The sequence below is a fragment of the Oxyura jamaicensis genome, chromosome 6 (genome assembly GCF_011077185.1).
Source record: "Oxyura jamaicensis isolate SHBP4307 breed ruddy duck chromosome 6, BPBGC_Ojam_1.0, whole genome shotgun sequence".
In the NCBI taxonomy this organism is placed as follows: Eukaryota; Metazoa; Chordata; class Aves; order Anseriformes; family Anatidae; genus Oxyura; species Oxyura jamaicensis.
In genome coordinates this window covers 35,200,048-35,265,096 of record NC_048898.1, presented here as the reverse complement: position 1 = coordinate 35,265,096, position 65,049 = coordinate 35,200,048, and the positions used below count along the sequence as shown (strand labels likewise).

Below are 65,049 nucleotides of genomic sequence, written 5' to 3'. Positions count from 1 at the left end.
TCCTTCCTTCCTTCCTTCCTTCCTTCCTTCCTTCCTTCCTTCCTTCCGCTCTTTTGCTTTCTTTTGCTCTTTTTCTCTTTCCTTCTTTCTTTCACTCTTTCTTTCACTCTTTCTTTCACTCTTTTGCTCTTTCTTTTGCTCTTTCTCTCCTTTTCACTCCTTTTCACTCGTTTTTGCTCTTTCTCTCTTTCTCTCTTTCTGTTTTGTTATACTTAGTTTTTAATATACTTCACTGACTTTGATCATCTGCTGTGAACCCGTAGCAACATGAGGCTATCTGGTATAGCAAAGCATGCTGAGTCAAAGAATGTCATCCAGTCTTCTTTGGGATCACACGAGTGTAACTGTAAATGCTAAATAAGTTGACAGGTTTAGCACTCAGACTTGTAGATATATATATAGTTTAGTTAAAGTAGCCTCTTTTTATGTGTTGCTGCATATATATATATATATAGGTGTGTGTGTGGCATGACTGACACCGGTGCTAAACCATTCCATTTCACTACTTCTCTCTGTAAAAGCAGAAAACCGTCTGGGATGTTTGCAGCTCTGCTTGTTTACTTCCCAGCTGGAGGCACCCAGCGCTGATACAACCTTGGTGCTGGTTTCTGCGTGTGGTGGTGCTCTCTGCTGTCCCAGAGCTGCAACCGCAGCAGGTGAATGGAACCTGCTGCTGCTGCTGCTGGTGCTTTGTTGAGAGCAGAAAAAGTCAGGGCGGCTCACGGCCCGTCTCCACGACCCTCCTCGGGCGGTGGGATGCAGTTTCCTTTGCTGCAGGGGTCGGTGGGAGGCTGAGCATATTTCCTGTGTTGCAGTAGTTTGTGGGCAATACAGAAGCATGGGATTTTAACTCATCCAGTCTTCATAGCAAACTGCTTGTAGGTAAAGGTCACATTGTCCATGGGAAGTGGAAAGTTTTTAAGGTCTAAAATTTGCTTCTTAAATGATTTCATCTGGTTTGGGGGCAGAGAGACGGGACAGAATTAGGTTTTCCTGGCAGACCCCTGTCTGGGGGGACTGCAGCAGCTGTCAGGCATCTGGACCCACGGTGTGGAAATTGTTCCTGTCCCTGTCCTTCTCCCAGGAGACCTGGGAGGTAAATGTTCCTTCACGGGGCAGCGGTCTCTATGCCAGCACGCGGTCTCTCTTGTGTTACATTTTTTTTTTATTATTTCAGGATGCTAATAAGTGTCAGGACATTGGGTTAGCTGGTGGCAGAGGAACTTAGCTCTAAAACCAGGGGCAGCCCCAGGGCAGGGGCGGGCAGGGGGCAGCTGCCACACTGTGAGTTGGTGAGATGCAGATTTCCTTCTCGGTGTCAGCCTGAAATGAAGATCTGTTCCTCCCTGCTCTCCTCTGTAGGTGGCACCGTTTGGTAGGAACCGATGCTCACATGGGGATTTGTTTTTGCTTGGTGAGCTTTGCTGTCCTGGGAAGGGTTGTCCTGCGCAGCTGGCAGGAAAGCAGGGAAGGTGTTTGTAGAGCCACAGCCTAAGCGTGTGCAGGTAAAACTTCCTCGTTCTGTACAGCCACGTCCTGACAGGAGCTCGATGCAAGGAGACATGATGTCCTTCCCACAAAGGGGTTGCTTGGCACTAACAAAGCAGCTGATTACGGTTGTTTGCACTCAATTATGTGCAAGGTGAAGACATAGGAGCTGTCACTTGGTTTGTTCAGCCCAGAGGGGAGGGGGCTGAGGGGAGGCCAGTGGTGGACCAGCGACAGGACCCAAGGGGACAGCATGGAGCTGGGACAGGGGAGGGTCAGGGTGGTGTTAGGGAAAGGCTCTGCACCCAGAGGTGGTCGGGCACTGCGACAGGCTCCCAGGGACGTGGTCATGGCACTGTGTTCCTAGTTGTCTTTGCTCTCTTCTGAACGTAAAGAGCAGGAATAGAACACTTGCATATGATAACTCGTAAATTCTTGGCGTTCAGGTTTTTTTTTGCTTGCAGAAAGCAATAGAAAATGTTTGGAATAAAAAAGATTTTTCAAACTTTTTTTTTTTTTTTTTTTTTCTTTTTTTTTTTTTTTTTTCACCCAACCTTAGCCCTAGCAACAAAAGCCCCGACTCCACACAGCCTGCCGGCAGCCAAGCGCAGAGGCTGCCGCTCAGCCCGGAGGCGGCCGCACGGGGGCACGATCGCTCCGCGGCAGCTCCGCGGGGCCGGGGCCGGGGCGCAGCGGGGGGCTCCGGGGGGTGCAGCGTTACCGAGACCCGTCCTCACGGGCCGGCCTGCCCGGGTCCCGGCTCTTCAGCTGTCTTTAAAGTGAAAAATGGGTAAAGCACGGGGAGATGTCTCCGCATCCATTTGCAAGTATTCACACGGAGTCAGAGGGTGGAATGCCGGTAAGGGAAAAGCGTTTTGTATGGAAATGCTCCATCAGGAGCTAAAGGTTAAAGACTCATCTCTGTGCTCTGCAAGAAGGAATGCGTAATTGCTATCTGCTAATTCAGAAAAATGGGTGATGGATTAATAGCTACGAGACCAAAAGGCATGACAGAGAAGACGGATAACATGGTTGGTATAAATATATATATATTTATTTATTTCCCAGGACATCTTCCATTTGTATTCCTTTTTGCCTTCTTGACGCTTCTCATGTTTCCCTTTTCCATTATGTGTGCTAAACGAGGGCAGCTCCTCACCAGGAATGATCACATGCTGTCTGCAGCACTGGGTGAGAGCTGGCGGATACGGGGCAGGTTCCAGGTTTCGGTGCCTGAGTGGCCGTAGCTCCCGTTGGACTTTGTGCTGTGTGGTCTGATTTAGGGCCACCAGGATGGTGAAGGGACTGGAACACCTCTGCTATGAGGAGAGGCTGAGAGAGCTGGGACTGCCCAGCCTGGAGAAGGGGAGGCACAGGGGGATCTCATCAGTGCCTATAAATACCCGAAGGGAGGACTCAATGAAGCCAGAGGCAGGCTCCTTCCAGGCAGCGGGCACCGAGAGGAGCACAGGAGGTCCCCCCAGCCCCAGCAGCACGTCTGAGCCCTGCGGTGCTGCAGCTTTGGCACAGGCTGCCCAGAGCTTGGGGGGGGGGGGGGGGGGGGTGCTCCTTGGGGATGTCCCAAAGCCGCTTGGACGTGGGGCTGGGCACCCTGCTCGGGGTTCTGCTGGGGTGGGGGGGGCAGAGGGACCCCGAGGTCCCTGCCCCCCTCAGCCCGTCTGGGATTCTGTGATTTAGGCAGGCCAGATAATGAAAAACTTTGTACTGGCATTAGCCATTGGCACAACATGAGTTTAGACAGCAAGTTATAAAGTTCCTGGTTTTCAAACTATAATTTGCAATATCTTTGAGTAATGATATTGAGCCAATTTTGAAGACTTTTTCTCGTACAGAGAAATTAAAATGGAGATTACCATAATATACTGAAATGCTGTCTTGAGAAGTTGCATTTCGAAGCATAAGCCTTCCCTGTGTAGATATGAAATTAAAGCAATAATAAAAGTGCTGAGATTCATTAAATTGATAACACTGCTTTCTCTCTCTGTCATCTCTATCTCAAATCATCTGTGTTTTTATCCTCCTACTCGTAACATGGAAAATGCTTCTGATTCAAGCTGTCAGGGGGAATGAAGTCACGGATGAGCTGCTCGTCTAAGCACTGGGTGGAGCGGGGAAACGCACCAGGGTCTCCCAGCACCTGGTGCTGTGCTGGTGCTGTGCTGGCTGGATCCATGCTCCCACCTCGCCCCACACCGAGCTGTGGCAGCGACCTCCTGGAGCCTCCTTCGCTTCCCCTGCCCTGCCGACCGGTTGTGCCCACACAAATCTTCCATCCCGTGTGCTCGGAGCAGGGAGGAGAGCTAATGCTTTATTCTGCCCCTCTTGATCTGCGCCTGTGTATGCCTTCTTCACCCAAGAAGGTCTTGCTGGCTGTTCTGCTAACCCTTCTGGAGACGGCTTAATTTTCACTCTCGTGTCAGAATGGCAATCATCACTGGTTGGGAACAGGTCTGTTCAGGACATCCCCTCCTTCTGCTTTAAACACTCCTTCCATAAAAAATAAAATAAGTTCTTAACTAAACCTGTAAAATTCATATAAAAACAACACCTTGTCCCCAAGTGTATTTATCAAAATGTAGTTTTCACTGGAAAACAAACTTTTTTTTTTTTTTGGTGAGAAACCTTTATTTTAATATTTGCCAGAATTTCTGGAACATTACAGTTCTTGTAATCCCACAGTGCATTAGATTGTTCAGCTGCCTTGGAGTTTGAGGAAAAAGACCTCAGTGATTTCTGTTAGACTTCTGGAATATTTCTGGAGTAATGCAGGTACGTTTTCTGCTGCTACATGCAACAATTCAGTGCTTTACTGGAAACTGAATTATTTTCCTCCTGTACAAATGGAAACTCCCCTCGCATTAGTTCTCCTGTTACCACAAAGCCCAAGGGAGTAGGTCACTCTTACTGGCTTGATGCATTGTCTCTCATGACTCTCCACCGTATGCGAAAGGTGGAGAAGCCCCACTGGATTCCAGAACACCACTTTTTGGCACGCCCCAGTGTGCAAGACACAAGCACGGAGTGGTCCCGTGCCTGCTGCATGATGGTATGGGACGTGGTTTTGCTGCATTGTCTTGGGAACGCTTGTCGTGATTTTCTCTTGTAGAGCAATCTGTTTTCAGATTATTAAATTAAGCATACGAATTTAGTTAAAACATTATTAAAAGGTACTTTAAAGTGTTACGTATATGTTTAGCCACCAGTTTCATGGCTGATACTCCAGATACTCCACTGTTACCACGCAGCGTCTTGCTGCCGTGATCTCTGTTGCATCGCTCATTTCATGCTCAGAAATCTACTTGGTAACACGTGGGAGCAGTAGGCACAGGCAACCCACTGTCTGAGGGGCGGCTGAGGGTGGGCTGGTGAATTTTCCAGCATGCTGCATGCATTTAACTTCGTAGCTGAAAACAAGCAGCATTCCCAAACATCCAATTTCAGAATTAAAGCACTCACTCGGAGACTACTGCGGCTGCTCACTTACCTGCAACAGCTGGGACGCCACAAGCACCCCTGAGGGCTGCTTTCTGCTGGATCTCCTCCTTCTGTCCCCACACGGGGGGAGCCGTGGGACCGCCTGGAGGCAGTGCTGCGGCCGGGAGCTGGCGCAGGGGCTGTGGCTGTCCCCAGGGCGGGCGCTTCAGGCTGCCCGTAGCAGCACGCCTGGGCCTTGGCTGCTGGAAATGCAGCTGGAAGCCCCTGGAAGCCAAAGGAAATCCCACCAGCCCATCAGCCCTGTGCAAACCAGAGGCCGGGCGGTCTCCCAGCGTGAGGTGGTCTGCTGCTGGGTGCGGGGTCCCACCTGGCACAGCCACAGGGAGTGACCCTAGTGAGGAACGAGAGCACGTGTGTGTGTGCTGCCGGAGCTGTGCACCTTCCCGGCGCCCTACGAGCCCCTGCTGCCAGCCTTCCCGTGGGGAGGTGAGGCGCTGTGTGCAGCCCTGTGCTCACTGCCAAGGACAGACAGCTCAGGATGCTCGGGCACAAAGAGAGGAGGCACAGCACTAACGTGCTTGCTGGTCTCTTCTGTCTGAGCCCCATGCTGCAGAACATCTCACCTCTGTTCATCTGCTCGGCGAGCGGGCAGACAGCCCCGCTTTCATCTTACGCTGCACCAGCTCAGCATCACTCTTCCAGGGGAGCTGGGCTAAATTGGGTGCTTGCTCTTGAAATTAGGTATTGAATGGGAAGTGTCTGATCCTCGGAGATACCAAGGACTTGTTGCTCCTGGTGAAACTGAAAGATGAGTTTAGCACTGGGCTTATTCTTAAACAAGACAGGCCGTGCACTGATGATTGACCCCTCAACACTAAATATTGACCTCGTGAGTCAATTGGCAGTGAGCATCTCACCCAAATGTGTTTGTCTAGTCAGCACTGAGACCCTGCGGAGCCTTTCTCACGTGGTGAGTTAACTGCACCTGGAAACATCCCTTGGTGTTACGGCTGGAAGCAGAAGGTCCGAGCACCGAGCAGCTGCGTGCCCAGGTTCCTGTCCCGTCTGCCACCTCCCTCCTTCAAGGACTTTATTTCTTTGTGGGCCTCTCTGCACGCTGCTCTGTAAAATAATTTGTTGTGCATAGCGGGCTATCTCAAGTCTTCCCTGCTGTTAGTGTCTTTTTACATAGCAACCTTTCAGAAGTACATATTTGCATTATTTTTTTACCTCTGAGATTTTGCACAATTGAGTGAAACTTGCCCGACTTCTCTCACAGCCCTGTTCAGAAGTGCCCACGTTCCCAGGAGCTGCTCACTGTGCAGCTTGCGCAGGGATGGATGTATCTTTCACTGAAAACAAACAATCAGAAAACAGGGAAGCATTTGATGTTCCATGGCTTCTCCCTGGCTGTTGCTGAATTCCCCCAAGGAACGCCTGGTTCTGCCTGGAGCTGAGCATTGTGTTAATTCCGATTTCAGTATTATTGAGGAGTTTGGCGAGCAGGGCTGGCTGGGACGCTTCCCCAGTGCTGACTTGCTCAAGAGAGTTGCTCCTTGCTGGGGAAGGGCTGGGAGCCGTGGCTGACCCCCGGGCCTGAAGGGCGGTTTCTGTCCCTGCGCCTGCCCTGGGGCAGTTCTGCAGCTCCGGCCCTGTGGCTCCGTGTCACCCGCTCAGCAAGCACAGCTGGGGACAGGCCTTCGAGGGGGAGCGTCACCGTGCTTCCTGCCTTCCTGCAGCAACGCACGGGGCCTCAGTGCTCCGTACCGGGTGGCCACTAAAGAGCCCTGCTCCAGCTGGGTAACAACCTGCCAAGCAGCTAGTGTGTTCCTAACATTTGCTCGTCACGCTGTAAAAAGCAGCAAGAGGAACAATCCCATCGAGGAAAAAACATTTCCTTAAATTATTTTTCTCATTAGTTATTTACAAAGATATTTCTTATTAAAAAGTGAAATTTTAAAGCTCAACAAGCTGGTTTTAGCTTTTTAGAATGAAACAACTGAGGAATGATTAGTCTCTCCCCATGCATATGTAATGAAATATTAATTTGATAAAAGCTTTAATATAGATTTTTGCAGCAGCTTTTTTCCTTCCAGCTTAACATTTTAGCACTGGAAAAGGTTCTCATCTGCCTCTATAAAAGCAGGCTAGAAACTGACTTTCTGTCACTGTGACTGTTTTTTGCTGCTTCTTTGCTGTTTATTTATAGGAAGGTTTAAGAACAGAACAGGAGAGGAAATGTAAAAGGAAAATCAAAAGAGAGAGAATGAGAGAATGGGGTGCTAGGTGTGGTAAAGCAGAGGTGTCAGACCAAGAAAGTGAACTTGGTAAGGTGTTGTACCCTGTGTTCTAGGTAGAAAATGCATAAATTCACTCCTGACTTCCTGATTTTTTTTTTTTTTTTTTTTAGCAGAGAGGCATGTGAGAACCAGACTTTCGGGCCATGTACAAGTACTGTTTTAGCACTGGCTTTACCACTTAAGCTCTTCTTTATCACTTAAGGTCATAAGGTGTTAAGCAGTACTGGCCCTGAGTTAGCAAATCCCGTACAGGCATATAATATCAATATTTTTTTTAAGATATAGAAGCTATTTGGAAAGAAACATTGATTCTAATGTAAGAGTTTTCTCAAAGGGACTCGTGCTTGAGGAATGGCAGCAGTCGAGCTCGTCCCAGTGTGATTTTGAAGGTGGAACTCCTTACTCAGGTAAACCAGGGCTTTGCGTGGTGTCTGGCACCCTGGCCGTCCAAGGCAGAGCCCACACAACTAATCGTTAATTAGTATGCCCCTGAGGTGGATACAAAAATAACGTCAGGCATTTAGATTTTCCCATAAATCTGAGAAAAGACGGGGCTCCCGGCTGCGGGTTTTGTTGTCTGGTGCATGTGGTCGTAAACAACGTGCCAGGTACCGATGCCTGGAAACAGAGCTGGAGGGGTCGTGGATGCTCTGTTTATTTTTAGTCTGCTGTGAGACTTTGGAAAGAAATCTCTCCAAAGGTGCTTTTGTTTATTTATTTATTTTTAAACTTGCTTGTTTGTTCGCTGTTTTTCTGAGGTTCTTTTCTATATTTGTGTTTAAAATACAGTTAACACACAGGTGCGGACTGGGATGAGAGGCATTTCAGCCAGAGAGCTATCATTCAGCTAATGAGACTTTTGCCTGCTCAGGAGCAGCACACTGGAGACCCATTATCAGAGCACATTTTTTTGGTATGGATGTTATAATGCTGGCTGTGAAAAGGAGAATTTCCTGTGCAGCAGCTAAAAGAACTGCCAAATTACAGGTGTGCAGCACCTGAACAGGGAAAACAGGACGGATGGTGATTCCATGGTAGACCACACATTTGGAGCTCTTTTTATCTATTCCAGTTATTTTATTTACTATAGTAAAGGTCAAATGTATAGCTAATTGTTATGGTCATTGATAGATATTGTCCTGTGAACTGCTTAACATCTGTATATACATACATGTTAGGAAGTCATTTTCATCAGTATTTTTCAAGGTGTTTGTCCAACCTGATTTTAACCTTGATACTAACTCTAGGTTATACAGTGTACAAATACCTTTAAAAAAAGTGTCATTTGATACCACAAGGAGATAAAGTCTCTTAAAAGTGGTGAATCCCTCAAATAACATTGGTAGAAACTCAGAGAACCACCCCTGGAGCAGTAATTTTGGCCAAAATCTGGGTTTCTATTTCTCCCATTCCTGATTCTTGTTAAGTATCCAGTTCTCCTTGCTGCAGTGGTCAGGTTAAGGAAAAGAATACTGAAACTGAATGTCCTTACACAGATGAGTGCTGAGGTGTCCCGGTGACCGCCCCGTCTGCCCGTGCCTTGTCACGTAGCCCCGGGCTGCCCGCCTCGTGGTAACGCGGCCTCAACATGGCGAGGCAGCCTCTGCCAGACGGGGAGCCTGGGGAGTGGAGGTCAGAACTAATGCAAGTAAAACTGGTGAAACAAGGTATTTGTCCGAACAGATGCCTTTAAGAAAGTAAATCGTATTCTTCAATGATGAGAAATAGTTTCTAAGCCTTGGAAATCTGTTAGTAAGATTGCCTCTGGCCATCTTCTGTTACACAGCCTTTAGAAACCCCGATGTTTGTGTTTACTGCAGCTGCAATTCCCCCAAAGACCAAATATGATCCTCTTATGCATTAGATTCTGCTAAGATCCTCTTTCTCTCTTCCCACCCTCAAGATTAATTAAGCAGAGCTATTAACAACAGGCTGGTCGTGTCAATGGAAAAGAGCCGCAGGCACCTGCAGCAGTAGCAGCGGGGAGGAGAGGAGAGGAAGGAGCATCCTGCAGGTGAACTTTCCTGGAGCTGCTTTATCTTCAAGGCCACGGCGTCTCGCAGTAGAGGGAGTGCTGTGCTGGAGGTGCGCGCCTCCAGCCTCCACCCCTGGGTGCCAGGCCAGTGAATGTGCCCAGGCTCAGAGCTTGGGAAGCCGTCGGTGTCTGGTCTGTGAGGTGGGGCGGTGAGCACGGCCCCAGCCCCTGCGGGGGCTCATGGGGGGCTCGGTGTGGCCCTGCTGGGCACGCTGCGCTGGGGAGCCCCCCGCTGCCACCCAGGGAGGTGCTCTCTGTGCTGGGGTGGCTTGAAGGATCACCAAGCCCAGCTGCCCGACCACCTCAGGGCTGAGCAAATGTTAAGGCTCGTTACTGAGGGCATTGTCCAAATGCCCCCCGAACACTGCCAGGCATGGGGCACCAAGCACAGCGTGAGGAGCCTGTCCTGGTGTCTGACCCCTCGCGGTAAGGGACTTCTTCCTGACCTCCAGTCTGAACCTGGCACAGCTCTGTGCCGTTCTGCACATCCTGCCATCAGCTACTGGGGAGAGCAGAGCGGCGCCTGCCTCTGCCCTCCCTGGGGAGCTGCAGAGAGCAAGGAGGTCGCCTCTCGGCCTTCTTGTCTCCAGAGACAACCCAGTGTCCCCAGCCTCTCCTCACAGGACAGGCCCTCCAGCCCTTTGACCAGTTTGGTTGCCCTCCTCTGGATCTTAACACCCTTTTTGTATTGTGGAGCCCCAGACTGCACACGAAGGGCACTGGTAAAAGGAGAACAGCTGGGGACAGCGTGGGGGCTCCTCGCAGTGCTTTGCCTTCAGAAGAAACGCAGACGGTGCAGCTCCTTTGTATGGCCATGAGATGCAGTTACCAAGTGCACAGCAGATCCCACCAAGCTGCGTGGACCTTGGCACCGCCGCCGTCTGTGCTTAGCATGGAGGAACTGCCCCCTGCCCCCAGGGCCCTGCTGCACACCCGCGTGTGCCCAGGCTCGTGTCCCTCTGTGGTATGACCCCCACAGAGCCGCTGCATTCGGTGGGTTCCCAGCCCTTCCCTTTGTGCTCACCGTTACAAAATGCTGCCTGCAAATCAATGCACGATTGATTGGCTGGTGCGGGGGCTTGAAGTGCTCCGTCAGCGCTGGCAGGGGTTGGAGGCCATGGCCGAGATGTTCCCGTGCCGGGCAGACCCCGCTCCCCACACACTTCGGTAATGGGATGGGAATTCTTCATCTCCTTGTGGCTGAAGCCATGGACCAAGGGCCCAAAAGCAGAGGTACGTGTGCTGTCCAGGGGCTCAGCTGTCCCATCCATGGGTGGGATGTCCATGCCATCCGGCAGTCCTGGCACTTGGCACAGAACGAGAGAGCAAAGGCAGCCCGTGGGCTGCAGCCTGGTAACACAGCAGGAGCCTCGGCTCGTGTCCTGCAGAACATCTCGCTGCGGGGCTGCTCAGTTGTGAAATCCTCTTTTCCAAGGAGCTGGAGAAGCTCAGCCTTTATCCAATGCTCATCGACAGCCAGTGTGGGCACCGGCCTGCTCGGCACACGGACACACAGCGGCTCCCGGTGTCAGATTAACAGCCGCATGGCCTCCAAGTGTTTTTCTGTTTGTGCTGGTTTGGTGCCTGGTTAATCACAGTCTGTTGTTGCAATAGATTAATTCACCCGGGAAAGTTTTTAAAATTTGTTTTTATTCTTTGTTTCCAATTAAACACTTGAGTGATGAAAGCAGTGGAGGCGGTGGGGACGGGACGTGCGTGGGGAGGCCAGGAGGGGATGCGTGGGGACGGGAGCCATGCTGGGAGCCGGAGTCCTGGTAATGGTGTCCTGGCAATTTTAAAGCTTAAAGGCCTGATAGCGATGGGTGATGCCACTTGAAAGCCTTGTGAAAGGCCTGCTGAAAAGTGCAGTTCCACACTCCATGGGCACATCGAGGGGGCAGCTGGCTCCTGCTGCAACATGGCATCGGGTGGGCTCGCAGGGGAGCTTTTATGGAGGAATATGTGTTTTTTTTTTTTTTGCTTAGGTATCTAATGTCCTGATTGTTATTCACCAACTTACCCAGGCATTTTGGAGGAATATGTGCAAGAAAACAGAGGAAATAAAGCCTTTCCCAGGTCCAAGTGGCTGTGGGTAAGGTACACAGCACAAAGCCATTTCTGCCATGTCCTGTCTTTCCAGTAATGCGGTTACTTGGCTAATGGATGTTTGCAGACAGCTGTCTTGTTCTTTTCCACTTGTGCTCTCCAGACTGCAGTTCGTGGCCTTTCTGGGAAAAGGATGTGCACAGAAATGTGATATTCCTGCATCCCCTTTTGGCTTTCTCCCAATGACCTTTGCTAACTCAGGAGGCTGCTGTATCAGATAATGATCAGGTTTTGAAATGCTGTGTTTGTTAAGAAGGAACTTCTTGTCTCTCGAGTGACTTTTGTTGATTTTCCCCTTTAATCTTCTATTAATGTTCATTTGTCTCCTGTCCAGAATTTCATTCTAACATTAGAACTTAGTTGTTAGAGAAAAATCCAACTTACTGTATTAATCTTTAGCGTACTCCTGATGTGCTAGCACCTGACCGATGCTTTCTTTTTACCAAGTGTTTGTTCAGTGGGGGATCTGATTTCTTGATCAGTTTGTTAATTTTCCATGGATGCTGGAGACTTACAGCTGGTGCAGCGGTTCACTGCTTCCCGCTGCCGTGCTGCAGGCACGCTGAGCTTCTGCCTTCCTCCCAGTCTCGGAGTGGTGGTATTTCCCGGACAAGACAGCCAGAACCATGTTAGCCATCAAGATTCAGTAGAGACACAATGTCCAATACTTTACTGCATGTCGAATGTATGATTTTTCTTTTTATCTTCCCACTCTGTAAAGCTGTCAGTAGTCAACCAAGTTTCTCTAGAATGATTTCTTCTTCTGATGTTATTTATTGCATGCCATAATGCTGCTTGCTTGATGTTAGAATTTTTTCTTTTCCTCTTGGAATTTTCTCCAGCTGGGGCATCTCCTGCTGAAACAAATGCCTGAGTGTGTTGCCCAAAGGGTTGTTGCTGAAAGTAAAGGCTCCTGCAGAATTTAAACTTTCTCCAGAAAAAAACGTTGAAAAAAAAATCAAGAAAACAAAACAGTAGCTCATTAGAGCATCTCTTGCTTTGATGGCGATTTCAAACCCTTGGAAATGTAGAAAGGAGAGTCCAGAGCCCTGGAGAGAGCAGGGGTGAAACCTGCACTGCCTGTCCGGAGTTGTGTAGCTGACGGCTGCTTTGTGCTCGGCTCCAGGGACCGTGAAGTAAGGAGGGAATTTGCTCCTTGTATTTTTTCCTAATGAAGATATATCAGGGTGACCTCAGCCTTACTGGGAACGATTTTTTTTAAATTTTACTTTGACCTTTGGCAAGACCACGGATATCAGTCCTTATCTGTCCTGGATTTTAATGGTGGCTGTGATACGGGTGCGATAGCGTCCTGGTAATGTAAAAGCGCAGAGCTTAGAGGCCTGACAGCGATGGGTGATGACGCCACTTGCGCCTTCCCCCAGCACGGCAGCTCTCCCAGCCCGCCGGGTGTCTGTGCTCAGAGCCCCGTGGGTGGGAGCAGGGAGGTTTGCACAGCTGTTTTTGTGGTTCAGGGACCCGTTGGAGAGCTCTGCCTCCTGACTTGTCATTTCAGCTCCGTGCTCATTAGGACAGAGCGCCGTGCAGCCGTAATTGAAATCATTTTTCTTTCTGAAAGCGGAGTGTGCCAGCCCCGGTGTAATGAGGGTGGCTGCAGTGCTGGTACCTGTGCCGTCAGCGGGTGCCAGCAGCTGCGGCCCCTCGGCCCTCCCGGCAGCTGTGTGCCGCGTGTGGCTGGGGGCGCCTGCGCTGGAGAGCCCCCTGCGTCAGCAAGGCACTTGTTGTTCATCACGTTTGTCATAAGTGATCTGCAGCAATATGGCTAATTGCTGGGGGATTTGGGTAAAGAGTATTTACTAATTGCTAATTAACTACTAATTAACTAATACATATATGCTTCCTAAAAAGAGCTCTGTACCAAATCGGTATTTTTCTTTTCATTGCAAGATTTTTGTTCCCATTTAAAACAAAGCAAAGCAACAAAACACACAACCACAAACCAAAGCCCTAAACCCAGATATCTGTGAAGACACCTTCGGAGTTTTGAAAGAGAGAGGTATCACCAGCTGTTCTCATTTCCACGTACTTCGTGCATCTCCATTTTTCATTAAGTCACAAAAACGTACAGGTGGAGATTGTTTTCCATCCGGTGTTCAGATATTTCTTCCCATGTATCAGGTCTAAGGGAACTGGATAACTGTAGGGTTTTATTTATTTATTTATTTATTTATTTATTTATTTATTTATTTATTTATTTTTGTTAAAGAGATTGAAGCTATTTGGTACCTTGTATTTACAAGGTTAATTTACCAATGGTGATACACTAAGCAATCAGAGACTGGCGTTCTCCATACAAGTGTCTTAAATTTTCCAAATAATTACATTTTCTTTCCTTTTTTACAGATTGATTTCTCTCTTTTCCTATGTGTTGCATTTGCTTGTTTTTTGCCAGACACCTTCTATTTCTGGTCTTGTGCATGAAGAGCTTTCTAGGTTTTATTTATTAGCTATTTAAGGCTGAAAGGTTGACTGGGGATATATAGGACATGAGGAAATGGCCTCAAGTTGCACCAGGGGAGGTTTAGATTGGAGATCAACATGAATTTCTTCATGGAGAGGGCAGTCAAGCACTGGGACAGGCTGCCCAGGGAGCATCCTCATCCCTGGGGGTGTTTAAGAGACGTGTGGATGTGGCACTGAGGGACATGGTATAGTGGTTGACTTGAGGTGTTAGGTGATGGTTGGACGTGGTGATCTTATGGGTCTTTTCCAACGTAAATGACTCTGTGGTCCTATGATTTCTGCCTCTGTCTGCAAGGCAACACCTTTTGAAAGCTGTGTCTCATCCATTTCCAACGCTGAGGAATGTGTCTACGAACCTCTCCAAAGCAAATTTTATTCGCACCATGGATAAATTGGGTGAGGCACCAGAGCTGCGCTGCCTGTGGACCAAGGGACGAGTTGCTGCAGCACTGTCACGGGTAACGTTGGGGAGCAGAGGAGGAGCTGTACTTGGAGAAAATACCCTGCCTGGGTACAGCTGCATGGTTGTGCACAACCAGGAGAGGCAGGCATGGAACCCAAAGTTCCCTTGTGAGCTTCTGACCTGTGAGAGATGAGCTAAGCACGGCACACGGACAGCGCTGCATCCCCCCGGTGCTGTGGGGCTGCGGCACTGCCACTGTGCCACAACGCCGAGCCTGAGGGGACACCCAGAGAAGGGGCCAGGAGGAAGAAAGGGGGAGTGGGGTGCTGTAACAAGCGCAGGGCAGCCCAGCCCTGCCAGGATACGGGCTGCTGCCTGCCTGTGGGGTGCGGCGGCACCACCGCAGGTACCGCCTGCTGCACGCTGCGCCCTGGGCTCAGCACGCAGCACAGCAACGCACTTAGCAGCCTGAATGGTTTTCTGAGGCTAAAATATGCTTATTTCCTCCCATCCAGGGAGCTCTGAGAAAGTGTTTTGAGACGGAGTGGACTGAACAACACTCATATTGACAGCGCTGGGCCGCACGGCTCAGCACGATGGCTGTTGTGCTGCTCCTAAGCCACTGTAAATCAGTGCTGCTGTCCTGCAGCCACACGCTCCGTCACAGGACACAGACTGCATCCTCACCAGTCTGTTAAATATGCTTTCCACTAGTGTCTGTGCCTTCTGCAAAAGCACTTCAATGTTTCTATTTACTCCTTCAGAGTCAAAATCAATATTTGTTAGATGCAATTATGAGGAATGATGGATGTGCTGTCAGTGGTACGAGAATATGAAAAATAATATTATGGCACAGGCCTGCTCTTAATAAAAGCAGAGAGGAGACACAAACAAGCTGGCCTGAAAAATCCCATCCCAAACCATGTAAACCCGTAATAAACAGGAAGCGTTTCAAGTGCTGGTTTAAATTGGAGTTGATTACCTGTTTTGAGGCACTGATGGCAGATTTACGTAAATAAATCAGCCGGCTGTGTGCTGGCTCTGTGTGCCCCTCCGGGTCTGTGCTGGTAGCCATCCCGTGCCCCCCCCACCCCAGCACAAAGCCTGGCTGCGAGCAGGGCCAGGCACTCCAGTGCTCTCATTTGCTCTGATTTCAGTCTTGGCATCGTTCTGGGTGAGTTGCAGGCTTATGGGTTTTCATGGCAGGCCACGCTTCCCGGGACAGCTCCCAGCCCCTTGGGGCTTTGTCTCTCAGCTCCCCAGGCAGCCCGATGTCAGTGGTCGAGGGGGCGACCTGTGGGCTGGGAGCTGATTATCTACCCATCCCTCACTCCCAGGAAGGATTTAGGAAGCTGCTGTTGTTTCTATATATAACCAGTGCCTCTTTTCCAGGGGTTGTGTGTAGTGTTTTTTGCTGATTTTCGTAACTAACCCTATGCATGTAGCCGTATGCATGTGGCTGTAGCATGCATGAAAGGACAGAAATAGCACTGGATGCTCACGTTACTTGGTCACTTTGCCAGAGGGCAGCAAGTGCAGGAGAAGGAGGACAGCCTGCGAGGTGGTCGTGGCCAGGCTCTCCTGCAGGCACAGCCGATGCATGTGGGTCCTTAAGCGCTCGTGCTGCTCATTTAGCTGATGCTCATATAGGGTGTTTTATTTTATTTTATTTTATTTTATTTTATTTTATTTTATTTTATTTTATTTTATTTTATTTTATTTTATTTTATGTGTGTGTGCTCAAAGTTAAACTTCCCACTACAGAGAATTAGCTGGTGAAAGACAAAGGGCTTTGATCAGTAGGGGTAGGCGATGATATATTTTACAAAAGGTTTTCAGCTACAGTACCTGGAGACAGATCAATATTTTCTATTTGCCTTAGCACTAAACTCATTTTCCTTTCTCACTGAAGAGAAGCTCACTTGCACCTTCTACCAAAACATTAAACTGCTCTGTCCTCATAGACTGTAAGACAAACAGGAGCGCTTCCCCGGAGCTGCTTCATCATGCAGGAATATGCCAGTCCTTTCCATAAGCAGACAAATTCTCTTCGAGGTATAAGATAAAAAGTAAAAAAAGGCCATAACCCTGTGAATACTAACTCGTTATTTACTTTAAAAACTCATAGGATATTAAAAGGCAAAAAAAGGGAAGCAGTTTTGTACCATTTATGGGTATGAACAGCTCATGATCTGATACATTATCTTGAGCCTCTGGAGCAACTCTTATCTGCCCCAAAGCTGCTGGCCCTGTGTCTGGAGTCTGAAGGATGTGAAGAGGCGGCTTTGCATAACGTACACATTTTTTTCAGGAAAATGAGGTAGCCTTGCTTTCAGGATGTTTGATGCACCAAACCCCACGGGCTCCCTGGCGGTCATCTTGTGATGCTGGGTGGCCGTCAGCGTGCTTGAAGGTGGCCCAGGTATGCTGCTGTGCCCTGCAGGTCCCCGCACAACATCCATGCCCAGCACAGCAAAGCCAGTGCTGGAGCACGTAACTGGTGTCTGCAGGTGCCTCCTGGTGTGGACGTGGTGCTGGACGGCTCCTGGCGGGCCTGAAACCTGCAGGCACCTCGGTGGAGTTTGCAACAGCAGCTGATCGCCCATCCCCGTGGCACTCCCATTTCCCAATTCCGGGGCTGATTAAACCCCCACATTAGTATTGTATGATAGTATCCAGAATTTATTTGTATGTAAACCAGGTTTCCAGCTCCCATATCAGCAAGCATTGCAGTTTCTTACTCAATTGTGTACATGTTTAGTAAGTAAAAACAAATCTTTTCACATTTTTGTTTTTGTTCAGCTTCACAGCCTCAGCATATGTAGGTCTTGCAGAATGCTGTTTAAGAGTGTTGCAAAATACATACATACATATATATATATATATATATAATATATTTCCTGAGAATGGCTTCTACAAAACAAAAGAAAGGATTTAAATGCTTTTCAATAATGTTTGGCTCTTTAAACCTCATTTCAGTATGGAGGTCTAGATCATCTTCAGGTGCAAAGCATTCACATTGGGTAAATCATTATCTAACGGCAGGCCTGCATTAATGACTAATTTCTGAAGCTGCAGACAGTCTGAAGGAAATTGGTAGTGCTTTTTCAGCTGTGTATAGTGACACATTTGTTGTCTACTCATAAGACTTCATATATTCATAATTACAGCATCAATTCATCATACTTATCATTGTCATCAATCTTTGCCAGCACCAACTGATGCAGACAATTGCTTGCGAGGGTTTTCTTTTGTACTTTTATTCCAGAACCCTGACAGACGTGTGCTGTTCCAACACTGTTATTTCTTTTTCCCTGTTCTTCAGATTTGGTAGGCTTTCTGTGCCCCTCTGCATCACTCTGGGCTAGGTTGCCAGCACTGTCGTGTCTGGTCACTGTATTTCACCAAACATATCAGAGAAAGGCTAACCTTGTATTATCGGGGTGTGGGTGAGGAGGAGAGCTGGTGGTGAGCGCGATGCTCCTGCGCTGGCCCTGCTCAGTACGGGCACTGGGGAGCTGGCACGTAGGCTGACAGCACGTCTCACAGACCCTAAGGGGAGGCAACTGCTGATGTGTTATTTACTATGTTATTTTTCACTAATATGCATTTTTTCATCTACTTGAAAATTCAGTTTTCCCTTTCATGACAAAACTTTCAGTGTTTTGAGAAGAAAAATCTTTCTATTTTGCTGTACTTATTAAAGCCAAAGTACACTAATGTATCTCTCTGACAACCATTACACTACAAAACAAACATACACAGAAACTATTTCAGTATACCTTAGTAATCTGAAAAGAATAAAGGACTAAAGTATCCTGTTTTGAACAATCAGCAACCTTCCTTCCCCAACTTAGGTTGGTGTAATGAACCCCTGTGTCCTCCTGCTGTCCTTACCAGTGATTGACCTTAATATTCTGCTCTCTTACATGGCAATTTATAAATATTGCTGTGCACAGAAATACAGCTGGAGAGGATAATGTAAGCATGATGTAGACTTGGATGTAAACGAATCTGCTCCTGATGCATTCACTCACACCTGGGTAACTTCTTTAGCTCAGTTTGAATGTCTTCAGGCTGCGGACAGCAAAACATAGGTTTTCTGTATGTGAAGACTGTACAGACAGTGGCATTTGCTGTAGTCACATTTTAACAACAAAGAACAGAGGTTACAAGACAGCTGAGGGTACCTATAGATGTACTTTACCCACGAGGACACGCTATTATGGTTAAATCCTTGCTTGACCTTTGAAAGACCACTGTTTGAATGATTTTTTTTTTGATGTTCAGAACTACCTAGATAGAAAAGGAATTTATACATAGTGTCATTGAAAATGAGAATGATGTATTAAATTTGCTGTTAGGCCCGTATTTTAATTTTATTTTAGGAATTATTTCAAAATTATAGAATCACAATATAGGCAAGATTTCACTTGTTAATACCCAAAGGAATTAGTGAAGTAGGGCCTTTTTTCACTGACTTGATTACCACAAAGCTTTCTCGACTTACTCCCTTCCACTGATAATGAAGAACCTAATTGGTTTCTGAGGGCTAATGTGCTTTGTTTAACCACAGCTCCTGGAGTTAGCTTTGCCTCCCAGACAGAGGCAGGTCCTGACCCGGGACGGTGTGCTCCCTGCAGCTAACGCTGCCGTAAGGACGGGATCATGCTGCCGGTGCCAGGAACCCACAGGATTTGCGTGTGCTAATGGCACAAGGCTTCGCTGTGATCCTGGTGCCTGGAGCAGGAGCATGTCCACAGGTGTTTCCATGAGAAGTGCCAGGGAAGGGCTAGGGATTACTGTCTTCTCTTACCTGTGGGCAAAAATTACCCATAGGCTGATGTCTTCATTAATTTGACTAAATTAATCACGATTGCCGGTCAGATAAACTTCTCTGCAGACTTCAGTAGGATTCAATCCTTTCACAGGAACGTGGAAAACCACATTACAAAAAGCATATAGCTTTCAGACAATATAGCTTACAGCCTGTGATGATGTATCTCCCTCTCTTTTTTCTTTTTTTCTTTTTTTTTTTTTTTTTTTAATCTTTTTGTTGACCACAGCCTCTCTGTGTGTGTGCATCCATTACCCAACTCATGGATGTAATTGATGGCAGAAGGTATTAGCTGCCATGAGCTCTGAAGCCTACGATACTGAAGCCATCATCTGAAAATTTCTCTTTGCTGCTGTCCTGTGGAATGGGGGCACTGGCCGTAGAGGACCTACCGCTCCATCTTGCCTGGGCTGTAATGTCCCTTAAGGACTTTGGCCTTGCTACCACCATTCAGAAGGCAAATAACTTTTCTTCCAGGTCCAGTCAGCCTTAGAACTTTACATTACAGCCAGGATGGAGGAGAGGAGGATCTCAGGCATGCTTAATATGTGTAAATCAGGGAGAGAGCACCAATGAAATAAAAATAAGAGCTCTATATTGTGCTGTCTTTCATGACCAGAATCTTGTTCTTCAGAGGAGAAAAGATGGAAAAGGTGGTTATGGAGTAATAAAGTTTTCTTTTTAATTAAAAAAGCTTGATGTCAGTCATGCCACGGGAACCGAGGCCTCTGTGAGAGAGCTGAGCACTGCACCATAAAATATTGTGTTTTGTAAAACTGGTAGAGTTGAGTACAAACTACAACAGAGAGAGCAAACTGAATAATGAAAACAGAAAGATGGCATTTCCCCACAGGGATGGGAAAACAGATGGAGTTTACACGACTCATGAAAACAGAAATATGCAGACTTTGAGCTTGATCCAGCTTCACTGAAGTCACTGAGAGTTTTCTTTTGACTTCAAAAGTGGTAGATCAGGTCCTTTCATGGTTTCTTTTCTTTGTTTTGATTTAGAAGAAAACACCTCCTCTGTTGACTGCTCTATATTACTTGCAGAACTACTGAGCATTCGTAAGTATCTTTGTGTATGATGTATATGCTATATACAGGTAGATTTTTCTCTTCTATTACATATATTAAAACAAAAAAACAACCAACCGAACAGGTAGCAATCACAATGTAGGGACTTAACATTTATTGATGCAAAGTGCTTTGTAGAGGTCTCTATCAATAAGTTAAGGAGCGTGTGAGGGATGGGATGGCCGTGACATCAACACGCTGCGGGACGGGAGGGGTGCCTGTCGGCGTGGTGCTGAGGGAACAAGACCCGTGAGATGGTAAAGAAATGTGCAAAGTTAAAGGAACTGGCTAAAAAATGACAGCTGAGAAAAATGGCCATGGGCTGGCAAAACTTTATTTTCTGCCCTGTGTAATAGATACATGGAATAAATGAGCAGGGAATCAAGGGGCTGAATCTGAAAGTCAGGGTGAATGGGTGGAAGCTCAGGAATGCTAGAAGGTCATGGGCATGAGCTTAAAAGTTGAATTTATTTTTTGAGCCATTTTCTTCCTTCTTTCTCCTTTTTATTTGGTTTTCTTGTTTGAATCCTTGCTTTCTCTCCTTTTCTTCCCTACTCTTTCACTCTTTTTTCTCTTTTTCTCACTTCTTTCTAAAAACACTGGTTGCAGTTACTGTTTTACTAATTTTCCTGTACCTTTCCAGTGCCCTTTCCCTCCAAGCAGTCGTTTGTATTTACTATTTTTTCTCTCCACAATAATTCCTCAAATATGTAGCTGCACGGCAATTCCTGGGCCTGCTCAGTGCGATCAAACGTATGCTGATTGCACTTAACCTGAGAGATCTTCAAGACTGATGGCTTTAATCGATTACTAACAATTGCTAATTGTTTTAATTGTTTTAATTGCGGAAGGATTTTCATCCCACTGCAGACGCTGTCCCCAGGCCTCCCCGCCAGGCGCCCCGCAAGGTGTCCCCGTGCCCCGCTCCTCTCGCCGTCACCTCGGCCCCGCGGCTGTGCCAGCCCTGGGGGACACACGGTGACCCCCTGGGGCACACGGCATCCAGCATCCAGCATTCCCATCACCCAGCCTGGGATCTGGGCCCTTCAGCTGGGAGAACCGGGCAGCGGGTGCCTTCAGAGCTGTCTTCGCAGAGTCTCAGGCCCCACTTCTCCAGGTTTCTTCTTTTCTATTCTCCTTTACTCCCACCTCGTTAATGACAACGCACTTTCTTCTCATATTAACTCAATGCCATCTGCATTTTACTTTCCAAGCGATTTTTTTTTTTTAGCCTTTGCTATGACCTTCTGCAAAGCGCTATCAGAAATTTGGGTTCTCATCAAGAACCAGAGGCAGGCTTCATTAATTTGGTAACAGCTTTCTATTGACCCAGGTGGGGCTGTGATTCCAATCGCCAAAGAGACACGGAGCCTAATGGTAGGGCGAGGGCGAGTCCTGCAGGGGGGGGGGGGAATGCAATTCTGCTTACTGCTAGTCTGCTGTTAACGTTGTGTGATATGGGGCAAGTCATAAAAACTCTCTGCGCTTGCATTTTCTGGGGCCCAAAATAACATTATATTATTTTTCACTTTCTGAAGTGATGCAAATAGAGAAATAAATATATAAATGCAAAGTTCATTTTATTACATTTACTCTATTTGTTCCAAAGAAATTGCACCGTAGAGGAAAGCTATTTTTAAAAACTATTTATTTCAGATGTTATTGCAGATGTTCTCTTGCACATCCAATTAAAAACCATGTTTTGTGTAATTTATAACTTAAAAAATCAATTTCATCTACGAGTCTTTTGTGTTTAGTATTTTAGTACAAGGCATGAGCCTTCGAAGTGAGGCACAGGTAAACCATAAAATTAGCAATTGTATTTTCTGAGGGATTGTGGAGTTTTTTCTGTGCTCCACAGGGAAAGCTTCAGCAAACTTGAGAGGAATAGCTTTGCAAGCGCATTTGATACAAGGCAGGCTATATTAAAAATAACACTGACGGAAGTACTACATTTGCAGCAGATATCTTCAAGTTTCTCATCTCCATTATTAATTTAAATTGTGGCACAGTTGGAACTTAGTTTGAAAGAATCTCAATCCAAAACAAGAAGGCAGCAGCGGCCCCGGCGGGGTGACCCCTGGCTGGGCAGAGGGTCTGTAGGCTGTCACCTCCCTCCTGTCCTGGTGAAGGAGCCACAGACAGATGTATTTCTTAGTGGCAGAGGTAGAATTACAGTGCTGGAAGGGTGTCGCGGGTTAATGACCAGGGTCAGGTTCATGGTCATTAATACCGCTCAAGTCCATCGTCTGCAGGCACTGCTGGGGCTTGAATGGGCAGGGAAAATTCCCTGACCTCCTGCTGCCAGTGCCTTTAAACCAGAAGTTTCTCAGAAATTAGAAGGCTGCTTACCTTGGCTGCACTTTTCTCTGTTGCTCTGCGTGTCCCACCATCAGACTAATTAAAAGCAGGTGCATGTCAGCTGCAAGATGCCACTGCTTATTGTCCCTTGTCTATCCTTGGGCATTTTTGAAAAATGAGAAGACCGGCTAATGTGGATGCTGCCTCAGGTGCACGCCGAGTTAACTCTGCCACGCCTGACCGACTGATGACAAAATCCAGAGGCAGGATCTAAATCCTTGATCCCGAGCTCGGGATGTCTGCAGGGCCCCAGGCTCCATCGGTACGCCCGGGCTGAGCTGTGCTGCAGGGCTCTGATCCTGCGCCTGTGTGTGCGCAAGCCTCAGCACCCCGTGACACAAGGCAGTCGCCGAGGGGTGTAGGTGACACAAGGCAGTGACAGGACTGTCTCGTACCGCTTCTGAAACTGCCAAGGAGCCAAAATGGCATTTCTGTTTTTTTCGAGCACAGTGTAAGATGACAAGAGCTGCAGGGAGGTCCCAAAGTGCTGGAGAGGTGGACAAACAGCTATCTGGTGCATGACCGAAATGCCACAGGTAGAAAGAAAAATGTGACACAGCACCGCTGTGAAGCAGTGACGTTCTCCTGTTTCACCATCCTGAAATATCCCAGAATCTGCTGTCAGTCAGGACCAGCTTGCCAGGGTTCCTGCTTTTAACACCACACAAATATTTTTGTCACCTCCTCCATCACTTTAACAAATAAAAAATCTCAAGACCTTTGCTTTATCCTTTCTTTCCTGATTTTTTTTTTTTTTTTCCCCAGTCTAAACAAAGAAAATGCCTCATCTCGATGCCAGGCTGTACTTTATTTCAACTCCCTCTCTCCCCGTGCGCAGCCCTAACTTCCCCCCGCAGTCCCCAGTTCAGCAGTGCAACTAAACTGACAGCTCCATCTTTCTCCTTCCTTCTGTTTATTAGAGGAGATGTGGAGGCCTCCATCACACGGGGGAGGAAAAGTGAAAATGTAATTGTGAGAGGAGCACGGCATATTTTTCACCTTGGTTTGAGCACTCTCTTTTATCTTTCTGTGCATAAATTATCTACCTCTGCCCATCCACTTTGCACCTCCAATGTTGCTTGCGCATCCTGATGATAAAAATAGCTGAGTAACTCTTGTTGATAAAAGATCTGAAAAAGAGTGTCAGTGGGAGTGTGACTGCCCTATTTTTGGTTAATTAAAATGTGAATATTTCCCCTGCTTCAAGCCCTTTGTGATTTTGTTTCTTTCTTTCCAAAATACTGAACTTTCAGCTTTACATTTGTAGGACCCAATGCCACCCCCAGAGGGGCATGGAGCCCAGCTGGGGCTGGCAGCAGTGCGGGGTCTCTGTCCCACCCTGCTCCCTGGGGGTCCCCATGGACGGTGGCTCAGGAAAGCGCCCGGGGGCTGAGCATCGCCAAGGGTGGTATTTTACTTGTGTGTAGCCCCTTTATTTCATGTGGAGGAGGACATTTCTCAGAGCTGGTTCAGCTGTCCAAAAGCATTCTTTAGCTGTAATTCTGATACTGAGTAAGAAATCTGGGTTCTGGTCCCAGACCAGGTGCCTGCCCTGCCTGGTCAGGGTAGCAGCTGGAGAGCCTCACTTAAAGAGATCCTACGACAATCCAGCACTTGGCAGGCTGTTGTAGGAACTATTACAGATTTGCTGTCATATTAGTGAACTCGAGTTTTCATTTCCAGCATCTTGCTATGCAGATGGTCTTTCAACTGTGGTTGCATCTAAACAGGAACCCAGGTGGCTGAAAATCAGCTAGGTTCACAGCGAGGCTTTGAACCTGACAATATGCCTGGCGTGCTTTCAGCACGTTGGTCTGTGCTGGGACCACATCAGCTGGTTTTAGATTTGAGGCTGATGCACATAGGCACTATTCTTGTTCCTGCAGTTTTTAATAGATCTGGACCCATGCGGCACTTTTTTCCTGAAAGGAAAAAACAACAACAAGAAGAAAAAAGGAGAAAAAAAGAAAAAATAATAATAAAAAATATAAATAAAAAAGAAGGAAGATATTGGTTATCAAGCAATAGTCCTTTTTGTAAAATGAGATGTGAATGATAAAAAGTAGTACTGGGAACTCAGACAAACCTGCATGAAACTGAAAATCTTTGTTCACTTAAGCCACGAGATCCCAGCATATCACAGGTCAGCACATTTCAGCAACATCGTGGACAAGTTCCATCACAGAGAAATTAGTAATAGAGTAATACAAAGAAATAAAGTCCAGGACTTCAAAAGGAATTGAAAAGTCTGTGTTTCAAGTCAGAAACCCATTTCTGGATAACAAGACTGCAAAGGAGATTTTAAAGATTTTCTTCTTACGTTACTCTTCTTCTGTACCTGCACATTCCTCCAAACACCTGGTCTCAGTCTGGCTGAGGCAGGCTATGCTAGAAGAAGCTCCTAGCCTCATCAGAAATGTAGTCTCAGATGTGCAGAAGCACAAGTGTTTTGCAGATCATGTGTAACTGACTGACAACACCTTCCTCTTAGTTTCCTCTTGGTTTGCACATTCCCACCTTGATTCCTTTATGGTGTGGCCCGTTTCACCCAAATTTAGCAGGAGATTTGTGCTTTCTGCTTATGTGGATAAGAGACTTTTGTCTTCTATATATTTTCAGTCAGCAGCTTCGGATGAGTCATTTTCTTATGACAAAGTGCAATGCTATTAACAACATTTGATGAAGTATAAGAGGAATCATACGTCTTCACAGTTCCCAGGCAGGAGGAAAATGAATCCTATTTGCACTTATGGGACAACATGAGGAAGCATCTTATGAGAGTGCACTGCAAGGCATTGGTGCTATGGCAATATTACAGTGCAGGCTTTTACACTCAGCTTTAATGATGGTGTCAACTCAAGCATCGTTGTTAAACAATGTAATCAAGTCCCTTAAACAGCTCATTTTGAGGAAAATTGCAAGTTTCAACGTAGGGGCGTGAAAAAAAAAAAGCTTAACTGGAAATCTAGAGAATGTACATTATGAATAGGTTGAAGAAAAGCTATCTTTTTTTTTGAAAATGTGTAGTTTAAAAAAAAAACAGAAAAGTTTCATCTATCATTTACATCTCAGAGCATAACCTGAATTTTTGTGTCTTTGGCTCTGGCTGGCAAATGCAGGTTCAGCTGACTGCTGGATCTGAAGTCTGGGAGAAATTTCCTTGTAGAATGACAGTGACCTTTGGAGTCTTTTTCTGTCAATTCAGTGGCTGCTCAGCATCATTCTTCAATTGGGGTCAAGAGGCTATAGCCCAGATGACCTGCTGGAGCAATCCTTCTTGGTGTGCAGGAGATGTCTGCTAAAAAAAACTCCTTTCTTTTGCTATTTCTTTCTTAAAGCTTTCCTATTTCTGACATATCTTCTGCAAAGGAGTAGGAAATTTCAGTCTTGAGAAGGATTTGAAAGGTAGGGATTTCTGTCGTTTTATGCGTTCACTACTCATGCATATCAAGGTCTTGCTGAGATGCTAAAAAGAAAGGTATGGGGCAGGTGGCAGCACTGGAGAAGCCAAAACACCCAGAAGATGGAAAGCAGCTGTGGCCTGTGAGTAAAGGTGAGCCAGAGTAACATGCTATTTATTTCTTTTTGGAAGTAGTCAGAAGTATCATTTTATATTTTGACACACTCCTACACCTGCTGTGAAGTGTAGGTGCCAGGTCCCCTGACGCAGTGCCTCAAATTCCTTCAAATGGAAAGACTGAGAGAACTTCAAACCATGCTTTGAAGACTTGAAGAACTGCAAAATTTATACTAATTAGAAACAAAACAAAACAAAACCTCTCTAGTGGAACTGCATTCAGTGCCTTCCTTTCTTCAAAGCATATGCAGAAGTGTTTTTGCTCTTTTATTTAGAGAAGTCTGGCTGATTAGATATTTTATTGCACAATATAATAATTATGCAAAACATGTACAGTACTTATGTTTACAATCACAATTTCTTTTGTATACGTTGAAATTTTCATTTATTTCATATTCTAAAACTAAATATTTTGAAAGAAAACTAAGAATGACTTTATAGAAAGGACAAACGTTGTGCATCCTTCTAGCAAGATTTTTAAAATCAGAATAAAAATTTGTCTTTATTTTCCACTTTATTGTGTGACAAAACCTTCTCTTTGCTGCTGTCTCAGGAGAACAGGTGTTCATTTGAGTAAGGTTTTACTCCTAGCCTCTCCAGATAAATATATTATAAGAATTCATAGAATAGACTCTTACTCCCTCAGACAACGACAATGTAGCGGGGAAAAATAGCCAGAGAACATTTGTCAGAAGGGCAATTTTCAGCTAAGGAACACAGTAATATTAATCTGTGCTCTAAAAGACAAGTGTACTTACTGTTTGCTTATTGTTCAGCATTGCATGTCCTGAGGTTGGTATCAATTTAAGTCCTGTGTTTTTGAAAAACCAAAGAGGAATAAAGTAGGTTTATAAGCATCAGGAATTTAGGGTCATCAAACAGGTAAGTCCAATTATTCCTGCTCTTAGATCTCCTCCCTATGCACAGGAACATTGTTCAGAATAAGGACTGTGCTTTAAAAGAGACCCAACTAATTTACAGCAGAGGAAAAGCAGGTCTTCAGAAAGCTTTCCAGATGACCGTGCCTCATTCCATCTGCAAGAGCCGTGTATAGAAGCCAGTTATTAAAATACCTGTTTGTGTTGGTAGTACTTGCTCGGAGTTTGGGACTGTCACCTTCTTGGTACTTCATGAATGCAGAAGGAAAACTGTTTTTAACAAAATAGTTGAAACTTACTGTGGTTCTCTTTGTAGCTTGACTATTTTAATAATCTGTATATTTACTCATGTATGGTTTCTATCTAATGAAGAAAAGCAAACAGTAAGTTAAACATGGCTACTCAGGAAGAAAACTTATCCTTCCTTCTCCTCCTTTAATTAAATAGTTTATCCAGATGCCCCTCCGTGTCCCCCTCCCCGAGCCCGTTTCACAAAATCCAGTCTCTCAGGTACACAACAGCACAGTAACATCGCTTTACACCTAAGAGGGACCAAGTCTGTTTATTCAAAGGTTAAACTCATTTATCTCACAAGAAATGAACTCCTGGACTAAAAATCATTCATAGAAATCATTTCCTATGTGAAAACATTTGTTGAAACCCAGAGACTTAACCAGGCCAAGCATGGTTATGACTGATTTGGACTAATGCTAGCTTTCAAAGTTGAGAAACATTTTGAGACTAATCCTCACAGTATTTACTCTGCATCTCATAAGACCATTTACCCTGGGGAAGGCTTAACTGAGCAAGAGTTTGTGGAATACTCTGAGAATAATTCTCCTGTTCACACTCTCCTTAATAACGCAGGCAGTGATGCAGAAGAGTAGGATTATTCTAGACAGTTCCCAAGAACATGCTTGTACATGCTAATGAGGAAAAAAAGAAAGCACTGGTGTTGTTCAGTCTAGAGGCAAGAATCCCAAGGAGGGACATGAGAAGTCTTTAATTATGTAAAAGCATATTGCACAGAACAAAGCATTAAGCCGTTATCCATGTCCACTCAGGGCAGCGTGAAAACAGATAGGCTTAAATTGCAGCAAAGGATAATTCTTTAGTTATTAATAAAAATGTTTTCTGCTGTATTTAAGAGCACTTGGGCACTGGCACAATTTGCCCATGGAGGATGTGGCTCTGCATTGCTGCTTGGAGAGCAGGATGGGAGATGGTTCGGATCTGTGTAATCCCACCGAGAATATGAGGTGCTTTAGGGATTTAAGTCCCTTTCAGTCCCTTATCCTACTAATATCTGACTTTTATTTCTCCTTGTTTTAGTAATATGTGTAGTAGTTAAACGTGATCTGAGATTTAAAGATCCTTAACTCATGTAAGTATTAATTAATGAAGATTTGGGACAATCCTGTGAGGCTACTATTCCCATTTTACAGATGGGGAAGCTAAATAAGGCGGATAAAGTGCTCAGGGTTGCACACAGATGCTGTGCTTTCAATTGAGCCCAGGAGTGCTGACTCCTCTGCTTTTCACATCCTTACAACCAGACACATTTATTTTCCTGTTACTACCTCTGCAAAACAGTCCCTTACTCACTGTCCAGAAAGGGCTTTCTCCTCCTTAGAGTGATAAAGTAGTGATCTGAAACCTGAGCAGAGCTCACCTCTGAAGCAAAGGAGTAAATGAACCTGATGGGAAGGATAAGGCTAAGCCTACAGGGAAGCAGTGAATAATTTCTTGTGAACTACAGCAAAAGGAAGAAATACAGAAACGACCAGAGAAAAAGGAAGCATTGCTGTTAAGTTGGGTGTCCTTTTAAGTACAGTCTTTCTGTGTCTTGGAAGATTTTTGTATAGTATAATTTTCAGAAACAATAAGAGCATACCAATAATAGTCATAAAATATTAATAAATATTAACTTTTAAAAACGTCCCTTTTGTATACATCCTCCTCTTTTTAACTGCTTATTTTATTTTGTTTCCTTTCTTGGAAGTATTCCCAAGGGGTAAATTGATGTTTTATACCCTCCTGGGAGCAGCCACCTCAGCAGTCAAACAATTATTTTCCACTTGATGTTTGAGCCATGCATAATAACAACAACAACAATACTACAAAGGGGATTTTTCTTTTAAATGCCTAGTTTCAGCCTGCTTAAGACTGATTTTTCACTGGTCATTGGTTTGTCTACCTCCTATAGCCCAGCTTCATCACCTCCAGGAAACCTGCACCACGAACGTGGACAAGAGTTTTACGCTCTGTCTGTTAATGCCAAAGTCAGCTTGGGTTACTCTACATGGCTGTTCAGTTATCTTAGTAAAACATTTGATTATATTTGATTTATATATTTACATTATAAATATTATATATGATATAAATATTACATATGATTTTATATTTATACATTTGATTATATTACCTTACAGATGAGGTGGAACAGATTCAAACCCTGAACCTTACAAATTTGGTGAGGACTTTTGGTACTGAAAAAACAATAACATTCTGCCACAGCAAGTGCCTTTTGACCTCTGTAGACTTAAACTGGTCTGTAAGGTGACTTAGTGGTGACCAGAGCTGGAAAATGCTCTTCCACCACACCTGAATCAAGAAAGCAGCTGTGATAAGTATAAAATGTATAAAATTTTGGCTGGCTAATAAAAGATGGAACATGTAAGTAAAAAATCTAAAATTCCAGAAATAGCAATTTGCAGTTTCTGAAGGTCTGAGCTGGGACAACATTGTGGCTCTCCATGCTTTGCTCAGTGCTGCATGTTTCTCTTTTGTCCAGATTTGGCTGAGGAGTGGACAAGACAAAGCTGTCTATTCATTCTTTATAATGTCTTTTTTCCACTTCTCATGATACAGTGATTTCCTCAGCTATGCTAAGTGGTCATCACTTCAAGCGCCTGGTTTCTTACACTTTCCAGCGGAGATGTGAGCAAGCAAGTAGAAAGCCAGCAGGAAGAAAAGGCAATGCACGAGGCGTATCACCAACAGTTTGTTTCAGAAGCTCAGTAGAGCAGAATCTGTTAATGCAACTGGAAAACTTCTTAGAGGGAAAGAAATAATTTTGATATGCTTTAACTAGCCGTTGGAAGGGAGTGGACTTGAAAAATAAATAGAAAAAAAAAAGAAAAAAGAAAAATTATACTTGCACTTTTTACAAATATGCTATTTCCCACTGCGGGGAAAAGGCAAGTTTTGCTCCTCTTCTGGGCTTGTATGTGAGCTCATCACCTGGCTGTCATCTGGCCCACACCACCCAGCATGTGCAATGTAGTGGGGTTGGAACAGGGCCGGGGTAGAACAGCATCTCATTCTTCCTAAAGGCTTAGTTATCCCATTTCCTGTAACAGTAGACTGTCATCTTGCTGCTAAGTTAAAGGTTAATTGGTAAAAAAGGGAGGTGATGTCATTGTCACCGTTTAATGGCAATACGCCTAAGTCTGTCCACCTCTGAAGGCAACAACCGCACTAAGCTGCTTTTGTCAGGAGTGCAAATGACAAAGATCTGCATTTAAACTGTGCAAAGGTTTCGAAAATTTCACCGATCTTTCCCTGCACTGAAGAAACAGGCACTATTGCAAATTCAGATCAATATGTTAAACAAGATTTCTGTTAACCCCTGCCCTGAGATGTGGCGTTCCTCATACCCATGCCTTGTCATTGCTCTCCCTCATCTTCTGAAGGAAAGAGAAAACCGTTCATTCACCGTTTAACCTAGACACCTCGGTATGCTTTATTTTTTATTTTTTATTTTTTTTTTTTCCTGGCAGGTAACGAATAATTAGATGGCTTCTTTCTTCTTATCCCTTATGCCCCTTAACAAAGTAAGCAAGTCAAAAGGAAGCGGTTGGCACACATACATCCAAACAACCTTTGAAACTGCTGAACTCAATGGAACAATTGTTCATGCTCTGGCAGTCACAGATCATGATGGAGGGAACATGTACAGCACAGTTTATGCAGAAACTTCATCTAAAACTAAGCAAAAAAAAAGCTTTGGTTAGCGCAGCACAGACATAGTTACAAAGAAGACAGCAGCTGCATTGAGCTGAATGCTATGGTTTTGTCCCCAAATAACCCTCTTTCATGTGTTGCCATACATTTGCTGATGCTAAATTGAATACGCAGCTTGAGGGTTAAGTCACACTTGTGTAAAACTGTCTCTGAGATCCCACTGAGACCTTGATATCATGAAGGACATGGCACTGGGAGATAAACACGAGTTAGTGGGACCTCTGTTCAATTAATCTCTCATACCTGTACCTCAATATAAAGGACTGAATGGACCGTCCGATTGAATTTCCTCCATCCTTGCCTCCTCTGAGTTGCCACTCAGCCAAACAAGAAATCAATCCACATCCTTTATGCACTAAGAGCAAAATTATAGTCGTGACGTACATTAAAGTCATAAACTGACACAACACCTTGAGGATCTCCAAAGTGACATTGTGATCCGATGATATTGGAAGATAAATTTTGTTTTATGAAAATAAGAATTAATGATGTCGGATCGCTTTGTTAAAGTGATTGCACTGTGGTTTAGTGGTTGACTGTACTCAAGTATTTGGAACTTAATTTGATATTGTATTCCCTACTACAGCCAGGAATATTACTAGTGGGAGATTTTATGAATAAAGATAAATTTGTAATAAACCATGGTACCTACTTAAAACCTCATTATCCCTATGCTGTTCTTTTCCTGAAAAGCTGCACATCAATTTTGGTGCTTGTTTCAGCAAATGCTGTTTGTTTTTTTTTTCACCTCTTATTCCCTTTGCACGTCCCAGCTGGCACTCTGTAACTTTTGGGGGAGGAGGGACCAGAGACATGCAGTTCAGAAGGAGGAAAGTAAGCACGAGCAGCCAGCGGAGCTCGGTGCAGCCCTTCGTGAGCAGGAAGCCTTTGGTCGGCACAGGGCTACGGCCAGCAGCCCCAGGCTCGGAGCAGGGCTGGCAGCGTGGCCCGCAGCCCCTCGTGACAGCCGTGCTGGGTGCATACGTCCTGCGGCTGGCGCCTCGGGACCCTCTGCTCTTGGAGAGTTCCCCACTTTTTGTCTGAGGCCAGTTCTTCAGGCCTTTCTGGGGCCCCATCTCCTCTTTCTGCCGCTCTGCCAGGCACACAGGGCCACTGCTGCCGTGGGGCCTCCACACGGGGCTGCGGGCAGGGCTGGGCCCGCCGGCCATCGCCGGGTCCCCCTCGGCCTGGCAGGGAGCTGCTCGCTGTAGGAGAGCGGGGAGACTGACTTTGCTAATTCTGAGGTTCTTATCAGATGCCTCTACGTTTCTTTATTGAGGCTTGCTGATTACTGTAGGTCTATCTGTTTGGAGTTAATATATTTTTTTAATATGTCTATAAACCACTAACAAGTTAAAAAATTCTTGATGTATGTCTTGCCTGTGCTGCTGATACCTTGTCAATCACAGGGTAAATCTGGTTATTCTCCCAGCACATGATCTAGTCAAAGCCTGTAAATTCCTCAGGCTAAATGTCCTGCTCCAGCTGAATTGCATTGGTTGCAAGAATAGAGGAGGGCAAGCTGAGAGGGATTAGGCTGCGAGGAGACTTGATTGCATACAGGTGTGCAATAAACCCTGAGGTTTGGGTGCAGTCTAGAAATATGGGAGGGCTACGCTTAGGTCAGGGCTAGGTTTGATGTGATCCAGTGAGAGGAGTTTGGCAGAGAGCAACCTTAGCTGGGCTATATTTTGGACTAAGTCTTGAATCATGCAGAACTGAGACCACATTTGGTCTTTCAGCGGCGCTCAGTGATGCTCAGTCTGAGGGAGCTCTGCGCAGCCTGGGAGAGGGGCAGCGAGACGCTGTGAGCCAGGTAAGCCTTGGCCAGAGCCCTTTCACCCGAGCATGTCCTTGTCTCTGGGAGTCTCACTGGATGCTGTGTGTTTCTAAGTCATTTTGCTTCTGAAAACAGAGATTAAACATTGTCTGGGCTGCTTTTCTTGATACTTTGGAAATCATTAGCCCAGAAACAGTGTTAGCTTAAGTGATTATGGATGTGGAGGTATGGAAGTCTCTGTTAAGCTGATTTCTATCATGACAAAGCTTGGTTCTCTGAAACCCTTTTTCTTTTCAGTATTATCAGCCCTCATGTATCACAGTAGTACACAAGTGTCTAAAAACACCATAGAGCTTCTTCATTCTAAGAGAGCCTGTCTAGTAAGCCTTGCACCAAAATTGCATTTTTTTCCTTGTGAGACTGGCAGCTGCCAGAGAATGTGATGTATCCGTCTGATTGTACCTGGAAAATAAGTACTGAAAGGCTCTGCCTCTCATCTCCCCCCTGTGGCTGGTACTTACCAATGCTCTGCTGGAGAGCAGCCCTCGCTGAGCTGAGCAAATGGCACTCCGAGCTGCACCAGGGGCTGCTGGCAGCTGGATAGATCGGGATCTTTCTGCTAAATGGAGCTTGAGAGGAATTTGGAAGGATCAGTTTATGGGTTGTCATTTATGTGACGACCTTGACCCGGGATGCTCTTACACAGCATCCTGTAAAAACTGGTAACAGATGTAGCAAAACTTCCCGCGTAGTTGATAAATATGCATGTACTCCTTAGCCACATGGGATTAGTAGAAATTTCATTCTGTACAAAGAATAAATCTGAAGCTAATTCTTTTGTTGTTAGTATTTTTGTTTCGTTTTTGAAAACTTGGGTTTAGAGTTAGAAAAATACCTTTTGGCAGAATAAATACTTTTTTTCTTAACTTGTTTATACCTAGAACACGGATAAAGTCTCTGATTGAATCTGATTTTATTTACATTGGCTTCCCAACAAGCATGTTCCTCTGACTTTGTTTGAGAAACTGCTGCAGTCGTGGTTCTGGGCACGGTGAGGCTTGCTCCACCTGCTGCTTACAGACTCCTTGGCCTCAGTAGCTGCTTCTCAGTTTACCCTTCCTGTATTTGTGCTTTCATTCCACTTTCACAGCTTTGAAGCTTTTTACTATATTGAATTACACTTGCTTGCTTCTTGTAAAATGTTCTTTAAATACGTTATGCCAGGATTAAGCTGCTGAAATATAAGCATGAAATGTCACCATCAGCTCACTATCAGACAACTGTGGTGGAACACAATGTGCAAAATACTTGAGATCCCTGTCTGCTACTTGAGCAGCAATTTCTGAGGAGGAACTTCTTTGCCCATAAGTGCTCAGCTTTGTGCTTTGCAGCTTCTCTGTTCCCTGCCACATCAACTGGTGTAAGGGCTACCTGGGCTGCAGTGGGAGAAGAAGCAGTGGTTACAGTGTCATTGTCCAGTGAGAATACTTTAAGCTCAAGAATAAAATCTTTTCTTTCTTCAACTGCAAAGGGCTTGCACTTCATCTTATCTTCAAGGCTAATTAAATCACAAAACAAGAAATTGAGCCAACTGCCATGTATTTAGTGCACTTGTACCTAATGAAAAACCTGAGCCATTGGAAGCAATCTAAAGGGAAACTTTTGAAGAATGATTCTTTCCCCTTCTTCTCCCTGGGTTATTTTAATACTGGAAGCTTGAGTGCTAAATGCTGAGTGCTGTGGCAGCTCTTATCCAACAGATACCTGACACCGAAGTTCGAACACTGTTAATTTGAACAGGCTGGATTTCAGGAAGACATAGCTATTGATTGTTAGTTATCCTCTGCAAGTAATTTATTTTAGTTAATGGGTAATTTTTCTGGGTTTTTGTTTTGAAAAACATGTTGGATCTTCCAGGAACTTGGAACACTCCACTTGTTTCTGTTAAGGCCCAGTGAAGTCAACTGAAAAATTCTGACTACAGTAATCTCTTGCGTGTTATCTTCTGGGAGGAAGAGGAAGGGCAAGGCAGCTTTCTGAACTTTATCACCAGTACTTAGTGTAGGTGAGGAATAAAAGGCAAAGCCCTGCAATTTTCATGTAAATTGCTGATAAATAGCAGCATCCAAATCTAGTGCCATGCAAGAAGCAGATACACCCAGCCGATGCCCTGCTGATGGGAATGAGAAGGCATCACCCCATTGTTGCTCAGGCTAGAAGCATATGTTGGCATAGACAATCCCAGGTGCAAGAACTGCTCAGTGTCAGTGCTGCTGAAAAGACTGAAGTGAGAACAATAATGTTGTTAAGCAGTATTATTGTTTAACAAAGCTGAAAATAATTCTTAAAAGGAGGCTTTTTATACACAGGAACAGGCACTAGTGTCCAATTTCTGAGGCAAGTCTGTGGCTATTCATGAGGCTATGCTGGAACGGTCAAGGATTTGGCGCTCTGTTTCTGGGGGCTCATTCAAAAAAGGGGGGGGGTGGAGTTGAATTTCAGTCTGTTCATCCATTAATTGGTTTATTTTTGTCTTGTGCAGATAAATGATCAGCCTGTTAAGTCAGACAATCTGAAAGATTCTGGCATTTATCAGTATGCAGGAAGTACTCCAGTTACTTAGAAGCACGGTAATGTTATCCCCATCTACTCCCCAGGTATATTTTTGCCTGAAAAGCTCTGTTTTCTATCAGTAGCAGTACTGTGTTTTGTCTCAGTGGTTATAGAAGACAGAGGCTGAATCAGGAGTAGAGGAAGCACATCTGGGTGCTGTTTGACTGCTGTGCTAGGAATTGTTGCCCATTGACTATGAAGAAGAACACAATTGTTTGGCTTTTCAGATTGTAATTCAAATTAAAATAGAGTATTTCCATTCAAACCTCCCACAGCAAAGGGGGCCAGCTGACCTGAATTACTGAGTCTGTCGTAGTTCAGTCCTCTGGCAGCTCCTCAGCTTTGTCTGTATCAAGTCTCCTTGGTACCTTTCTGACTTTATTGACAAGGAGGAGCACAGACCCATCCCCAAACATAAACAAAACTGTGGCCATTTCTGAAAAAAATGGTCTTATATGTACCACAAAGAGAAGCCTGGTGAAGATGAGGCTGCTCTGAAGTACAAAAAAGCTCCTGGAGTAATTTCTACAGCATCTCTTCTCCATCCCTCATACTCATTTGGTTTGTGCTAGAAAAATTTCTGGAGGAATCTGAAACCCTTGGCTGTAACACTCAAACTACAAGAGCACTTCAGGCAGCTGCGCTGTGCTGATGGGGCTGGGATTTGGCCGGTGGCTTTATTGCGTGTATTTTGTGTTGATTAAATACAAGAGCATCTGATGGTGTTCCAAGGCAGTGGCTGTGTAACCTCCTTTGATTGCTGTCCTTATTATAATGAAGGATAAACTACCAGCTTATAAAACTCAGAAAAAGAAAGCAGTTGGGTCTATGTATGCAAAACCTCTGGAAAATATTGAATAATATAGATGCTGTGGACTGGGTTAGGATGTACAGCAATTAAATTTTAGTTTACTGTATCTGAACCAAAAATGATTATTATAGATTGGAAAAGCGAGCAGTTCTTTATTCTGCTGGCAAAAGTAGAGACTAAATCAAACACTCACAAAATGTACTTATGTACAAAAATGTACTTATTTTTTAATAAGATGAAAATTTTTTAATTGGATGAAAACTTATATTAGTTTTCATCCAGGACCATCGTAATTGGAATTACTAGCTAATAAATACCTCTTGAATTTTAAGTGGTGATGGGCAAATATGAATTCATGATGTATATTAATGAGGAAATTCATCTTACATGATTTGAAAGGACAAGCCTGGTTTTGTTTTGTCTTTGCAAGGACAAAGATATGTTCATCTCATGGCTTCATTATGGTTGTGCGGGGTGTGACAGAAGTTTGACCTTTTCATCATTTTGTATTCTCCGTGAATCCCTTAGTTTCTCACTCATTCTCCAGGTATGGGCTTTCAGATACCGGGAAATTAAATGGCCTGCAGTAACTCAGCAGTGCAAAGTCAGAACTGGAATATTTATAACTTGTTTAGCCTGAAGTATGCTCCAACCTTACGGAAGGGCCAGCACCAGACTGAAGTAACGAGCTATAATACATTGACATATTAATGAGGAACACTTAGAGAACTGCGACTCTTCCAAGCATCTTAGAATACCTAATTATGAAAAAAGATCAGTGAATGGAAATGTGAGAAACTGAGATGGGCTTCTGTGAGGAGAATCAGTAGGAGAGTAGACAAATTTGATCCACAGTCAAATAACTGGTATGATCCTCTCTGCTATGATGTGGGGCAGAATGCCTGCTAAAATAAAATGTGACTTGCCTGGGTAAAGACACGAGTCCTCTGGCACTGATATCCAGCTGCTTGATGGATCCAGCTCACCTGCTGCCTTCGTTAGTTAAGGAACAAAATGATTATCTGGTGGTGATGAGTGCTCTGTGGGGTCACAGCATGCAAAAGGGGTGATGGTGCACGGAGCAAGGTCTGGGGCTATGAGGGGCTTGGTGCTTGCTTAGAGCTGCTGGGGAGGAGCAGTGGGCAGAGCCTTGGCATCCTGGCCTGGGGCACGCGTTCTGGGAGAAAGCGAGGTTACCCCTGCCAGTGTTGGGTTTCTTGCCACAAAGCCTACCACACAAAGCAAAATGCCTTGGCATTCGTGCAGGCTGCCTACAAAGCCTTGGTATGTGTCAGAAGTAGTCCTGCATGTGTTTTAGCACTGAGAGCAGTGTCTCACGGATGTTGCTTTGCTGCCTGCCATGGCTTCTCCATTCCTTTTCTGCTGTCCCCTGGGCAGGTATCCACTCAGGCCTTAATTTGTACATAACTCGGTTCAGTTGGCTCTTAGAGGCATATCTGGTGGAAAGCACTTAGGGCAAACTTGCCCTGTGCAGTGACTGCAGAACTACAGTATTTCAAGAACTGAAACAATTTGATAAAATAGCTTTTTTTTTTTTTTTTTTTGCTTGGAGACAAAACTTTTATTGTAGCAAATGGAAATAAAATCAATATACATGGAAATGACCTGCATTTTGGGATCCTGGGTATTGTTGATTTAATACTATTTACTTAACGGCTTGGTAAATGTGTGGTTTGTCTCAATAGATTTTTGAAGAAAAGGGTAACGTTTTATAGTAAACAGTATAAAATTCAAGTGAAGGCATCTTAATCAACTCCTATAAAAATTAAATGAGCGATTGAACATGTCATAAGCTGAAGTCATATTTTATCATGCTACTCATTAATGCTGGAGCTTCTTTGGTGATGGCTTCATTTAATATTCAGGAGGGTTTTAGTGCAGAAGTGCTCCATTCTTCTTGGGTTGCTTCCTTCCTTGTCTCCATCCAAAACACTGACCCTGTCCAGTCTCTTAGAAAAAGTAGATTTTTTTTAAAGCTTCTGTTTAATGTAAGTGTACATAATGAAATTTGGGATTATGCTGAGACCTTATTATTCTGGAGGCTTCCTGTACCATTTTGCTGCAGAATATAATCAAGCTACTCACATCTGCAATGTTTGGGAAGGGCTTGGATGAATCAGCCTAGGATATAATGCCACAGGACTGCGGCCACTCAGCCTGGTTCAGATACAGAGCCATTTTAAGGAGCATTTGGGCTGGTGAAGAAGGTCATTAAAGAAAGGAACCCCGTCCGCCTGTTCGAAAGGGGCATCCTTCCTTGGAAGGCTGAGAGCCTCCTTCAGCAGCAGGGTTGGAAGCAGTGGGATTCAAAAGGCGGTGACCCTGGGCTCAGCAGAAACCTGAATCTGTAGATGTGAAGGCCTCAGCCTGGGGCAGGGAGGTCCTTGTGAGGAAGTCCCTGCCCTGTGGAAAGGGTCCTTGTGGCATCCGCAATCTGGGAACACTCTGCAAAGCAACTTCTAAGGGATTGCCAGGAACAAGGTTTGATTCCTTTCTTAGGCTGAGGAGGCAGGTTGGTAGCTTGTAACTTCTGAGAGTATGGATGTCTTTCCACTGAACATAAAATAAGACTGAATTATATATTGTTTCATGTATTTATTTTATAAGAGGCAAAAAAATTGTACTGGAAGATCAAGTACCTGTCTTCAGTGAAGGAATCTCTAATAAAAAAAATTGTAGATGAATGTCTTTCTAGCTTCCATAGCAGTGGTAACAGTGAATGACAAATACAACTTCTAAATGAATACATTTGCGTCCGTATTTATTGCAGGCAATCTTGAAATATCCTGAAGCAAAAGAGGTTTGTGTTGTGAAAAAGAGACTTTAAGGTGACACTGGTAAGCAAAGCGGTGACTTCCTTATGAAAAATGTCGAGTGCTGGGGGCAGAGCCCAGAACTTCAGCACAGTGTTTGTGGGAGGGAAACGTGCAGTGGTCGTGCTCAAGCAGGCAGGGGGCTACCAGGTGTCCCACTGGGAAGGGGAGAAACCTCTGAACCCTGCTGTTATTGCTGTTAGTGCTGATGTGATTTAGCTCCTCTGGAGAGAACGGTGCTGTCATTCATTTGCAGTGACGTTCCTGCAGAGGTGGCTTTCCCAGCTAGCTGAACTGATACTGCTGAGTTCAAGCTTAGAGGTAGTTCTCATTCATGGCTTTTCTCCTTTTCCCTCCCCCTGGTATTTCTCAGCTACTCCATGCAGTATTTTATCATTGTCTTCTCATCAAGGTTTCTTCTACAGCAATAACTAATCGAGCACATGGCTGTTGGATTTTTTTATTTTTATTTTTTCCCAGAGCTGGGTACCTCTAAGAGCTGGATGGTGGGGAAGCCTTCACAGGGAGGACATGGCTTTATTATAACCAGAGTTCATAGCAGCGCTGAGCAGCTGAGAGCTGCGAGGAGGAGGATGCTGAGAAATACATGCCAAGTCACTTGATGCTCCTTTCCCAAATGTCTTCTAATTTTAAACACTTAAATAATTGACTATTTATAAATGTTTCAATGGAAAAATCCCCAAGCTCAGTGACAGATGGTCAATCGCACCTTGAATGAGGTGATTATTGTAACAGTCAGCACAGATCTCTGAATAATGCTTTTCCCACTGACTCCAGTGTTGCTTATTTGGGTCACGCTGAAAATAGCCTTAGCTAAAAGGTGTATGGAGCATCTGCCAAATCATGTAATCTGTCTCTGTTTCAGCCCTCCTAAGTAAATACGCTTGAACATTGAGATGGCAACGAAGTAGATGAATACAAATGTTCAGAGTCAGACTTCTTTTGGCAGGAGTGATGATTTTGTTAAATAAACTGTCCCCCCTTGCATCTGCATTTGTTGTTCCTCTTTGGTGGAAAATAAGAGTAACTCCTAGAAGATCTCTACCTCTCATCAAGGAAAATGCTCAGCACCCTCTCCCTTGGCAATAAATAAGAACAAATGATTCTGCAGAAGTTAAGTTCTGAGGGTTTGTTTTTTAGTGTTGTATCATGAGGTGATGTTGATGGTCCTATTGTCAAGGCAGTAAGCAGAGAGTCATGCATCTTATAGTGAAGAGATGTTAAAGAAATTCATTCACTGTGCCAACATGAATTGTGACTCACTTCAGACTCCTGAGCCGAGGTCAGCAGTGCTGAATTCCCGCTGTATCCCGATTTCATTTGGAAATCTCTCTTTTATGCAATTTGCTGAAGCCCTGAAGACAACCTATTCATTAACTCTTTGAAATAGAATATTAAAATGTCAAAGTCAATCATAAAGCTGACAGAATTGCAAAGATAACCATTTCCTTATCAAACACACCCAGAATTAAACACTTTGTGCATCCTCAGATCAGTCCTGCCAGTGCCGAGTGTCCTTTGCTCCCTCTGCGTGCGGGGGGTTTCTGGTCTCACACCTGATGGGCTGTGCCAGGGGTTATAAAGGTGGACCCCAGTTCCACGGAAGGATCACATTCAAAGATCAAAGCAGATTTTTGCGCTGGTGTCAAATTCTGGAATTTCTGGAAGCCTGCTCAAAGGCGGTGTGCTGCGTGGAGGTGCAGTCCTGCTCCAGGCCGTGGCTGTGCCTGGATGGCTCACAGGGAGCCCTGCCGTGCGGTCAGGTAAACTACCTCGCCGTGTCGGTGACACTGAGGGCTCCTTTTGCTATTCCGTATCCTCTGGATTTCCCAAAGGTAGATGAAGCGGTGAGAAGCTTCACAGAGCAGCTGCACACCTAAAATCCATTCTTTTGAACACTGTAGAAGAGAAACTTCTGCCTCACGACTTCTCTTCATATTTACAGCTCAGCCCTCGCTGCCCGGGCAGGCTTTGCACAGCTCAGCACAGGGACGTTGGCCAAGCTGGGGCCGCCTGGCGCTGTGGGGGTCCCCTCTCTGCTGTCCAGTGGCCGGGGTCAGGCAGCCCCTGCCCCGGGGCCAGCACCTCCCGCAGCCCCAGGCACCGTGGCGCTGATGTGCTCCTGCGCTGCTCGGGGCTGGGAGCTCCCCAGGGCTGCTGTCTGATGTCAGCAGCTATTTTTAGTGCTAGCGAGGAGTTTGGAGTGCTGTCTGCATTGTAAGTTCCGTCCTTGCTTGGTTTTGTGCTCTGCCATGTCCTGTGTTACGTGGATTGGCTTAGGCTGCAGTGGCTCCTGAGCTCCAGGCCTTAACTGTGAACAAAATTTCCCGTGCGCTTGCTGCGGGAAGTGGTTGAATACTCCCCAAGCCTGAGATGAGAAACAAAGGTAATAGCATCCCTGTTTTCTGAAGAGACAGACTCTTCTTCTGTCAGGCTGAAGAGTGCATTGACTGCATCATTTCCCCCTTTTTGTGGTTACTCAGATGTCTTTGTCAAGGACAGTCTTTGAGTGGTTCAGGTTTTAATACCCTGCCACATGCTATCCTGTAATTCCTGCTCTTAGGAGAACCTGTGCTAAATTATGCATAAACGCCCATGCACACTCTGTGGCAGCCAGCAGTTCTATTTTGTTTGCAAAGAGAAGCTTCTGAGTTCTGTGAATGAAATTACCGGGGTGAGTACTGGTGGCATTTAACTGGCATTTAACAGGAATTACCTTTACGACCATATACCACTCCATAAAATGGATATAAACCTTTGTCTATTTCTATTAACTTGTGCAGTGAGTGAAATCAGGGAGACAAATTGTATTCAGCAGCTCCAGTTTGTCATGCTCCTCTTTCATCATTTTTGTTTCCTTCTGTGTTTGCTGCTTTATTGCCTCAGCCGAAGTTTCTTTATTGCGACTGGGAGGGAATGGACGGTGTGTGACAGCCATTAGCCGAGTTTCCGAATGAGTGAGTTTTCAGACGGTGGCAGTATAAGACATTAAATAGAGTGGCCTCTTCTGCTGGGAGAGCCGTTCCTCTGCTGGCTGCCCTCTCGGGCCGTACAGCATGATGTCTCTAACACCTCCTCGGGAGCTGCTTGGGGCCAGCAGCCGTGCTGTGGCTGCGGAGAGGCACCGGGGCTCATGGCTGTGTTACTGTGCCAGGAGGGGCTGGCAGGGGAAGGCAGCTGCAACTCTACTCAATTCCCTTTCGCCCCGGAAAGCAGGAATTTGGGGCTTGCTGTTGCTAGCAGATCAGTACCTGAGTCTGGATGGGTTGCATGGGCCAGCGTGTGAATCTCTGAGCTGTGATATCAGCGGTAACTGAAATCCTCAGATGCATTTCTCATGGTGCGGAGGACACAAGCATACGGATTTCCATCCCTTCTGCAAAGCCCACACATGGGGTAAGAACAGGTGTTATGCATCCCAAGCTATGTGTAAGGGCAGGGTCATGTCCATAGCAAGAAAATGGCTTTTAATATACTTAAATTGCAGGGTTAGTGCTATGTAGCCCTGGAGGTAAACCAGGATGTGTTACAGCTTTATTTCTGGGCCCAGTGAGCCAGGGGGACTGTCCTGACCCCCAGGGTGCAGAGCCTGGTGCGTTTGCTCTGCACAAACCAAACTCACTGTGCGGGGTGGAACCACTGGAGCAGAACTGATGCCACTGGTTTAAAACTTTTCTGCAGAGCTAACACTGAAGTACATCTAGGATCTTTCCTCTGCCAGGCACTAGGTGCCAACAAGGAGTTTCTTTCCCCCTCAGTGAAAACCAACCAGAACCAGGTGTTTTCTTGGTCCGCTTTCCCAAATCAGTCTTAAATTCCTTGCTTTCAAGTATTTTGAAGATGTATTTTACAACTATTCCTACACGTTTATCTACAAAATCAATGAAGCATGCCAGGAGCACAGCTCACAGGCCATGAAATGCATAAAACACTACAGCTGCAAGTCCTTGCCAATGTGGAAACGAGGCCAGGACCCCCAGAGGTGCTGTCCCCAGGTATATGCTGAGTTTTGGGCACCTTTTAAAGCTCTGAAGTTGAGCACGGCTAACTTCAGTGTTATGGCTATTCCCACTGAAACAGATGGCACGTCTTTAGAGAATTGCGGTGTGTGAAAATAATTCTGGGATGGGGAGATAATGGCCCTATTTTTTTGCAAAGCTGTGGATCTCCTGGTGCGTTGCAGTGAAGCTGAAGGAGCAGATATATGCGGTCATAACAAAAAATGAGTAAGGAGTTAAGTGAGCATATAAGTAAAACCCCTGGGTTACTTGGCAGAAGTTTTCAGCAGGTCGATGCGATCCCTGTTCCACCGCGGTGACCTTCAGGGCTGCGCTCCCGGCGCGGGCTGGGGACTGCTGAGCGATCACCCGTGCGGCCTGCCTGCTGCCGGGGTATTTTTGGCTTTCAGTTTTGTCTCAATCACCGAAAGGTCAATAAACCGCTCATTTATTTTAGGAGCGAACGGTTCACTGAGCTGACAAACCTCGCGCCTCTCAGTGCTGCAACATAATAGGACTTCATCTGCCTTGAAGTACTCTCGCAGATCTAGATTTGTGGCTCTTGGAGTAAAGTGGACACAAGTTAGCTACCCGTTAATGGAAATTTAACCTTTTTCCCCTTAATTTGCCTTATTTTTCCAAATGGGTGTATTTCCAGAAATAAACTGGCAGTGCTGTGTCAGTCCAACTCTGTCATTCTTTCAGATGTCAACAGAGTTGATTCAGGACTGTTTTTTCAAAAAAAATAAAAAAAAAAATTATGACCATTGTGTGAGCAAACCCCAAATTTGCTGCAATTAAACCAAACTATCCAGATACAAAATTCTGAAGAATGAAGAAAAGGACGGTAACTTACTGTGTGTGTGAGGGGTGGTGGAGGTGAAACCTGTCCTGTTTCAGACTGCTGCCTGAGTAGGGCAATGCCCCTGGAGCTTCTTCAAGTCATTATGGATTGTTTTCTTATAAATAAAAAGAGGTGTAGTATGCAAATAATGCATGAACGGGGAGGACACCGAAGAAGCCTGTTCCTGCCCAGTCGTACTGAGATGGCTTCCTTGCTGACGTGAATGAGGATTATCGTAGGATGTAAAGTAGTAGGAGGCACAGTTTGGGTAATGGTTGCTATGACCAGGGGTTGCATCATTTAAATGATTAACTATTGATAAATGGTTTAATTATTTTAAAGAACAGCTTAAAACTGTATTTTAAATGGCCTAGTTATGTCATTTTAAGGGAAATTAATAAGATATCTACGTGCGGGTTGTGCAGAACCCAGACACTGAAAGGAGCGCCACTGATGGACCTCTTGGCTGAGCACTTGTTGAACTATCCAGAGCCAACGTGGCTGCTGTTCAAAAACAAACAAAACACCAAAACCAGATGGGCAGTGCTGCCTAATTTAAAGTACATCTAATTTTCCCACTGGCTTTTTGGAGCCTAAATGCCAGTGAACATACTGAGCATTACAGAGACATAAAAAAATGTTTTAAAACTTAGAGTAAAAATAACTTGTGGAGAAATATTAATAAAGATCATTGATTCATTAACGAGATCCATGGCTTAAATTTCAGCTATACACAGTTATAAATAAGAGGAAAGCAGTCAGGAGAGCTAGAATGGCTGTGGACAGAGCTGATATCCATGGATAAGGATGTGAGATTAACAGGAAAGCAGCCTTGGACTTTTTACCATGGCTATTTCAGATGGATTTCTGCCCAACTGGTGAATCAATTTCCAGACTGACATAAAAGCTTATTGCCCTTGCCTTCATACCAGATAAATGGATTGATTTAAGAAAAACTTAGAATACTTGAGATGAAATGCTTTGTTTATGGTTTAAAAATAGCGGAACAGGAAAGCAACAAGAGGTAACAGAAGAGAGTTATATAAGGAATGTCTCTTTGAAGGCTTAACTTAATGTACTTCAGAGCAAACTCTGAGCACCAGAAAGTATATGGAAAACAAATCTAATTTTAAAATAAAGATAAACCAATAAAGCTGATCCTATCAAGCTTCATGTCAATTGTGGAATAAAATGCAGAGCTATTTTAACAGATGTAGTTCTGAGCACATGACAGAAGCGTATTGATTGAATGTATAATGAGTGCTGGATCAGACAGAAGCAAAGCTGGTGGAGATTCCAATAACCTTCAGGAACACCAACTTAAGGCACTTAAGCAGTATTTTTCTGAAGGCGACAAAACCAACCAACCAAACAGGTGCAAAGTGGAGTTGTGCAGTACAACCCGTCTGGACATCAGAATGCTTTTATTTGCACTGTACAGTGCTGGAGCTGTGGCACAGGCTGCGGAGCTTGTGGGGGCTTCTCCTCGGGGATGTCCCAAAGCTGCCTGGATGTGGGGCTGGGCACCCTGCTCGTGGGGGGCAGAGGGAAGCAGAGGTCCCTGCCCACCTCCTCTATTCCATGGCTCTGTAAGTCTCGTTGGCCTCAGATCCAGGTAACCAGTTCTCTCCTTTATCTACATCTGATGCCTCTCTGAAGGTCTGCCTCCCCGTGCCATGGTACCAGCACTTTACTATTGCACCTCTTCTGTTCTTTTCCCTGCCGGTGCACTCCTGTGGCTCAGGGCGTGCAGTGTTTCTGGCATGAAGCTACCATACACAGCACAGTGCCACGGCATCCTGCTGCGATAAGCATGCCCTCAGATAAGAGTGTCTTTACCGTAGGTTAATTCATTAAAATGTACCTAATCTGTGTGACAGTCAGGGATAAGCACAGCTACAAAGACCAGGAACTCGCTTACTGTTGTAGTGTAGCATAAACTAAGATAAGAGGTGCAGAGCTCCTGGTTTAATAGCTCTAACCAGAGTGCATCTAAATATACAGCTCTTCCACTGAAATGCAAATGAAATGGGACTAAATCAGCACACCCACCAACTCCATGAGCAGGAAAAGAGGGATATATTCATTAAAAACTGAGAAGACGAGGGGAAACAGCCTCAAGTAGCACCGGGGGATGTTTAGGTTGGATATTGTGAGAAATCTCCTTACTAAAAGGCTTGTGTGGCATTGGAATGGGCTGCCCAGGGAAGAGGCTGAGCCACCATCCCTGGAGGCCTTTGAGAAACGTGTAGCTGCAGAACTTGGTAGCATGGTTTAGTGGAGGACTTGTCAGTACTACGTGACCCTGGAGGGCTTCTCCAGCCTTAGTGATTCTGTGAGAAAATATAAATTATTCTTAGGCAGAGAGACTTAAAGATGGATTTGTGATGAGTGGGGGTTCGCAGCATTTCTGTTCAAAATGAACTGTCCTTGACAGTTTGGGGCTTACTGACCGGTGATATTTCTTTGGGCAAAACTGTCCAAAATAAAAGAAAGGTGGAATGAGCAGTCAGCTGTGCATAGTCCAGAAGCTACCGACTTCATTAAGAGGTATATTGGTACCATACCAAGGAAACAATGTGTTTTAAACTGTTTCTCTAGCAGGATAACTTTAAGGCTACTCCAAGTTACTCTCTGAACTTGAGCTCCTGACTCGAAGCCATGGCGTGCAGTTCTTGCTGAGGTTTCTGTTGGGAACCAGGAGCTGTTTGTGTTCGGGATCCCTGTAGCAGTTATTTGGAGGGACATGGAAGGTGGGAGAGAAGACTGTACTTCTGCAGATTCCTTCCAGGACTGTTAATTATCCATCTTTGTCACAGATGCCCTGGCAGTTGTGCTTACACCGTCAAGTTAAACAGCAAGGAAGAAAGGGAGATTGTCAGACCTGGTAGAAAAGCTCTGGAACTAAGCTTGTTTGGCTGTTGCGTTACTGAGGTATGTAAATGGAGAGACTATTAGGGGATTTAATTATTTTTACATAGGTGACTCCAGAGGAGAACAGTTTGTCAGTTTTGTTTCACAACGTGGAACACAGGGGTTAAAGAAATGATGGGGGGTGAGGAATGGCTTGAGAGGCTCATGCCAAGTGACATTTCTCACCTAAAAACCCTCCTCCCTTTACCAGTCTGTATTCAGTGGGGATCATATCTCATGCAAATTTTAAAAGGAAAAGAATTCATTTTCTGTTTTAATTCTTGAAATCTATTTGCAATTCAGTCCATGCTGTTGCAATACAATTTTTTCAGGTTATGTTTGTTCCAGATGAGAGCATATAGCATGTGTGGTCTTCCCAGAATGCCTTCTATCAGCACAAAGCTTTACCTCCCTCTGTAGCTCCTTATCAGGGCTCTGTGTTATATTCATTACAATATATTCATTACAATATTATATTATTATTTCTTGAACATCCTTATACTCTTTTTTTTCCTAACAAGACCTCTATTAGGAGCACGTGTTTTGGTGATCTTCACCCTTCTTTATACCCTGCCCAAGCACCAGGGTCGGAGCTGGATGTGCCAGCTTCCAGGTGCCTTGCAAGCTGTGCGGTGCTTGCATACAGAAGGTGTTGCTGAGAGGAATGCAGCATCAGCAGCACCTGCAACCCACCGCTTTGGAATACTAAACCCAGGTTAATAATTACGGAGGTCAAAAGAGGGGGGAAGGAGCAGAGCTGTGTGTATTGCAAGTAAGATGAAGCCAATAACACAGAAACCTTACAGGTCTGGGCCACGGCTGCTATTAATTAATCAGTCTGCTAACTCGCTGGAGGGCTGTGCAGCTGAACGCTCTCTTGAAAGGCTGTAAAGGATATATTGCCCAGCTCTGAACCTGGGTTTTGTCCGGGTACCTGTAAGGCCACTGAGGCCAGCAGGAGTGCAGCTCTGCCAGGCTGTTTGGTGGTGATGGCTGTCACTGGACAGCGAGGGTTCTGCGTTTCACTTTGTTTTTGTGTCTGTACTCAGCTCCTATGGCAGCCCTGTGGGAGACGATGTGCCCTAGTGCCAGGGAGCTTGGGGCACAGCTGGTGCCCAGCTCCTGAAGTCCCAGGCCACCAGCCCCTGGGCTGGGCTCTGCGCTGCCCCCCCCGGGGCAGCTGTGGGTCACAGCCCTGCACGTGGTGGCTTACGGGAGCTTTGGACCCGGGGAAGTCCCCGAGAGCTGAAAGTCAGATGGGATTATTGTCATGGCTGCTAACGATGTGTCTGGGGCCGTATGCGCGTATCTAGAAGGTGGGGTGCCTTTTGATTCTTAGCAAAAATTTAGCTGCTCTTAGAGCCTGTTTTCTCCAACCTACTATAACCTGAGCGTGTGCTGGAGTTCAAAATCTGAACCACTGCATTCACCAAGTGAAGTTAAGCAAAGTGAGAGCCTGAGCTGTAAGCGGGCAGCAAGGAGAAGCTCTCGGACTCCTCTGCACTCACAAGTGGACAAATAAGACAAAGTGGTACAGACCTTCATCCACAGAAAGCTGTTGCCCATTTGGTTGGCTTGTTCCGCCTGCTAGGCGTTGAATCTTCCTCCTGATACACCACACACATCTTGTGATAACACGTGCCCTTTTTTCAGGAACATCTTCTAGAAAACCTTGACTCTTAAGCTCTCACAGTTGGCATTAAGCTGCTGAATGGAGGAAAAGTTTTTCTTCATTAAAAAAAGTGAATGTGGAATTTGTTTGCCTTTGCTTGCAGTGAGAGCAATGTTTTCCTTGCCCCACCATGCTGACTGCCCCCAGCAGGCATCTCTGTCTATCCTTGTCCTTTGCAAAATCCATGTAAAACTCACATTTTTCTAGGTCTTCCTTAACTACAGATTCTAACCTTGATCTAGCCATGCTATATTTGTTTCACTTATGTGAACTAAGAGCTACTTTTACTGGTTTCTTATAGATATATTATGTGCTTTGTATCTAAGCACAATTCAATCTTACATATTTAGGCAAGTCCTTAGGAATGCAAAAACTGAAAAATAAGGCAAGAACTGATCGATCTGTTACACAAATTAAAAAAAAAAAATTGTGGAAGGGAGATGAACAAAACAGCACGGGAAAGACTGGGATTTGGAGACTTGGTTTTCTGAAGAAAACAGCTTACCCGCAGAGGTAACCTATTTTACAGAGCTTGGAGAGTTATTAACATGGAAAAAAAATCATTATTTAACAAATGGAACTAATTTGACAGGACCCAATTGCCTTCCAGTGTCCAAATGACTTCCATCGCTGACAGATGTGCGAACAGAGCAGAGGTTGTTCTTTGGTGCCTGAGGATTTGGGGGCTGGGGGGAGCCACAGGCAGCTTTGGGGCAGCTCCCCCTTCCCACGGGGAGCTGGTGGAGGTGGTGCGTGCGGCACGGGGTGGCCCCAGCTGTAGGTGCTCAGCTCTGCACCCAGGGGCTTAGGGCTTTCTGGTCTCAAGTTCATGCAGCTGCTTGCGTCAGCTAGGGTTATGGGGCTGGGGGGTGCAGGCTACGAGTGATGCTACTGGGTCAACAGAGAGGGGGAACTTGGCAGCGAGGTCCCCTTTTTCCTTGGGGGAGACAAGTGTATATGGGCTGTACCTAAAAATTTCTAATTATAAGAAGCTAAGACAATAATAGATGCACAATAAAGAGTTTTGGGTGATATCTGGCAGATAAATATTCATGAAAGTAAAGTTAAAATATGCAGGAGCAGCTGGAGCTGGCTTTGTATTTCCAAGCAGAAAAAGTCTGACCTGGCTGTAGCTCCAGGCTGCCCTGCTCTGCTCTCTGCTGCTGCCCATGACCTCAGGGCACGTTATGCCCTGGAGAAGTGACGTGTCCCCGAGTCCTCTGAAGCTGTCCTTTCTGCCTAAAAGGAAAGAGGCCACTTCCCCTCTTAAAAAGAATTGCTGTTGCTCGCTTTCCTGCAGGATTGAGACCCTCTGTGCTGCTGGAGCAGAAGAAAAACAAGCTGCATTTTATCACAGGAGCAGACTTTATAGTCCTGGATAAAGAAGGAGCAGACCTCTCAGGACTGAGAATGTGTAGCTCTGCAGCATTGTCGGTGCCAGCTGACATACTGCCATTAGAGGACAGTCAGAAGCCAGAGAGGATGCTTCAGAAAGCAGTTCAGCCTTTAAGTAGATTTCTCCTTCAACCCACGTCCAGAGGGCTCAGCTCGGGTGAGCTGTGATGAACCAAACCCTTGGGGCTGGTTGAAGGGCAGGTGAAGCCCACTTACTGCCTAACCTCTGCTCTTCTGTTCTCCTACACTTAAGGAAACTCAGTAACACTGCACATGCAAAGTAAGGTTTTTATCAGACTAGGTAGTTAAAAGCCAAGATTTTAAACTTTTTTATCTCAGGTCAGAAAATAAGTCATTCCTTCAAATAGAAAATAACCCTATGAATAAAACCATAAATCAGAAGGTACTATAGCTTATGGCAGAAATGTAGGGCACAGGAGAAGAGTTAGTGTAAGATTTACCACTAGCCCTTCTCCAGGACTATGATTTGCAAGGAAGTCCCAAATATTTTTCCAATGTTTCATCTGAATTTGAGTGCAAGTTGACTCAAACTATGTTTCCCCCTTACCTCACAAGATCCAACTCTTTTTGAACAAGGAAACCCACGGTTTGAAATGCGTAAGGACACCTGCGATGGCCATGCTGGTGGTGGCACCACCAGCGTTCCCAGGGGTGTTGAGCCCACAGGAGCAGGTTGGAGCTGGAGATGTGCGCGGTGGGTGCTGGTGCTCAGCAGACATCTCCTGATGTAGGTGTAACCCCTGCTCTTCCCCAAACCTCCCTTCCTTGTAAAGGCTATGTCGGTACATACTTTACGTGACTGGGCAAATAGCCATGGCTGCACTTTGGACAGAAAAGGGCCCTTTATTTCCTCTGCTTCGAGCTGCATTTCTGCTCAGTTCCTATGGAAACAGAAGCATAGGCTGCGTGGAAGTCCCAGCCGTTGTCGTTTTATTGCGCTGACTTTGTTTCTGCTGATGTGATGTTTGTTTCTGTAGAACCTCATTAGCGACGTACAGCTGCTGGCTGGGGGTGCCCTCTAACAAATGGCAGGGTCCCTCCTGCCCTGGGAAGGATCCGTGCAGAGCTCCTCAGCTCCAGCTGCAGGGAGGCAGGGCTTTGGGTCTGAGACGTCACGGAGCTCCAAACTCCTGCATGGCTTTGGGGTTGTGGTAGTAGGCATGGGACATATGTTGAAAGAGCTCTGGAAAAATACCCTTTTTACAATAAAAGTTGTCTTCTCACAACACTTAATACTGCCAAAACAGTGACACTATTTTAAAACAATGTCTTCTACTGTGACTTCCAAATGATGCCGTCTCATTTTGCAATGCAGCCTGTTCACGTACACGTCCTTTTTACCAGACAAGCAGTCTTCAGTGGAAATGGGAATTAAAAAAAGTGAACAGTAACAATTTATTTATAAATCTATTTATAAATAGATTTATTCGAATACCCATTCCTCTGAAACAAAGGGTTGGATGACCAGGTTGGATATCTGTAGCAGTTTGCATCCAATATGAGTACCACTTAGGTAGAAACCAAGTCGTACACAGAACTGAAACGATAATTGAGTTATACGAGCCTTCTTCCCTTTGCACCTTGCTAGAAGTTGTTATTGAATAACGGAGGAAACACCATAATGGGTAGATTTGGGGGAACATAGGTTTTCCTCTTTTGTATGACTCAATTTCCTCTAAAACTAAGGATTTATTTCCCCAAAATGCATTAACAGAATCTACATCCATAAAAAGACCACGATAGCATGGGTGAAGAACTTCACCCCTGCCCACTGCTGCAGAACGAGGACTGGTGCTTGTGGTTAGTGAAAGAAAAATGCGGTGGAGTGAATTAGCTGCATGGCTGCTTGTGCAGCCTGGGAGAGTGAGCTTCAGTGTTAGTTGGCACAAAAACTGGTGACCAAACCTCACACTCTCAAAATGCTTTAAAACAGACACGGTATTTTGATTTACTAGGACAAATGAGTTTCAGTAAACTTCTGTTTGAATCTGTGCTTGCTGTGTGGAAGATGGCTGGCTGACATAGCCAGTACAAACACAGTGTTAGAGGGCTTCCCTCCCCACCTCGAATTCTTTTTTATGCCCAGTATATTGGATGTGATGCATGGTATTTTCACGATGTTCTCATTTTTCCCAGAGGCCAATGGATTTTCACACCCACTTTCCTGAGTATATGATGGAACTAATTGTCTTATATCGGTGTATAAGTTCATTCAAGCTTTCCAAGCGCATTTAGAATTGAGGTGGATGGAAGTAGACAAAGCCAGTAACACCACATTCAGGAGGAAATATAACATTATTTTATTTCTCCAATTAAGCTTTTTCTGAGTTCTGTTAATATAATAAATGATGAATTGTAAATTCAGATGTCAGGATAATCTGTTTTCCTCCTGTGTTTTCCCTAGCTAAGCATGTGTTGCATGCTCTTTATGCAGTCTGATATAGCCTTATTTTCACCTGCTTGTAAGATATGCTTGCAAAGTAGGCACCTCTGACCCTTATGCTCTGCCCGTTATTTATCACTTTATCCTGGAGAAGCACATCCATGTCTTGCTCCTATGCTGGGAAGATGCAGGTGGTGCTTGGTGGCTGTTTGCCACTTGTCCCTCCGTGCTCCTGGGGATGTCCCTGGTCAGAGTCCAGCCTTCCTGAGGGCCAGAGAGAAGTTAGGCTTTGAAAATAGATCCTACATGTGCATGTGCCTGTTAAGCAAGGCACGGGGAAATTAATTTGATGATTTAATAGACCTTTTTTCACCCTCATTTCTATTGCAGCATACCTTAGAAGCATATACTCATCTGCTAGCTCTTGTGCTTGTGATCCTCCAGGATGGCTTCCCTATTCGCTGGAAAACTTACTGTTTAACTAGAAATCTTCACTCTAAGGCTCGTGGTTTAAGACTGCAAAACATATTAATTGTTATATATAGTATTCTATCTTCTCTTGTGGTTGATTCAAACACTTACAGTAACTGAACCTTGTACTCCTCTATTATCAGAGGAATGTTTTTTAACCATGCAATTAAGCCATAAATGCCAGGTAATCAGAAAGGCATTCCAACAAAGAGCTGCTTTGGTATCGGGATACAAAAATAAAGGAATAAAGATATTAGAATTACTTGGTTAATCTTGGATCTATTCTTTGCATTATTTATTCTTCTCTGTAACTGCTACTTTGATTACAAAGCTTACTTGGTACTTGGGCTCAGCAGTGAGCTGGGGGATGGCAGCCACAGGCTGTAAATCAGACACAGCATTGTTCTGCTCACTGGGCTCCCTCTACCTCCCCCCTCCACAGCTTCTCCATCTTGATTGTTCTTTGGTGACTAACGCTGAAACCAGAAAGCTGCTCTCCTTGTCAACCTACAGCTGTTGGTTAAATCCTGCTGCTTCTGAATCCAAACGGTCACTGACCACTTGGGTATTGATTTGCGTGTGCAAACATTTATTTTCACATTAATGTAATGTTGATGTGCTAGGGAAAGGTATGGATTTTAGATGATTGATTTAAGTCATAATTATTCAGAGCAGAAGATGAGATGTGTGGCTAGAAAATGCAGATGTTCTCGCTTGTAATTTCTTTAGTTGTCAGGTATTTTATGAAGGCACTCTTAGGAAATGAGTCAAACACGGGGATGAGCTGTACTTGGGGAACGCCTAGTTAGTAACTACACTTGTAATGTTTTGGAATAAATACTAAAGGAATTCAGCAGTTGTTGTTTAGGGTGGCTTGACTTCAGGAAAGCTGAATCTATAAGAATAGATTTTTTTTTTTTTTGAAGGAGCTGTGATTTTACTTCTGAAGTGATTAAAAACAAAATAGCACTTGTGCACCTTCAGAGGAAGTGGAACTGGGTTCTTCATTTTGCGTGCTTTGTTGGAAGCAATTTAGTTGTGACTACAGCAGTGACTTTTTAGCCCAGCAACTAGGGAGTACAACACATGGAAGCCCAAAATGTGAGTCCTTGCTCTACCTCGAGCAGTGTGTGGGCTGTGGACTCCCGGTCCCTGCGGAGCTGTAACCACCAGCCGAACCTGGCTGCATCATGCCTTGGCAGAGCAGCACACAGCAGTGCACAGCAAGGACGTGAGAGGTGCGGGTACGTGCTGAAAAGACAGCAGGAAGGTCGAACTGATTCTTACACCACCGAAGATGCCAGCTTGCAGCATTGACGAGAGCGCAGAGGTGCCCTTGCACAGTGCCGTCGGTGGACAGAAGCTGCGCGGAGGCTGGAGCTGCTGCGAGGCTGTGCAGATCAACGCCTGTCCAGCCAGAGGGAGTTTGCATGTGTGTGAGTGCTGGGGTCTGTCACTGGTGGCTGGGGAATGCTGGTGGCAAGCTGCTGACCAGCCTGACTTCCCCAAAGGCTTCATCAGGGCTGGTAGCGTGCTGACAGCGAGGAGCAGGAATGTGGTGGTATGTGCTTCCAACTAGCTTCCGAACCAACCTGCTCTAAAGCAAAGGCTGACCTGAGCATTCATTTTCTTTTTATTGCCTGTCCAGTTTTCAGTTGTAAAGCTGAAAATATATATATATATATATATATATTTTATGCTTCCTTTGCTGTCAGGGTTCTGGCATGGGCTCCTGCTCCTCCATGCCAGCCAGCTCAAGGCACTGAGCTGCACTTGCTGTGATTTGGGGTCTGCCTTTTTCACCTCTTTCTACAGTTGCTGTTTCTAGCTTTGATCTCCAAGATTATTAGGAAAATACTCAATTTGTTAGTTTGTTCAGTGCTGAGAGGAGCAGGATTTCACTCCCAATGAGTATTTCAAAAATATTTCCAGTACTTCTGTAAAACAAATACATTTATTGCTGCTTGTAATATCCCTCAGAAGACCTGGTTGTAGACAATATCTGCTCCCTCAAAGTAATAACAATTCTGGTCTTAGCTTTTTAAGTTGAAGCAATCTGTGGAATATCTACTTCAAATGGCTGCAGTCTGCAGCAGTCACGCAGGCACGTTTTGTGGCACCATTGGGTTCCCTTCCCTATAACACTGCTGAGCAGCTTTCCTCTCTGGCCTGGATTTTTCTTCCTAAGGAGATATGGAAAAAAAATTTTGAATTTTGAGTTTGCTTTTAAACCTGTCTGGCATAACCAGAACAAAGGATGCTCACACTCCACAAACACTTCCAAAAGAGCTGACTTCAAATGGGTTTTATTATATGGATGTCTTAACCCCTGGGCACGCTTGCTGGTTTAGACTGAGGATGCTCCTAGGAGAGGTGCTTCATGATGGCTTTTCCTCAAAGGCTCCTTGGAAGGGTCAGCATGGCTGTGGAGCAGCTTCTGGGTGGCTGTGGGCCTTCCTCTGCCCACGAGCTGCAAAAGCCCATGGCACTGATGGCCAGCCTTGGAGAGGGCCTGCCTTGGCCTAATGTGTCCCCAGAAGTTGACCTTTGGTGTGGTTTGTTACTGGCCAACTTGCCTGAGGGTAACCTCAATCTGCTATGGACCACACAGGCATATCTGAAGTCCTCTTCCCTCCGTTTGGTCTATGGAAATGTGGTGAGAGGAGCTTGCACCGAAGATTCAGAGGTAGCTTCTTGTGTGCTGGAAAACAGTTAAGAAAATTTGGGTGTTTTGCAAAATGTCCCACTTAGAGGGGAAAAAAAAAGATACAAGCTTCATTTTCCATTCTAAATGTTTGATTTATAAAATCTAGGAGTTTTTGATATTTATATAATTTGTTAGAAGCTCACTCCTACTTTATATTCTGTCCCTCACTTTGCTTGAAGAGAAATCTGGAAATTCTTTTGGCTTCCCACAAGACTGCCATAGCAGAACATATCACAATACCGAGAGGTGCTGCGCAGGATGTACTGTAATTATAAGATCATTTTGTTAATGACTGAAGATGTTCTCCACAGAACTATGAGTAACTACTGTGTAAAGTGTTTTTTTTTTTTTCCTAGGGACAAGAATCTTTGGTGATTGTCATGGGCTTCAGACAGAGAAGATAATTATATTAGGATAACGTATAGGTTTCCTTGCTAATCATAGGCAATTTGCAGGGTTTTAATAACTATGACTTGTCATTTCAGATCCAATGAAGTAACACAGGAACAGATAAGAACTTTATCTAGTAATTCAGTATATCCCATGCCTATTATCTCTTTTGTGGCAAGATTTGTGTAATGTGAAGAATTACAGCTTGAATAGAAGATTCCATAAAGTTATTAGAATTCATTTCCATAGAGCAGTTTGCACTGAGCATTTTGGGGAAAAATTGTGGAAGAATAAGAATAAAATATTTTCTGGTCCAGCTTACAACCAACATTTCTGGGTGGTCCAATAATCATTGTTTCCTACTTCCACTTGTGGCTTCTGTAAATAGTTGTGTGTATTTACAAGAAACACAACTGTGCCTTATTCTGTTGACTTCATGGTCAAGGCTGTACACACATGGAAAGACAGAATTCTTCCCAGTTGAGTCTTAATTTGCCTAGTCTGCATTAAGAATGAAGAATGAAGAAAATGAAGAATGGGAAGAAAATGGAGAGAAGAATTAAGAACTATTTTGAAAAATAAGTCTAAAGCATGTAGATAAACGAGACCTCTTTACTTAGCACCAAAGCTACTCAGAAATCTAAATCTGTTTTTTAAATGCCATTGGAAAGCAGCTAGGAGATACCATAAATTGGAATATTTATAACTTCTTGATGCTATTTTCCTTTTAATGAACTATAGGTAGGCTAAATGATTTTGTGGTAATTATGATGCTTTGTATGCAAAGGGCATTCTACAAGACTATCAAATACGGAGATGAAAGGCTCAAACTGACATTTTGTGTGTAAGCTCGATAGAGGGATGGAATGTAGAAGGCTAATTTTTTTCCAATGTATTAAAATAATTCCTAATTAATGTGATGTCTGCATCATATGCTTATGATAGATCTGTATACAGGCAAGAATCCTCAAAGATGAGACCTTGCTCGGACTGGGTACTTCTGGCCAGCAGACAAACACCCCATGGACTGGGCTGCATGCTGTATTAAAGTGACCTGGTGTAATAAGAAAAAGAAAGATTCTATCATATTTGATCATTAATGTTCAACAGATTAAGAGCTGATGAAAAGGGAGAAGCCTGGGTTTTATGCTTAACATCTCCAAACTCTAATACTAAGTTTAATATTAGCTGGTTTGTGGGGAAGGAAACCATATAGCATGTTCTCTTCTCAAATAAAGCTCAATTCATCAACCTCTTCTGAATTTGCAGCTCTGACTCTCAGAGCACTCTGCAGGCTGGGATGGGGACTGCAGAGCAGCTTCAGTGCACCTGCCAGGCGCTGTGCACCTCTGCCCCTGCTCTGGCAGCTGGTGCCCAGCTGTGGGCACCTTCCCCTCCTCGAGGTGAGCATGGAGTTGAGCTCGCTGCAGGCCCAGCACAAGCTCGATAACCACGGGCTGAGCTGGTTTGCGGCAGCGAGCAGGATGTCTCCGATTTGTTTCAAGAAGTTTAATATCAGACCATGAAATCAGAAAGTAATTTTGCTTTCTTAAATAACCCACAAATACACTCGTGCCAATTCTTACTTTCCCTGTAACTAGAGTGAAGAAATGATGTTTGCTAGAGACAACATGCAGTAAATAATACGTATGTAACTTTGTTCCTCAGGTTCTAACTCCAAATAAATCACAGGTCGTTATTGTAACTCAACAGGAAAAGATGGTCTTTAGCAGCCCCACAGCCTGTTATTGTGAGCCTGTTATTCTGTTAGCTCTTGTAATTACGCTGAGCTTTTGCTGATGCTTGCAAGATAACTTTTTCTTTTTTTTTCCCATGTCCCTTCTGTGGGAGGCTATTCTTCTGCAGCATGAGAGGCAACTTCCTTTTTTCCCTGCTTTTTCTGAAGTCTTGTTGCAGTGCGGTGTGTGAGATTTTAGGCACTGTTGCCCAGTACTGGAAGAGAGCTCTGGGTGCACTGTTGTCGGGGTCCCCAACCTGCCGTGTCCTGGTGTGCACGACTGCACAGCGGGGGAAGGGAGGAGGGTCAGACTAGGAACTGCGGGTTGGTTTGCTGCGCGTGGCACCCATGGGGTCAGGATTAGTCCCTTTCTCAGTCGGGCAGGCATAGATTTTCACAAAGGAAAGCAATAACTCTCAGAACTACATATGGAAATTACGGGGGCAAAGCTAATTTAAAAGTAATCTGATATGACAAATGAGTTTTGTAATGAATTAGGAAGACTTTCTCATTTGCTATAAACAGAAAATAGAAGAAAAATCATAACACCCATTTTTCCAGTCATAAGATGTAAACCACATTTCTGTAAATACCTAAAGAAAAATAGTGTGAGTTTTGGATTAATAAGTAATGATACAATTGTTATTAAATGTACTTCGAACAGCGGATTTTCAGCAAAACATTCCTGCGGGTATTTTTATGCATATGGAACAGGGAAGAAAGCATAGACTCTTTTTTTTCCTTCTCATAAACATGATTCTGTCCAGTAGTGTTCAGTGGATGTGTCTGAGGGCCAAACAATTATTCTGAATATTGTAAGTGAAAAGCTACTAACAGGCTAAATTTGCGTATGACTTGGTACGTGGTAGAAGCAATCCTGCATGTACTTACCAGGTGATTAGTTGATTCTTGTGTTAAGCCAAACCAATGTTATTAGAATACACTTGTAAGTAATGGTAGCACTATGAATAACATGCTAGTTATAGCCTCTGTCTGGTATCCTTTCAATTCTGTTTATGTGTATGTAGAGAGGCTGTAATAATTCCCAAATAATTATTTTTGTACACTTTGTTCCAGCTTATAGGTTGACTAATTTTCATCCTAGAACAGCTGTGGCCCACCATGAATTTTCTCAAACATATTTTTCAAATTAGAGCTTAAAAAATGCACTGCACGTAAATCTAGTTTGCATATTTCTTTGAATAATGTACTAAGCAACTTGATTATACATACATATAGATAACATATCTAAATATAGAAGTGTTCCTCCAGAGATTTATCTTGGGAAACTTGAAAAATGCAAGATGCTACTGAAAGCATTTACTCTTTATCCGAGTATCTACCCTGGAAATCATGATCAAATCTCTCCGTTTCCTCCTAGGGCTCTAGAAAGTTTCAGGAACACACGTGTAACCAGGTGGTTCCTGTAGGATCTCAGCTCCTCCCCATGCTAAGCCAGAGAAGAATCCTGTTGGTCCAGGAAGGACTCAGACTGACTCCATGAGGTTTTGGGTGCTGGAGCAGACTGTGGGGCACAAGCACTCCTGGCCCCGCAGCCTTGCTCCCTAATCCTGGCCCCATCCCTCCTCCCACTTTTATTTCAGTGCATGAAGGCACAGTAAGAGTTATTCATCTGATTTCATGTGGCCAAGGCTTCTGTCGGTGTCTGTCCCAGCTAGCTTGTCATTATTTTGGGGACTCTTCAAAATTCACAGATTCAAAAGGTGGGAGCTTAAACCTTGTTTAACATTAACCTGCATCTCTTGTGCTTTGAAACCTTGAGCCCACCTTTTTGGAATGAAAAATAGTACTTTAACTTTCCTCACTCTGCATTGTGTAACTCAAAATCCCCATTCACTACACAGTTCTGTTCTGAAATGACATGGAATAAGTGCTGAGATGTCAGGAATAATTGCTTTTTGTTAATGTGTGCCTAGTGCTATTGTTGAATAAGTAAAAAAAAATAATTAAAATTCAAACTTGCTCAGGGAACTAAGTTTCCAACTATCACCGAAAAAAAACCCAACTCATTAAACTTGCATCCTACCAATTGAAATGGTCTTTGGGAAGGAATCAGAATTTCACGCTAGTATTTTTTTTCCTTCCTGAGCGTTAAAATTTATATGCAGTTTCACATCAGTGTAGAAGATGCCACAAGTAGTATTGATTTTAGAGGCCAGCCAGGAGGCAGGTTCTGTTGGTGCTAGAGCTGAGAGGGTTGCCATTGTATTTATTATATGTAGTGAAGCACTGGTTTGGTGTCCAATTGAAAGGGGAAATCTGTTCGACCCCCCCGACAGTCGATAGGTACACCTGAGTTTCTCAGAGTCACAGAATGGCTGGGGTGGGAAGGGACCTCTGGAGATCACCTGGTCCAACCCCTGCTCCAAAAGGGTGGCCCCCGAGCAGGGTGCCCATCCCCAGGTCCAGGCAGCTTTGGGACATCCCCAAGGATCCCCCCCCAGCTCTGGGGCTGCTGCCCGCGGCTGGTGGTCCTCATCCTCCGGCTTGGTTCAGCCTCTCAGACCCCAACCCTCCAGTCCCTAACCCAACAGGCACCTTGCTCCCAGTGCTGAGACACAGCATTGTTTTCTTGATGGGAAAAATATGTCCTTACGCTTGAAAGCTTGCAGTTTTATTTAACTGCAATCCTGTCGATTTAAAAGCAAATTGGTATCAGAACTGCTTGCTTTGAGAATATGAATCCGCATGAGGTGTTCTGGTCTCTCTGTGGGTGTATTACTTGCTTTATAGACTGCAGGTATGACTCAATCTCTTGTTTTCCAACTCAGACAGTTTTATGTGGCCCTACTGCAGGCTTGCAACTATCAAAAAGATTAGTAGCAAATAAGGAACAAATCTACCAAAATTAAGGCTTTTCAAACCGAAGTCCAGTAAGTCTAGAAATATATCTGACATATATTTCTCATAGCGTGCACTCTTTTCTAGACAATATTGCTCAAAATAAGTGGCTGAATTAGAAAAGTTCTTGTTTGCTTTCTTTCAGATGTGGTTGGACGTCCTTCAATTTTAATTCCATATCTCACATTTTTAGGTCTCTGTTCCCTTGCAATGCTATACTGAGTTATCACAGGATCACACCTTACCCCAGAAGTCTTTCTGGTTGATGCTTGTGAGTAAACTCAAATGTTGTTGGGCTTCTGCTCTCTTTCGTATGGACTTAATAGTAATTATTTTTGGGGAATAACTGAAAACAAGCATGGTAATTCACGGGGATCTCAGACCATGCAAATCCATTCTTACTGCTGTCCATCACATGTGGGCAAGAATCAGGGCATGGCTTTTCTTTCCTATTTCAAATCCCATAACCAAATCCTTCCATCAAGGAGATTTAGTGGGGAGCTTGTAGCTTGTGAACTGTAAGGTCATAGTTGAGGGAAATTCCTTATATCCATAAAGTCTCAGTATGTCATTACTTCCAGCAGAAACCCCTCAATAGCAGCCTCTCCTGTCCACCACGTGCATGGCACGAGCCCTTTGTATGGATCCTGTGCTGCACCCCGTAGGCCGGGGGGAAGCACCAGCTGCTCCTGCCTGACCTGGTCCCTGGGGATACAGGGGGTGACCGGGTTCACCAGGCGCTGGGGACGAGGACCATGGCTCAAGGCAGTGTTGCAGAGAGGCTGGGGAGCAGGGTTTGTTACGAAGCACAGACCTCTCTGTGCGCTGCGTGGAACATCTGCTCAACGTGGTACTGACCGCATAGCAGCTAACGAGGAATCTTGTGTGAAGTCACAAAGGGACAGAAGTCAGTCCCATCCCCGGGTCAGGTCCTAGGCCATGTGAATCCATTATCCTGTGTGAACTGCCGCAGTCTGCACCTGCCTGAGATGTGATTTGATGCTGCTTTGTTGGTTTGTCCTCTGGATGATACTGGATTCTCCCCCAACAGTGAGATAGAGACAGGTGTGTGCCCCAGATGCGTGGAAACGCACTGAAAGCCAGCCCCATCTCTTGAAAGAGACAGCGTGTGTGAAATCATTTACTGAGGAAAGCGTTGGTGCACTACTTCAAACAGCCAAAATTAAGATTTATTAATCTACAAATCAGGCAAAGAACCCCAAGAATTAGCCATTTTATTAGAAAATGAGTTGTTTAGCAATTTATTACTTACAGATAATTAGTGAAACAAATTGCTTCTTAATCAATTCGACTACAAGTACTTCTCAAAGTCATTTTTTTTTTTTTTTTTTTTTTCCCATCAGATCCTGCAGCATGCAGATTTTCCACTGATTTCCCCTTCCCTCCTTGTGTAAGGCTTTTTATTTCCTGGAGGCCCTCTCAAAAGGCATAAAGTTATACGAGCTCTTACGCCAGCTGTAGACAAAGCCCCAGGACTCTTCCCTCAGTTCTTCCTCCTTCGCTCTGACTCATTTTTGCGCTGGTTTGCTGAGGATTTATTTTGATATATCGGTTCTTTTGGAAGGATGTGGGCTGTCTATTTTATAGGCTCTAAAGATTAACACAGCAATTAGCTGCCACATCAGTTAGAAGCATACAGAGAAGTACGCAGTGGCGAGTACAAGCACCCGCTGAGCAGGAGGCCCTTATTTTGGCTGGGGGGTGAGGCTGCGGTGTGCTCCGGTTCCAGCAGTGCCTACACAGATGCTCTCCAGCAGGACGGGTCTGTGCTGTCTGCCCGCCTTGAGCAGTGCTGGTGGCACAGCTCGGCATCCCTTCTGCAGGAGTGTTCCCTGGCGAGGCTGTACGAGCAGCAGCAGACCTTTTGCATTGCTGGGGGGATTTTTTTTTAAGGCCATTGAATCCAGCTAATGCTGGGCTGCCTCACCAGGTCTCCCCAGTTGTCTTGTAATGGGAGTTGTCGCCGTCCTGATGGGTATGGGCACCAGCTGCTGCTTTGCCTCTTGCTGCAGCTCTGTCTCTCTCCATTTATATTCTGCCTGGTCCTTGAGTCTCTCCATGATAAACAGCAGCATGACTGGATTGCTCACCCAGGAGCAGAGATCGTACGCTGTAAAAGGAGAAAACAAATAGTGGGATATCAAGGTTCTGTATAACGTTGTCTGGGTGCTTTTGGTGAAGGAACACACATACACACCACCCCTAAAGGGCTCATCTGCCTGCCTGCTAGCAGCTGAGTGGGGAGGTGGCTTTGTGCCAAAACAAGCCTGCAGCAGTGAGGGCCATACAGACAACATAAAATGGCAGCAGAACTTGCAGCGAGAGGTTGTGGAAATTGTGTGGTTTGGGCTTCACACTTAGGGGGGATAATTGGTGAGGTGTGTGCGTATAAGCGAGAAACTGCAGCACCTGGATTCAAGCGCTGTTCTTCTTGGTTCTCTGTAGAGGTTTTCATCCCAAGCTGCTTTCAGTTGCATAGACAACAGGTGACTGCTATGCTTTTTGTTGTTGTAGCCATCGAAGAAATGGAGTCCGAGGTGAGGATTGAATGGTCCTGGGTTTGGTAGTTGTTTGGACAGCATCAGAGGAGACTTGGTTCTTTAGTGCAAGAGTTATTCTCCCAAGTATAAAAGCATTTGAAATCAGCTATTGCTGTTTCTGATTCATTCTTGCCTACAGGAGAAGAAAAAAAATTAGTCAGTAAAAGATGACACGAGGAAAATTACCGTATCTGGTAGGGTTGATCTAATTTCCTACTAGAAAAAGGATCAGAACAGAGATAAAATGTGCACCAACAGGATACACGCGGTCTTGCCTGGGGGTAATCTGTTCAGCTGTTTTATCATACTGCAGTACACGAGGGCTGGTAACACTGTACAAATTAGATGATTTCTTCACGAATGTAAGTGCCGTAATTTAGAAGTTGAAAAATTGCAAATCTGAGAAGCACAGAGTGCTAGTAATAGTTACAGATGCACTTCAGCCTGAAGACTGTGTGTATTTCTTGGGCAGAGTTGCATTTCTCAGGGGGTTTGCAGCTCGAGCCGAGCAGTTAATGTGTCAGGAGCGTGGCACCTGCACCCGGTGCCAGTGCTGTAACGGAGCAACAGCTGACATGTTTTTAATTTGTGCTCTTCCTTGCAGAGCTCTCATATAAAGCCGCTAATAGTTAAAAGTATGGTAGGCTGAGTTTCTGCCCTAACAGACAAATGCAATTTACATCAAGTAAAGACAAATGACACACTTAGGGCATTAATATGTATGAATCACACCCACGTACACCATATCTTGCTGTGTCTACCTCTCAAAATTAAAGCTGTGTTCATGTTATAATACTCAAGTTGCACTTAGTGTTTGAAATTGTTCTTTTAAAGCTCATCCATCTTTACCGAGGCAAGCAGAGCCTTACAAAGAGAATTTTGGCTTACGTTTTGAAAGAATGCAAATTTGTGAGAAGTCTGTAATGGAAATACAAAGTACAGAGGTAACACAGAACCTGTTGACAGTCATATCAATAAGAATATAAGTGAGCTAAGTTTGTTGATTTTATACAGAAGTCTCAGTGTTTTTGCATGCATACTGTGAGGTTTTAATTTCCTTGTTGGATGCGAAGGAGGGGACCTCTTCTGTTATCAAAGCTCTTCTCCAAAGTAGTTTATTGCAGGATTGCACAAGGCATTCATGAACAGTACTGATTTTTTTTTTCCTCTGGACACCTATGAGAAAGGATGTGGCCTCTAAGACACCCCTTGTGAGCATCAGGTGGCTCCTACCCACTCCCTATTCACACCACTTTTGACACCCCCTGTATTTACCTACTCTCCAGTCTGAATGCTGTCCTAGAACACTGCAGGTGACAGCTGTGTGCTGTAGCTCCCTGCAGTTACTCTTTGCTTTTGGACTCTGAATCCACTCAGATTGTCCCAGAAGGAACTTTTTGATTGAATTTATTCATTTACAGTTGTAGGTTTATGACTGAAGATGATCAAACAGTGCCCGCCAATGACCTAGTAATTAATTATTTTTCAAAGTTTACCCTTGAAACTTCCTCTCGGTGTCTTACAGTCAGAATGTCTTTGCTTGTTACTGTAAAAAGAGGTAATGGATAAACCCACCCATTATCAGTGCAACATATGGTTTACTAAATCCCAGCGCTGGGAGAACTCATGCACCAACCTTAGTTCTTCATTTTTAAAGTGTGCTTGAACCTTTAGCTGGGACGCAAGGAATAAGGAGAAATGCAAAGGCAGAATCCCTCTGCAGCTTTAGCTACCTTCTGAAAATGGTCTTTGTTTTGTTTTTGCTCCTTTCTTGTCTTTTAATAAAACACTTTGACTTTCTAATGTGCTTTCCTTTGGATAAACGGCGGGTATTCAGTGATGCTTCGACTTCTCCTGGCGGCATGCCAGGAAATCAGAACTCAGTCTCAGTTACTGCAGTGTCACAATGTATGAGCATCTCCCTGTCCGTGGCTGATAGTTCAGTGTATATTTAAACTTTCATCAACATAAAATCTGCATGATAAATTTGGAATAATCTGCATGTCA

General features: G+C 44.8%; 3 long non-coding RNA genes across 3 annotated transcripts; 2 read left to right on the top strand and 1 right to left on the bottom strand.

Annotated features, from left to right (window-relative positions):
* Window positions 1-5,482: 5,482 nt before the first annotated feature.
* LOC118168770 lies at window positions 5,483-22,771 on the bottom strand. Its single transcript, XR_004751788.1, has 3 exons — window positions 22,539-22,771; window positions 6,175-6,296; window positions 5,483-6,066 (listed from the first exon to the last, which is right to left on the bottom strand). It is a non-coding gene; the product is annotated as an uncharacterized LOC118168770 (long non-coding RNA).
* Window positions 22,772-26,005: 3,234 nt separating this feature from the next.
* LOC118169258 lies at window positions 26,006-30,357 on the top strand. Its single transcript, XR_004751985.1, has 2 exons — window positions 26,006-26,100; window positions 29,435-30,357. It is a non-coding gene; the product is annotated as an uncharacterized LOC118169258 (long non-coding RNA).
* Window positions 30,358-32,658: 2,301 nt separating this feature from the next.
* Window positions 32,659-40,306, top strand: LOC118168748. The gene is made up of 4 exons (XR_004751771.1): window positions 32,659-32,844; window positions 34,726-34,873; window positions 39,024-39,090; window positions 39,547-40,306. It is a non-coding gene; the product is annotated as an uncharacterized LOC118168748 (long non-coding RNA).
* Window positions 40,307-65,049: the final 24,743 nt, after the last annotated feature.